Source organism: Salvia hispanica, chromosome 5 (genome assembly GCF_023119035.1).
Source record: "Salvia hispanica cultivar TCC Black 2014 chromosome 5, UniMelb_Shisp_WGS_1.0, whole genome shotgun sequence".
Lineage (NCBI taxonomy): Eukaryota > Viridiplantae > Streptophyta > Magnoliopsida > Lamiales > Lamiaceae > Salvia > Salvia hispanica.
Window position 1 is genome coordinate 33,088,325 of NC_062969.1, and position 64,517 is coordinate 33,152,841.

Genomic DNA, 64,517 nt, shown 5'->3' on the forward strand with positions numbered 1-64,517 from the left:
ATTGCCTGAAAAATCACAAACTTTGGGAAAAGTTTGCTTTTTCACAAACTATAAAAGTTGCGCCTAAAGTCACGAACTTTATCGGATCGTACAAATTTCTGGCTTGACTTGACAAAATTTCTGGCTTAACTCTAAACTCAGGTAATATAACCTCTTTTTGGCTGATTTCGAAAGCGCAACCCCAATTCAATCAACGTAAAGCATAATCGACAAGAGTGAAATCGTCAACAAACGGTTTAAGGATGAAATCGGCGACGTGTAGAGAAGATTCAATAAAAAAAGGATAAAATGACTTCGTTTTGTGCCTTGTCAAAAATTTTTGCCAAGTCACGCCTTCGCCATGCCACGCGGGATAAGTTTTAAACGGAAATATGTCGTCAGGTTGGTAGTTTGGAAAATTTGTACGATCCGATAGTTCATGACTTTAGGCGCAACTTTTATAGTTTGTGGGAAAAATCATACTTTCCCCAAAGTTTGTGATTTTTTAGGCAATTTTTCCTTACTAAAAATAGAAACACATTTATCTTTATTTTATTCACTCTCTCTTTCCACTCACTAAACAAAATTAATTTGCATAAAATCTAGTGGCTCTCAAGGAAAAGGTCATCTTCCTTGAAATAGAGGATATATGTTTATTCAATTCTTAGGTAATATTCCCTTAGTCCCATAAAAGTTGAGACAAAACTTTTGGGCACGGAGGTTAAGAATTTATATTAAATAAATAGGAGAGATGAAAAAAGTAGGAAAGATAAGAGAGAGTAAAGTAAATGATGGAATAAAAAAATGAGTGATTAGATATTTTGTCTTTTTAAAAAAAAAAATTACTCAACTTTTGGGACAGACTAAAAAGGAATACGACTCAACTTTTTTGGGACGGAGGGAGTACGTTTCTTCAATTCTTGGTGGTAATATTAGCATCTTTATTTGATAAGGCCTTGGGATGAAAAACAAGTTTCGATACTAGGAAATGCATTTTATAGTATCTCCAAACAAGTTTAAATTTATAATTTATATTAAAAACATTCGAATCATAATTAAAAATTTTAATTTAGCTACAAGTCATTTTGATTATTAAATTTATACTTTATTTCTTTAATTAATGTATTTAATAATGTCATATTAGTATATTTTTTATTTTATAGTACTTTCTAAAAATTTAAGAGAAAAAGAGCAAAAAGGATTTGACATAAAATAATTGAAAAAGTAAAATGAAAATTATCAAACCCAATATTAGAGATAGAGAATCTATCATACATAGTACTATCTCATTTTTATAAGATTGAACAACATAAATGATATTCCATACGTCCGGCATTAGGAGTTCCGGTTGACTATTTTCATCCGTCTGGAATTAGGAGTCCCGGTAGACATTTCCATAAAAAGTGAAATAAAAATATTATAAAATAAAACACTAAAAAGCACAAGTAAAAACACATCTAAAGAATAAAGCAAATAATAATGCAAATGGGTTCACATTCCATTATCACACACTCCAGTTATTACGCACTCAAACATTTCTTAAATCCAATATCCAACTCAACCGGGACTCCTAATGCCGGACGGAAGGAGTACTTAATCATTCACTTTCGCACATAAATGATACTTGATCTTTACTCCCTCCGTCCCAAAGTATATGTACTTTGGTTTCGGCACGAGTTTTAATGCAAAATTGGTAAAGTAAGAGAGAGATAGAGATGAAAAGTAATTAAAGTGTTGTTAGTGAAGAATGAGTCTCACCTCTTAGAGAGAAAAGAATTTCTAAAATTGGAAAGTGCATATTTTTGTGGGACGGACTAAAAAGAAAGAATGCATAATTCTTGCGGGACGAAGAGAGTATTTTATATCATTTTTTTTACCTGATACAATTTTCACCCCAAAATACCCTCTAAACAAATATATTTTCCCAATTGTGTCATAGAGGATATTTTGGGTGTATACAAAACTAGTACAAAAGGTGATATTATAATATCTTCTCTCATTCTCCTCACTCTTTATATTCTTATTATTAATCAATATTAATATTATTATTTTGATGTTATAAATTAATAATTAATTTTTTTAATATTATTTAAATATACTTAATTATATTTAATTATTATAATAATATTATTGTTATAATACTTAACTTTGTAGTAATTAATAAATAATTATAATATAATTATTTAAATAATGAATTATATAAGATTATCTAATAATTATTATTATTTTATATTAAATTAATAACTAATTGATATAGTCTTGATAAAAATTTAAAATTGTGAATTGTATTCATAATTATATAAAGAGTGAATATTTTTAGTTGGGTGTTTCAACCCTAAAATGAGTATAAAATAATTTAATAAAAAAATATTCAATTGAATTAATATCTTTAAATAATTAATTTAGTTTGTTCATGATTTGTATTATAAATGCAAGTAGATGTATGTATAAAACACTACAAAGAAAGAAGAAAAAGAAGAGAAAAGAAAAAAGATGAAACATAACTAAGGAGAAAAAAAAGGAAGATAAAATACTAAAAAGAAGGAATAAAATGAAGAAAAAAGAAAGAAGATGAAAAGAAATAAAAAAATGAAGAAAAAAAAAAGCGCATGTTTGATACTATTTAATTGAAATTTCCAAAAATATCCTCCGTAACAAAAAAGTCACATATTTGATACCTAATGTTATTTTTGTCACAGGTACCAAAAACGATATAAAATAAAGATCATGTACCATTTATGTGCGAGTGAAAAACCAGGTACTATTTATGTAGTTGACTCTTTTTATAAATGAACAAAATCTCCAAATATAAAATTGCTTCGGAGTGTATTTTCACCCAAAAATCACCATGAATAGTAAAAAAGTACCTTAGGTGATTCTAGCAAAGTCAAAATAAAACTTATACTCCAGTTCAGAAACTATTTTTTAAGTTCACCCTTACTTATAGTAGACATCTATTAATATCAACTATGTAAGATAATCATCTTAAGATCTGGGAACGAGTCAACAACACACCACAGGATCCCCATGTTCTAAATTACGAATTACACTAGAATATTGTAAACTCAAAATAAAGCTTTCAAGTAAAATTTGTTAATCTTTCACTTGTTTCTCTAGAGATAATCAGCAGATACAATCATACAAATAGTTGTTGTGACATTGATTACATATCAAAATGGTCCGACTTTTACCAAAATCCGAGTAGAAAATAAAAAATTTCAACTATTTAAATATTAGCAGCCGATTCCATACAATTGTCATACAAACCTTGATTCGAAGTAGTCGTCAGCATGATATGCCGCTCAAGACGGCAGAGGAAATTTGAGGGTGAAGGCACACTTCTCTCTACTCCAGCCACGGACTTGGAAGCCTCAGTCTCATTCTTCCCGCCCATATATTTCCATGGTTTGAACTTTCAAATCTCCGAGTCTATTATTGTCTCATTCTGCGATTGGACTATCCTCTTTCAGAGAAAAGCCTGTTCAGGTTGAATCATTTGGCTTACCGTCGGGTGGCATATCCATGACATCAACATTCACTGTGGCCTGCATTTCTACATCATCACCATTAGCTGAGGCTTGCATCTCAACATCGTCTGTACCAGTAGAGGTGTTTGGATTTGCAGTGCCATTTTCTACAGAATTATCATGTTCAGACCAAGACTCATTCAAATGATAGCTCACAACCCGTGACTGGTGCAAACAAGAGGAGGAAAGAGTTAGTATCTGAATTTCACTGGTACTCGTATAACCAGCTATAGTTCGACATGCTGAAAAATAGGGGCAGTGGCCGAGGCCATCAAGCATGAAAACAGCACAGTTTTATTGAGGTTTTATTATGTTGGGTTGAGTTGTACAAGTGCCTAGGGAAAACAAGCAAGCACAATGCAACAACGTAGAAGCTATAGCAAGGCCAGCATACATGCAGCCTTATCTGGACCACCTAAACTGAAGAATAAGAAATAATGACATAATATAATTAATATCTCAATAACCATATTCCTAGGACTGTATTGAGGCAGTAGAAAGTTAAACCTTTTGAAAGGATATAGCACATAATTAAACAACGGTCATCAATGAAGAAAAAGAAAAAGAAGCAAATAAGACCGGGGATACCAGTCTGCCATAAGACCTTAGCTAAGTATGGGAATACCTGGTAGACCTCATGCATCCTGTAATTCACCAAGTCAGCCATCTCATCCGGTCCACTAATAAGTTGGACAGATCCTGTGTCATCAACATCACGATCTGTAAATGCTGTAAACTCTTGTAAATTCAGACCAAGATGGTCAGGCCTCTGAAGCAGAAGTTGAAATGTTGGTTGGAGCTCATAGCACTGCTCGAAAAGAGTACGGCGGCAGAAAACATAAAGTCCCAATCTTGCACGAGACATTGCCACTATCAATCTTCTTACATCACGAAGGTGACCCACAAAACGAGTGCGCACGAGAGATAGTAAGACAAAATCATTCTGCTGCCCTTGAAACTTGTCAACAGTTGTTACCTACAAATGGAAACATGAAAGTAAGCAATGAACGTGTGACATATAACAAGAGTTAGACTGTGAGACGAAATAAATGTAAGAAGCACAACTATGGACCATTATTACTGCATTCTGGAAAAAACTAAACTTTCTCCAGTAAATTATCTTACAGTAAGCCTCTTTAAAACTAGTACGCTATAATCAACAACTATCTGTTCCTACATACTCTCCTTACAAATAAAATGAAATGATCCAATCGTACTGTTTTACTGGCTTATATAAGGTCAGGTGAGAGCTCCAAGAATGTGACAGTATCTGATCAAAAGTCTAAACCTGAAACTGTAAGCAAAAGGAGCTTACCTAGCAGGCCCAGAACTGAAGTGATGAGAACTATAATGCATAACAGACATTTGACCAGGATCTTGATCAAAAATATATCACTATAACTAGCAAAACTCTGCAATAGTGGGAAGTGTAACAGGCAAAAAGATGTAAAACTTTATGAATTTATTTTAAATTGAGCATGTAGCATCCACATTGAAGCACAAATGCATTCAGAGACGCACACGAAGAACCTTATGTAAACTAGAATTTAATATACTGTTGCTCATGAAATACAGCATTCAGAGCCGCACACAAAGAACGTTCACATCTACTTTCCACTTGCAACAGATTGCAATTCATAAACAGTATTTGCAATTGCAAGTATAGTCTATCAAAGTAAGAACATAAGTTACCTTGTGGGGTGGACCAATGAAGTCGTATGGGACACATCTACGGCTGATCACGTCACGAATTAAAAGTTTCTGACCATTGTATGTTGTCAGTATGGATATCTTGTTGGCTGGATACCCAAGCAAACGCATGTATATATACACACTAACAACATACTCTGCCTCTCCTTCATTTTGATAGAACCAGGGAGAAGGAGCAGACTCACCTCTCCCATGGTAATCAGGAACGTCCACCAACTGATAGTCAAAGGAGAATCCAGCATTCGCCCTGCGGAAGATATGATTCTCTCTCACATATGGAAGATCTCCAAGATCTTTATATCTCCAATTGTAAAGTTGAGCTAAACTAGGTCTAGCTCTTCCCTGGGCGTTGAGCTCAATGTAGGGAATTCCCAGACGGACAAATCTTGTGAAAAGACTTTGATCCATATGGCTGTACTTCTGAAAAGCCATATTTTTCACAACAGGAGGTAGCTGGTGATGGTCACCAATCAATATACAGCGTTTAAGACGAGCATAACCATCTTCCTGCCTTTGGAGTAACATTGGGATGAAAGTCTCTATTTCCAAAATTTGAGCACTTTCTTCCATTAGCAAGTTATCATATTTAAAGCCCAAATTCAGAAAATCCTTCCTTTTAAGAGCTGCATGGGTGCATGTCATGGCTACTATTTTTGCTTGCTTGGTCATAAGATAATTTGATCTATCAACTGTTGACTTCAGTAACTCAAATGCCCGGCACTCTTCAAGCTCCTGAAACATAGTTTTCAGGTGGCGGAAGCAACCCTTAGCAGCCCGCATATCTTTCTCAAAAGACTGGCCCGAGAAAATTGGATTTGGAGTGTCAATAAAGAACTCCTTAAAAGGAAAACGGTCTTGAATAAACGTTGGCTTATCCTTATTGTCAGCACAAGCAGCCAAAAAGAGTTCCCAGCGCGAATACACATGAAGCAACCAGAAAAAACCAGCTGTTTCACAAGTATAAGCTACATCTTCAGGCAGTTGCAGAGACCTCGCCAGGCGCTCCACTTCACTAAGGAGTTCCAACCGCCGAACGAGCATGGCATTCACACGGCCTTGGCGGCTGAAATCAAGGTCAGTAGCCAATTCTTGCTCACCTTGACCAAGTCGAAGTAGATATCGGGCTGGGACATCTCTCTGAATTGATGGACACAAGTTGAAGTTAGAATGGCATCATAAACAAGATGATCTAACTCAAGCATTGTTGCGAAGAAACATGAACACATCAAACAATCTATACCTCCATTATCTTTTCAAAAAGATCATTTAAAGCCTGGTTTGAATGAGTAATTATCAAAGTTCTCTGAGAAGGACAATTGTGGTATAGAACATTCAAAATCTGCACAGCTGTATCTGTCTTTCCAGTACCAGGTGGACCAACCACCATAGTTAAACCAGGCTGAATGCCTGAAATGATAGCTCCAACCTACATGCCAACACAGAAACTAGGAGATATCAAGAATCAAGACTGGTGAAGTTTATCACACTTTCAAGTATAAGAATTACGAAATTTTCCAACACCTGTACCATAAGGCTCAGACATAAGATGATACAGATCGAAAATCAGAGATAATGCAGGATATTTAAGAGCTACCATATACTAGGAGTTTGTTATCATTTTCATGTTAATATTTAGTACGGTTTATTTTCATTCTTATCTTTAGACTTTAGTAGGGTTTATTTTCAAGGACCTGGGTAGGAGTAAATCTGACAGAGTTCTGCTTTGGTTGATCTTGGGGATATGGTCCTGGATCAGGAGGAACATAAGACTCAACTACAAGTTCCAGTTTATCAGAATGATCATCTTCCATAGCATTGGAATTGTTTGAGGATGTTGTAGATGCAGCATTTCCAGGTTGAAAATGTACTGCGCCGTCAGGATTCTTGGGGAACTTAATACGAAATGGAGGACATGGATCAGAATTGTCCGTGCCATCTGAATGTGCAAAGTGAACCTGCACGAGAATACAAAGTACGGGAGGTATTAATACAAATTTTAGGACTACTGTGATGAAAAAATTGGGTAAAGAAAATAATGTAAGTTTGATAACAACCTGATAGTTCGGAAAGCTATCTTTGACATGAGCAGCATCAAGGAACGTATCTTTGAAATCAGCCTTTTCAAGGAGATCTGGCCTATTGATCCATTGGGCAGCAGAAGGATCACCATAACCCAAAAATATGTCATGTAACCAATCGGGAACAATACATGTTTCATTCATCAGATCCCTTATGGATTCCAAAATTGCTTTAAAGTTGTTCTCCTTAGGTTTCCGCCTCATCAATATGTTAAATGTGCTATATACATCATCTGCACCCTTCTCTGCTATGTCACAAACATCCATATGATACTGTGCAGTATCTAGTGCAACAGTCACAGTTCTCAGTTCTCCTTTGGGAGGCTTCCATTCATCATGCTTGATCCTCCCGGTGAAATCATTCATGAGAGTTCCCTCCTCATCACGCATTTCAATGATCTCACACCCGCGCACATACTGAAGACCAAGTTTCTGTGGAACAGTTGCCTTTTCTGCTTCTTCGGCACTCAGAGGCTCAAACGAATGCCGAATAGAGAGTAAAAAAAGGACATCATGCTCCTTAAGAGAATTCCATTCAGATCTTATTTGTGCTTTATAGCTCGAAACGCTAAAAGTAACTTCAGCTGTCACTGCAGAAGGCTTCACTTCCCCAATTTTTGGTTGCTTGACATCTCTTATCCTGAATTCTTTAATCGGCACTCCCATTCTTGACCAACCACGGAAAGCAGTTTCTCCTTCATTATTGGTATATGAGAGAAGATGTGGCACAGCTTCTTGAATATCCTCTCTGATTTCATAAGTTGATTCAAGGCGGAAGAGGTTGAAATTTCTAAGAAGGTAATCATGAAGTGTTAAAAACTGTAAATTTAGCTTTGGAAGTGCCAGACACCCTTCACCAGAGTAGTTGATACTTGGTACAAGGCTTTCATCCCACATTATTTGCTCATTGGGGTATAGTGGAAGAGCATTGATCGCTTCTTTCTGTGACTGTTGTTTCTCAAAAAATGAAACCATAACTTCTATAAGGAAGTCAACTCTTTCTGACCAAGGATCATCCTTTGATACCAGTTTGAGCTGCAGTGTCATTTTATCAGAGAGAAATGTCATTAGATATAATTCTAACACTAGCAGAAAAGAGAAACTGAATTTGCAGAACATTCTTTTTAATTCTTTTTGTCATGGTTGCATGTGCTCTATCAGTATGATCCTGTCAGGCCAAGACTCAACAAGTTTGACTTTAACAATTAGCATAACATGATAATTATCAATCAACTCTCATACTTAATATGATCTACTCATTTTACTCTTTATCATTTGTCATATAAAAAGAAAAGTGCACACGCATAGAAATTACTAAAACCTCGACTGGGGTTTGGATATGGCCCTTGAGAGAGCTAGCTGGGAGCAATATTATCCCAAAGCATAGTTATTAATTTCGTATAACATGGTACAGATATATGAATTCCTTCTTCATTATCCAGTGTTTCTTTCCATTATTAAATTTCAGGTTGCAATTCATTCACGCATATTTCCCCTTCTATTTATGATCACATATGTTTAGCTTGTTACTTTTCAATGATAGAAAGACTACTCTCTACTGATTAAGAACAAAATGGAACACAAAATAAACTATTCGAATATACTGCATTTCAGCATGAAGCTTTGACAATTAAGGCAACCAAGTGCTGAAGCAAACGGCATACAAAACTACAATCACAATAAAGCCACGTTTCTGGTCCCTTCCAAAAAAACTAAACTAATTTGCAGTTTAAAAGTTATAAAACTCTATACACTATTGAGTGTAAATTAAAAAATCAAAATAGGATATTTATCCATGAAAAGCAACATAGTTTATGAATTATGATGCAACTCAGATACATAGAAAGTAATGCTCAGTTAAATAAACCATAAAGAAATAGAAAATAAAGAATGAATGAAAGTTCACAGTATCTTCATCTTACTGACTTGCAAATATCATGATATTCGATTTCAATAGAAGATAAAGACAGTTTCCAACTGAATACCAGTATGGGTAATGGTCAACCTAGTAACTGCCACACATCATTAATTAGTCATTTATGTCTGTTCACCATGTTATATATGACTTCATAGCAAAACATGCAAGTGAATAAGCTCATCATCACTTCATAACTACACATTCTTGATGCCTGAACAACAAAACTAATTGTGCAATCACAAACTACCTTTTGATTCTCGTGTTAGCTCAAATGGAATTATAATACGTAGTTTAAAGTAAATTTATATGGCGCCGTATTTCACAAATTAGATTTTACAACAATTTCAGAAATATGTTTAGCAACTTAACTAACCTTAGCACATACTAAATCCCTTAACTCCTCAGCAGAAAGTACTGAAAGCTTTTTGGCAAGGTCAGCACGCTTGTTGATTGCACCAATGTTAGCCAATGCAAGTTCTCGTATCTGCAAGGACAAAATAGCAGGACATAAGATAAATAGAAGCAAATAATAAGAGTTCCACTTGATGTTAGAAGCCAATGTAAGAACTTTATAAATACTGTAAATACCTTCGGAACTTTTTTAAACGCAAGCAGCTGAAAAGCCTGAAGGCGCTTATAATGAGCTTGAAGCACCTCATCGTCAGTCATTTGTCTACCCTGATGATCGTTAATCTCAAAACCTTCATAGAACTGGAGCAAGTCAACCAACTGTCCAAAAAGCTTCCCTTTCTCATGGCTATACAGAGAACTTAAATGACATTTGGCAACTACTGCAACATCAGCAACAAGAGGTCGCACTAATCTGCATCGAAAAATTGTTAGGATAATCAGCATGGCCAAACAATATTCAAGTGAAATCCTAACATTCTTGAAATCATTCAAAAGGAACCAGAAGAATTTAGTGATAAACAGAGGTGAATACTAAATGCCCAAGAGCAATTTACAGATGCACGAGTCCGTTCCCCTTGGGAATATTACAAACTGAGTAAAGCTCTCATAGTCAAAAAAAATTCAAAAAAACAAACATAAGTAAGACAATTTTAGTGAAAATAGGGTGTCATTGTTTTCAGGCTAGCACACTTACAAGATATGCTGACTTCAGAAGGAAGTAGACGAAGACAACAAATAGATAAGCCCAAGTTACTTTGTCTTTGAAAGGAGTTGGAGGCTAGATATGTCATTTTCAGTGTTCTACTCTATTGTCCTTTTGGGCAATAATCAAACATATTTGTAGTGTACTATTGACTACAGCAACCATCACAATTAGATTAATCCTACTCCAACCCTCTATACACAGCAATAACTGAACCCAATGAGATCTTTGTTGCATAAAAAATTGAAAATAAAATTGCTAAAAAATATTAGATGCTAGTGTCATAAAAATGGAATTGACATATAAGTTTGATACTATACCTCCTGGTAGGCAGTTGGCTCAAGAGGTCAATAAGGAATTCCATAAACCTTTCACAATAGAGGACACAGGCATCATTCACATACTCAGAACCATGAGCAACAGGATCATTTTCCTCATTGGAAATGGAAGAGAAAACCTCAGAATCAAGCACCTGGTAATAGAGAAAACAAAAGAACATTGTCATCTTCAGGGTTGAAATAATAAAAACAAAGATAACTTAAAAAATGTGCTGATTAATACCTCCAAAAATTCCTCAATGAGATTTCTCAAAAAGTTCGCTTCCAACATGGTTGTGGGATCAAAATTCCCCCCTTGTTTAGTTCCATCCCTTGCTCGTTTTGCAATTCTTCTCCACTTTTTTATCAGATTTTCATTAAGGCAAAGTTCCATCTATGGCAATGAGAACAATAGTAACCGAAGATATCAGAACACAGGGGAAGCTGAAAAAACTTTTTTACTAAGTATAAAGGTAAGGTTATGCAACCTGAAAACGTCCATACGATAGGCTATGCCAGCACTCCAGGCTCGCTAATCGCATAATCCTTTCACTCACTACTTCATCCTCCAAGCTCTATAAAAGTTAAAAGTTGGGTTCAGCCATCACACTGAAGCTAGAGTAAGGTAAAACCCCATAATGTCATAAATACGGCTTCAACAAGAAGCCAGTATATAATACCCACATGTTAAGTAGTTCTCTATATAAGAATCTGAGGCAAGCTTAAAAGAACATGACATCAGAGATCAGCTCAACAAATCTAAATCTAGTCACTTCTTCCCTAACTAAAATTTTTTCAATAGAAAAGGACAACCAGAGACAACATGCAAATTCATAGTCCGATTTCATGTACAAACTGAGAAGAGCTTCTACATTAGAAAGTCCTTCTGACAAACTTACTATCCTTCTATTTAACTATCTAACTTGTGCATCTGGAGGCAGTTCTTCAAGTAAAGTTTGCATAAGACCATCCGGACCTAAAGTTAATTACTAGATATGATCACACAAACCAATGTTATCAAATAGCGGATACGGCGGCGCCATGGCGCTATGGCATGGCGTTAGGTGGTGGAAACGCCATAGGACCATGGCGCTGCCATAGCACCGCCATATCCGCCATTTGACAACATTGCGTGTGTACTGCATTTAGGAATGGGGCATTATGCAAGAAACATGGATGTAAAGGTTGCATTTTATGCTTTATTAATTGTTTTAAGAGTTTTAGATGATATTTTTTATTATTTTCTTATTTTTGAATCATATATAAATATATAAGTATTATTTTATTAATTTAATTATTGACCGCCATATCCGCCATACTAATACGCCATATCCCTGTGGCGGTTTTTAGGCGAACCGCCATAAGCCGCCATACGAGATTGATAACATTGACACAAACCAAAAACAAGTGAAATGAAACAAAACAAGTAGAAATACGACAACAATATGAGCAGGTAGTAAGTGCTAATAGCAATCAGAAAAACTACAAACAATTGAAAAAGGGGGGAAATCTTGAATTCTAGATGCAAGTAAAACTAAAATTCAACCAAAACCTAGAAAGTGGTCAATAATCAACTGTCATACTATTCGCAAATATCATAAGAGGACACCCCGAACAAGGGTTCAAAGCTAAATTTGCTATATCAGAAATACTGAAAATTAACAAGATTTAGTCATTAGAAATACTAGATTCATTGCAACTTAAAATTAGCTGCACCAGAAAAGTAGGCAATTACTCCCTCCGTCCCGGAGAAGTTGGCACACTTTCCTTTTTAGTTTGTCCCACAAAAGATGTCACATTTCCCTTTTTGGAAAAAGTTCTCTCTCACATGAATATAAAAATTATACTTTCTCTCTCCATTTAACACACAAAACAAAACCTCCTAAAATCCCGTGCCATTTTCAAAGTATGCCAACTTCTCTGGGACGGAGGGAGTAATAAATAAAGACTGTGGCAATACGTAAAACTTGGTGAATCAGTTGAGACTTAAGTTCAGAAGATAACTAGAAGTCTGGCAACATAGCTGAAGCTGGAAGTCCAAACCATTATATGACTTTAAAATAGGCACATGATGAACAAGTACCTGAAAGGCATTGATCATGAAGAGTAGATAATTCGTCTTTTCTGAAACAGTCAGGCTTCTTCCCTGCAAGACGGGAGTAATAGTGTAATACATGAGAATTTGAATAAATTTGCTTCTAGAAAGATGTATTAGAGTCAACTTTGTGATTTAAGAACTAATGAAAAAAAGGCAGCACACAAGCAGTAAAATAACAACTTGTCAACCAAAGTCCGAAACAACAACAAAAAAAACAAGAACAACCAACAACTAAAAATGAACAATCCCAAAAGAAGAAGCCTTATAAACAAGTATACAGGACCCAGATACATATATCAACTTCCATTTAATTCTCATATACAGATATTTTGATCCTAGAAAATGTTCAGAACATTTATGCTTATGATGGGTAAAACATTGCAGGACGATATATGGGGAAATAACCACAAAAGAAACAGTTTTTTAACCAATATTTACTAGATTCAATCATTGATACTCATCAAAAGCTTTGCATCAAGGGTAATTTAGTTTGGAAAAAAAATAGCTCAGAACACAAAAAAGGAAACATAACTTAACAACACTCTTTTAAATACATTTATGAGAACCAAAAAGCAAGTATATTATAGAAATTGAAGGGAAAAAGTTTCATTGAGCTCAAAGTCAATGAAGATAACTTAAAAAAGAATTAGAATGTGCAAATGAAATAGTACCTCCTTAAGACGGAGTACCCTCTCAAGAAATGATTTAAACATATCCTTCCTGTCATAAAAGCATATCCATGCAGCGACGTTCTCCCGGAACTGCAATTTAAAAATCATGTCGTCAACAGTTCCTGCATGAAAATGGGATGGAGGCTAAACTACGCCTTCAGTTTCAAACTAATATAAATTTTGAATAAATTTGCCTAAACAGTTTTCATTCATCATCAATGTTGAACAGAATACTTGTGAAAACAACTAAAATCAGAAATCTCATCCAAAGGAGACATAAAACCATCCAACACTGAAGACACAAATCTTCAGATGAACAGTTGAAGTCAGTACGACCCTGACCCTCTTGTTTTATTAAATTTCTTACTTGTACAGTAGTACATATATGGGTTTGCTCATCTCTTTCCAGGAGTAATTGCAACTACTTTCTTATCCATAAGGCCCTCTCAACTAGGGAAAAATCATCCTTCTAGCAAATGACCTTAGCCGACCTAGTCTAAGGAACACCATCCCTACATCCTGGTCCAAGGGAGTATTCATTACAGATTTTTGTTTATTAGATCCACATAAACCTTCATCTCAGTCATAATAACTGTAACTACCAGAATTAAACTCCTGGGAATTTATAAATCAAAAATCAAAATCATAAGAAAGAAAATCAATATTACGCAAGCAAGAATAAACTAGATTTGTACTACTGAGTTAAGGAAAAACTTCCATGATTCTAGTGATGACATCTATTACAAATAAAAATAAAAGATGGTTACCAGCTCAATTACTAAGTTTGTTAACATTGTGCTACTGTGCATTAATCTTACAAATTCACATCCTAAGACTTTCTGTGTTTATTCATTATCTGTGTAAGGCTGAAAATTCTTCTTGAGCAAATAGCAAACTCATCCATCTCAAAATTACAAAATAAGCTAAACAACCTTTGATCAATTACATTTATAGCAGAAATCATATTGAGGCTCTTTTTTCTTCTTGAAGGAATCAAAGAAATATATTACAGGCAGGAATTTATTTCCCTTCGAGATAAACATTTGTTAATCAAAACGGAAACAATTAATTGAAGATAAAAATATAATCAACTGCAGACACATATATCGATATACCTTCTCATTGACCATGAGTATCATTGACATCACATGCTCAAATGAAGCAGTCTCTGGATTGAAGTTTGGCAATAGGTAATTCTCTAAGTACTGGCTCACTTCCAGTATCATTACCCTCTGCAGCGGCACTGGCTTTCTCCCCCCTATACTTAGCAAGAACACAAGTTGATAAAAATCACTCAACAACAAATGAACCTGACTTCATTTACTAACTAGAATTTATAACCCAGCTCCAATTATACGGCGCTTCTAATAATTCACTGAATTTTCAATACCTATAAATTCGATTTCCATGGGAGGAAGTGCAAACAGAATTAACCTACCCTAGAATCACATAAGCCCCAAAACATACAACTAGGCTAAAGTAAGCAACAGAGATCCCTCAAACCATAAACAAGTCACAGCAGAGTAAGATAATATTGAAAAGCAACGGCAAATACCTTTAACGGTCAACTCCGTGGAGTAAATTTCTTTGACAAGGTCCGGGCTGAAGGGCTTTGTTGGGGCGGAATCTGCGGTTTTCATCCAATTTTCGGCTGCAATTCTGGTGAGACGGTCTCTCTGAATCTCGCTTAGGGTAATAGAGCTGGGCACATTGGATAGTGGTCTGGATTCAGTTGGCTTTTCCGGCACAGGGGGCGCCTCCCCGTCAACCGGGTATTCAGCCACCCGGTGTCGCCGGAAATCGTAGACACCGGTGCCGTATACTTTCGTCATTGGATCGAACAGAGTGAAATGGGGTTTTTCACATGTGGAGACTCAAATTAGGGTTTTTATAACGACCATGTTTTAAAATCATGAAAATATTCAAATAATAGCCTATCCTATTCCCTTCCCGAGATAAACATGCATAATTTCTACGTACATAACTGGATATTTTAGGTATTTCAATTTAAAATCAATTTATTATTTTTAATTATTTTAAAATAGATTACTGTATTACATATTTGTACTTTAATAATACATCCGAAAAATTAAACTTTCAAATTAAAGATTATAGATTTGGAAAAAGATTTGCTTTTCTAATGTATATCTATTTAGTTATATCTATATCAAATGCAAATCATTATGAATCTTAAATCATTTACGTCAATTAAATGTTAGTCACATAGTTGTACAAAGAAAAAGGAAAAATATTGTTGATGTAGCTTTAAAATATTAAAAGCATTCAAAAAAATTAAAAACTACACTATAATTCTTATAATCAAAATCATAAACTCAATCAAATATTCAAATTAATTTATTTCATCGTATTGTTAATTGAATTAAAAAAAACACCTACTCTATTCATCTCTAGCAAGTGATGGAGTACATTTCTTTTTCTCACGCGTGTTTTGAGAAAATAATAATAAATAATTAAAGTACATTATTCTCCCACTTACTTTGTATTTTCACCATTTAACTATTTACATTATTTTTTTCAAAACATGTGAAAAAAAGAAATGTGTCACTTACTTTGGAATGAGCAGAGTATAGTACTTTTATAAAACAAACTATAAAATATTATATACAACTTAAAAATATTAAATATCTGAGTTAGGAACATGTTATTATTATTTTATTGAAATTCAACTATAACATTCTAAAAACTAAGAATTTAGTGGAGCTAAAAATTTGGAAAGTGAAAAGTTAAAACAAAATTATGATATTCTAAAATCAATATCGTAAACTTAATTGTTGGTATCTTTAAATCATAATTGTTTCCAATTTTAATTTCTTTCATGATAAACTAAAATGAGTTAGGAAGTCTAATATTTTTACAAAGAAACAGAGAATATAAAATATATAAATTTAAAATATTAAAGATATTCCAAAAGTTAAGAGTTTAATTAGAAAACTAGAAATTTGGAATGTCAAGTAAATGGAGCTAAGGTATTTAAATCAAAAGATATTTAATATTTATTTTTAAAATGTTAAGTGGATAAGTTACGAACATGTAATTATTTTCTAATAGAATTTTCCTGTAAAATTCTAAAAAATAAGAATTTAATAATATTAAAATTGAAAATTAAAGTGTTAAAAATAAATTATAGTCATTAATAGCCAGGATATGGTTTGTTGAGTACGGGATAGTAATTATAGGATAAATAATTAAATATTATTTAGCTTCAAATATAAAATAAAAGAGTTAAATATGTGTGATTTTTTTTAATCAAAGTTCAACACGTCCCAAAAAATAATAATTGAATGAATTTAAAATTTTTAAAAATAAAAGATAAAACATGAAAGTTTATGAAAATATTTAAAATAAAATTGTATATTCAATTAGGATTACAATAACATATCTCAAATTCTAATTTGTTACCTCATATTGTGAATCGAGCTTGAACTCTAATATTTTATTTAAAATATGAAGTATATAACTCTAAAATACTATATTAAATAGATGAGTTATGAACATATGGTTACTTTTTTTATCGAGGTTCGACCGTAACATTTCAAAAATTGAGAATTTGTAGAAATTAATCTTTTGGAAAGTAACGTATTCAAATCAGAACTATGAAATTTTATAAAAATTAAAACTGAAAACTCAATTAGTAGTACTGAATTTTAGTTTGCCGCATTTATAGTAAAGTGAACTCAGAAACCTAATATTCATTTTATATATATAAAAAAAAGAGAAATATTATATATTATATATTCATAATACTAAATAGATGAGTTAAGAACATATTTTTTATTGAGGTTCAACCTAACGTTGTAAAAAATAAGAAGTTGAAGAAATAAAAATTTTGAAAGTAAAGAGTTAAATTAAAGTTCTTAGTAGTATTAAACAGAAAACTCCATTATTATTTCAAATTTTAGTTTGCTGCATGATATAGTAGTGAATTGAGCTGGGACATATTGGCCACATTCTTGAGTGCCACGGGATTTTAGGAAGTGTTGTTAGGTGGAATAAAATAGAGAAGAAAGAGGTAGTTGAATATTTTAATAAAAAGAAAGGAGAGAGGGGCTTATTTCCAAAATTGGAAAGTGACCATCTTGATTGGGACAAACAAAAAAAGAAAAGTGACCATCTTGAATGGGACGGAGGGAGTAACATATAGCTTTAAATTAGTATGGAAGAGATGAATTAAGAACATGTGATTATTTTTTTTATTGGAGTACAAATGCAACGTTTGAAAATTTAGAATTTAAAAAACTAAAATTTTGAAACCTAAATAATTACTATCAAAAGTATGAAATTTTTAAATATAAAAATCATAACCTCAATTAGTATTAATATATTTTATATTAAATTTTAATTTTTACATGTTATGTTGAATTGAATTAAGAACAATAAAAATAGAAATATTAACTATATATCTTAAGATAATTTGATAGATGAGTTAAGAACATGTAATAATTTTTTTAATTGAGGTTTAACATAATGTTCTAAAAATTATGAATTTTCAGAAAAGAAGATCATAAAGAATTAAATCAAAAATTATAAAATTCTTAAAATCAAAATTGTTTAATTAGTAATAATATATCATATGTATCAAATTTAAAATTCTTTAAATTCTTTTTTTTTTGAACTTTACTTTGAACCCCGATAAAAAAATAATAAAATATACTACTTTTTTAACTCATTTAATTAACATTTTATAGATATAGCTAAACTGAACTTTGCGTTCCTGGTCTAGTAATTTACTACTTAATATTTTCAATTTTTATGAGTAAAATATGTTGGAGTTGTGAATAGAGTTATTTAATAGTTGTGGCCCGAGTTGTGGCCTGCGGGGTTAAGAGCATCCTTAACCCTGTCCCGGATTTGGGCCGCAAGTCCCCTCCACGTCATCATTCCCTCAAATTAGGGGTTCCAGGCCACAACTCCATTAACACCGCAGGCCACAACTCAGGCCACAACTATTCATTTCACAACATATTTTAATCGTAAAATAGAATACGTTGAACAATTAAAACCGAGAAAATTCATTGTTCAGTCAGAAAATAGGAAAAGAAAATTACAAATCCTAGAAAATTTTTTTTTACCAATACTAGAAAAAGAAAATTACCAAACCTAGAAAAAAGAAAATTACAAATCCTAGAAAAAAGAACTACTTTTTCTTCACTTTGTGCGAAGGTATTCGATCATCTCACGGTGCAATTCGAGCTCGTACTCCGACATTCTCGAGGTATCCCTTGATGTCAACTCCGTCAGCTGGCCCATCCGCAACCTAATACTCATATCCGACATAGAGTCTGATATCTTATCCAAGGAAGGATTGGGTGGCGGCGGCGGCATAGCGGAGTAGCTCGCAGTTGCCTTCCCCTTTGCTTTCCTCTTTGCCGCCTTTGTGCCCATCGGACGGCTTTCAGTACCAGGAGATGAGAGGAAGAAGTCATCGTCTGTCACGTTGAGGTCGATTGGCGGACCTCCTTCGCTCGAAGTGTAGTGTCCGGCGGCGACTTTGGTTCTCTTCGCCGCCGCTTCAGCCCCACCGGTGTACTTTGGGCTCTTCTCGACAAGCTTCCAAACGTCGAAGTACTTGAAGTGCTTCTTCCCGTCAGCGAAGTAATCTGCCTTGGCCTTGTCCACAAGGTCCATCTCGCTGTGCCCGCTCGGCCACATCCGGACTACGTTAGTCCACTTGCCATTCCACTTGTTAATCTCCTTCTGCACCCGACCCCAATGCTTGCGTAGCTTCACGTAGGAACGCTCGAACGAGCCTTCGGGTCGACCAGCGTTGTACTCATCAGCAATCCGCACCTAGAACACTTTGTTGCTTTGCTGGTTGCCGACCATAGCGTCCTCGGAGACGTCGACATAGTTCTTGGCCAGCCACATTGTCTCCTGCGGACTATACTTCTTCGGCCCATCCTCATCGGCAACCTTGCCCTTGCCCCTCCGTTGAGCGGGCTCCATATCGCTGATATCGTACTCATCAGTGCTAACTGGCGATTCCATGTCCATATTGGTAGGCAGCCCGGGACTAGGCGGTGCATCTGGATCGGGTGTCGGCGGCACTTGCCAGTTCTGGGAGTTCACGAAATCGTCCATCTGGCGTTGGTCGCTATTAAACCAATCCATAGAATTGAAAAAGTGTTGAAATGCTAGAGGATTGAGAGTGAGAGTTTGTGTGGAAGAGTATTAAAAATGGAGAACATATAATGTATAAATAGAAAAACAAAAATAAATGCAAAAAAAAAAATTCGTGGGGACTTGCGGCCCGGCCCGAACGCAATTAACGCCGGGACGGGCCGCATGGGTTGCGGCACGGGCACGCATAACGCCGGCCGGGACGTGACTCGGGAGCGGCCCAGGGACGCAACTGCGTCCTCGGGACCGTCCCGGGCCGTGACTCATTCCCCTCCAACGCTAAATTCGGGCCAGGACTCGCGAGTTGCGGCCCGGCCCAGCAGCGTTATTGATGCTCTAATGGAGTTGTGGCCTGGGACTCAAATTTAGGAAAATGGTGATGTGGAGGGGACTTGGGGCCTGGATTTGGGATGGGGTTGGGGATGCACTTCTAAACAAATAATCTGTTTTATGAATGTAGGAGTAATTAATAATGCATCTGAACAACTTAGAAATTTAATTAAAAAGAAAATACGTACTATAATGGAGTATAAAATTACAAAACATCATTTCCCATTCCATTGCTTCAAGATTTTAATTTGTACGTTTATAAGATTGAATAATTGATTTGTTACAGGTAGATTTATAATATGGATAATTTAGTAAATAAACACTAGTAATTAATAACAAAAATAATTTTAATAAAACTGATTGGTCCTATATAAAAGGTAAGGGTATTATGTATGTTTATCTTTTCCCTCCTCTCAATATCTTAATAGAGATTTTTTCGACACATGCTCCCTCCGTGTCATAAAAATAGGTCATTTAGGATTTGCAAAGATTGATAAAGTAAGAAAAAAAAAAAGGTAATTTAAATTGTGTAGTGGTCCATAAATGATGAAGTAAAATAGAAGAAGAGCAAGGTTACCATAAATGGATACAGACTATTTTTATGGGACAGACGAAAAATGAATTACTATGATCTATTTCTATTCGACGGAGGGAGTGTAGTTTTTAGTACCAAAGGTGTTTCAAACCCGTAGTGGCACGGTTTGAACCTATAACCTCTAAGTCATCCTAGCAGGTGGCACGGTTTGAACCTATAACCTCTAAGTCATCGCAGCTTCGCGCTGCCTTACAACCCGCTGGTCAACTACACATTTTATGCGAAGCTAATAAATTGTAAAACAAAAATTAATAAATTAGTTAAAATGTATTAGTGGACAGTGGAATCATATAATCAGTAGTGGTATGGTGAAAAGTTTTCCAAAATAAAATTGACTATTTTTATAAAACAGAATCAAAATGACAAAAATACAATTTGTTTTTTTTTTTTAACATATGGAGTTTATATAAGTCCATAAAATGCTACTCCGTATACGATAGGTAGTTACCAATAGGCCTATGAAATCGGGTATCGGTGGATACTCGTTCTGAAATTTTCGGGTACCCGATCCTAAAATTCCCAAAATCCAATACCCAATGCCTGACCCGAATTTGATTTCGGATACCCGGATACCCGACTCGGGTATCCAGTCCCGATTGTGATTTTAGTTTTTTTTTGGAAAATTAACTACAAAGTTTTAGAATTTATTTAATACTATTATTAAGTTCGAATCTATAACTATCTAAAGTGGCAGTTGTGGAGATATTAACAGAAATGCCACTAAAAGTAGTTTGGGCGGGAAAACAAGAGTCATTAATTAGGAGTAAAATATTCATCTTCACGAGAAATGCGGGAAGTGTAGCAGCCTGTACTTTAATATTTTTGACACCACTTTCCGATAAAACTCACCGAATTCATTTGTAGGTGCAGGCATATTACAGATGCGAGAATAAAAAATAAAATCAAAATTATATTTGCTTCAGAGAGTACATATCACAATAAAATTGACATATGCTCTCCATTTTCTTCTCCAGATTTATTCAAAGATCCGATCTTTAGCTGCTCAAAAAAAAGGAAAGGAACGAGAAAGAGAGAAGTTGACGCCGGTGATGCTCGACATGTGAGATGGCGAGGCGGCGAGAGAGGACAAGTGAGGGAAAAGAGAAAAGCACCGGCGTCGGGAAATGAGGGAGCCGGTGGGAAGCTGGTGTTCAGCACGAGGGTAAGGGGGAGAGAAGATGATTTGGTGAGCGCAGCACCGCGGCGTCGCCGGCAAGGTGGTGGGTGCAGTGGCGGTGAGCGCGGCGACGGCAAGTGGGAGAGGAGATGTGGAGGCGTGGTTTAGTGTATTAGGTTAATTTGTTTTATATGGGCTTTTATTTTGATACATAATTTTCATTTTGGACTTTTATTTTGGGATTTTAATTATACTAATATATGGGCTTTTATTAATATAAGTACATAATTTCATTTTGTTGCAAGGCATAATAATATAGTAAGTAGTCCCTCCGTCGCATTAAATATGAAATATATAGGAATTGACATGAGATTTTATGTAGTGTTGTTTTGTGAGTTTATGAAAAGAAAGTAAAGTAATAAGAGATGAAAAAGTAGGTATAGAACTATTTTCATTTTAAGAAACATTTGATTTTTAATGTGAAAATCTAAAAAGTAGTAAAACGTAACCTTTTTAATGGGACAGATGAAGTATATATTTATATTTAAATATATTAATTTAAGTGAATATGTTGAAACCACTTATAAACATATATTTATAATCTAGATATACAATTTATAAATATATTTATACTAAAATAACTAAAAATATAGTATGCATGGCCTATGGTTTTCTATTTTTTTTTTGTTTTTATCCATATTTTTCCATTATATAAATACACCAAATTTTATCTTCATTTCTCACGCCTTCCAATCTCTTTCCCCAACTCACATCTCATCGAAGAAATTTTGTCATGTAACCGTTGAAATTGTATTTTTTTTCTAGTATTGTGCGTTGTATCTTTTCGGCTTTTTAATAAACGAAGTTTTCCATTGAGGTCTTAAATTTATGCCTAAGTTGTGTGAGTAGTTTTTGTTGGAATCTATGCCGGTCAATGGACTTTGACCAAATTATAATTTCAACGAGACATTTAATTTTGTGAAATTAAATGATATAGCGTCGATCTACGTCCGGAGTAGATGACCGTGGTATATTTATTTTCTCAAATCCGATTCCCGGTGAGTGAGAAATAATAGATTAAAGTTGTGCAAAATTGCAAACTTAATGAGCTATGAGAGAAGCTTAGGGAATAATTAAGAGAGTTAATTATCCCACATTGGAAGTTACAACCTTATTAAACTAGTATTTAATAAGAAGGATTATTACATGTAATAATTATAGTGGACTAAGATGGGCTGTAAGAGCCCACACGCACGCCGCCCGCCCCGCCGCGAGCCCGCGCCCGAGCCTCGAGCCCGTGCCCTTGGACTTGGATCTTGGATCTTGGCAATTGGTCTTTGGGTGGTCTTTGGGTTGTTCATTGGGCCTGGTCGTGGGCTTGGCCCAAGGCTAGTGGGTCTAGGGTCTAATTCTTTTTAGACCACCACCGTTTCCACATCAGCGAGCCAAGCGGGATGACACCTTGTCAGTATAACGCGGTAAGCCAACGTGGCTGACGGTCCACGTCATGACCGAATCTAGAAGCGTCTAGCATTGATGACAGCCATCAAGGCTGCGTTGACCCCTACAGTGGGTGAGCCTATAAATAGGCTAGCCATTCTAGCATTCTACACACAGAAACTAGAATCCACTCTGCATCATACACTCTCTCCTCCTACTGCATTGTTCTTCTGTCGAAGCTCTGCCCTCTCCTCCATCCAGTTCGCCGGAGCTCTGTTGATAGCGGTCTTTGCTTCACCAGAGACGTAGCCGTTTTATCTTTGGGGCGAAACGTCAATCCGAAGAGCACTACCGGGGCGTATCTCGTCTTGCGGAAAGAGGCCTCCTCGACTCGGCTATTTCATTTTCCTACGGTTTATAGTTTCGATTTCCGTTTGTAATTTTCGTTTCAGTTCTTTTCTATATTCCTTCTTGGGTTGTATTACGCCCGGTTATCTCTTGTAACTCCATAAAACCAATATTTTTTGTTTCTTCTCACAAATTACAAATATATTAAATTTTGTTTCGAATATGATATTTTTTTGGATTAGGACTAGAGGATCATTCTTCTCTTTTTTTTATAAAGTTTATATAATGAAATTTTTTTTTCGGCTTATGTACAATTTGTATTCATTAGCCGAAAATTCTTTAGTCCGTGCGTAGCGCCCGTGCTAACACTAGTTTAATACAAAATTGAAGTAGTATTCAAGAGAAAATAACTACAAATTTTGAAAAATACATAGTAACATATTAACATCTTTCATCCATTCACAATAAATCAACAACCATCACAATTCATAAGTTCAAACATCTATTCCTAATAAACATCACAATTCAATAATTCATAAGTTTAATCATTCATCAACAGTAACCATCACAATTCATGAGAATCAAGATCTAACAATAACATCATCAAAGATTCAAAATTCAAAATATCACAAGTCGATAATGTTAGGTTTGGTATACTGAAAAGCATGTTTCGAGCAAATTTCGCTCGAATAGAATCTTGCTTGTATACGTAAAACTCTATAATCAACTTTTAACCCGATTCAGTATTATTCGAGCAGTTTCGCATGAATAGAATAAGTATATTATTACATTGTGTTTGCTTGTGCATTTATAAGATGTTTTATAAACATTTAAATGTATAAGAAGCAAACAAAGTCTAAGTCTTTTGCTTAGTAGACTGTTTGTGGGCGACGTCCACTTTAAGGTAACAACGTCGGTTCTATGCAATGCTTTGCAAAAGAAATACAACCCAAATTGGCTTAGACTACCTATCGTGAAAGGTTGCAATGTCAGTCCGATTATTTCTAAGCCTTACTGAAATAAGATGACGTTGGTGTGGTATAGCACTAAATGGATCTAACAGCAAGACGTGTCTTTATGCTATCTACTGAAACACTAAGTTTTGATAAATAACCATTTCTTAATCTACATACGTTAGCATTGAGCATACGGTATTGATTATGCACTACTTTGACTTATCAAATGGTGCGGGTTTTTCGCAACCCAATAATCTTGATATATTGGGTAGTGGTGATTAATATCTAGCGGTGCTAGGATTGCTATTATGTTGAATCGCGAGCGAGGTGAGTCTCGTTTGATAATGTCGTCAAGAGGAGCTCGAACAAGGTTTTATTATTCGGAAAACTGGCCAGTTGGAATTTAATTATTCCATGAATAATAATTAAGTGTTTCTTGCTAAGTCCACTCTTGGAATTAAAAGATGTTAATTAATTAAGTCTATAGCAGACACTAATTAATTAATGGACATTTCTATCTTAAGCGCGGGAAATAAATAACAAACAAAACAGAAGCCCGGATTACTTGTAATTTCGGATTTGGATGGGGAGTGCAATATTACTTCTGTAGTGGATGCTCGTAATATTCCAATTAAAAGCTTATATTAAATTGGAGGAGCCCATATCCAAAACTTTCCACAGATCCCTGACTGAGCCCAATATGAACTTAATATAAATAGGAGAATAAAAGATATAGAAATCACTTTTTTCCCAATAGAAAATAGCTTCTACTCCTAAAATATAGAGATGAACGATTTTTCTATTAATTTCTCCTCCGTGAGGAATTTTCTGTCTTCTTTAGTCGAGTCCTAGTATTTTGATAAGATCGGCCCACCCTGATATCGAGATACAGTTCGGGATCCAGTCAGAAGATCCTTGGTCTAGTATTGAAGATCATCGTGGAGAAGGTGCGAGCAATCGTCGATTCTTTGGAGAATCAAATCGGTAACTCTAAACCGTAGATATCATGTTTAGTATTTATATTTTATAAGCATGAATTATTTGCGTTCTAGCATGCAATTATCTGTTTAACATGTGAATAGATTAATTCCATAATCGGTCAAATTGATCTGTATCTGATTTATTTGTTTTGTATATGCAAGGGGCACCAAACCCCAGCAATTGGTATCAGAGCCAATTTTGGGCTCTAATTATATGGATTAATTTCATGTTATGTGAATTGTTTGAATACATGATCAGATGTGTTTTCGTTGTGTGATTATATGTGATAACATGTAAACTTCGAAACCCCGGTAGTGCGTGAACTCCCCTAATTGCATGACTTGTAAGAATTGATTATGGTGAATCTTGTAATGTGATTAGTTTGTGTATTCATTGCATTGATATAATCAAATCGATTCAGTACCTTCAATCAATTTGTGTTAATGTAATCAATGCTCGCGAGAGTTCAATGAGCTGTCGGAAAACAGAAGCGCCACCATAGCAGCGCCCTTGCGAAACTTCGCAAGCTGGGCAGGCTGCTACGGCGGATTTCGGGCAGCGTCACCACCACGAGAAGCAGAGGCTGTCGAGAGATGGCTGCAGCGACGTCGTAGCAGCGACAATGCAGAAGCAGCTGCAGGAGCAGACAATAAGATAGCAACGCAGCAGCACCGTCAGCTCAAGTTGGAGCCCGTCGGCAAATTCCCGGACTCGTGAGGCGACAGCAGCGCTGCAGCGGAGCAGTGGGAGTCCGACGGAGAGCTAGATTAGGGGTTTTCTTATGCCTCGTTCCGTGACTTTGCTTTCCAAATTTAGATGCTTCATCTAAAAGCCCTTTGTCTCTCCCTTTTCTAGATATGGTGGGTTCCTTTTTCTTAGAATATCTAACACAACTTAAATTTGGTAGAGAAGATTTTTTCCTTTTTCTTTGACCTAATATATGTCATAGGCTCTCCAACTCCCGAAGCCTTATACACCATATTCCAATCAAGTGTATCATCATCATGAACCAAATGATTACCACCATAAACATCATTTTCATCATCCAACTTTCCAACCAACAACTCATTGCACTCATCAATGTAATTGAGAATAAATATCCATCGGTACCACTAAACTTGTTCCTATCATGCATTTTTTTTGTTATATTTCACATAAACCAAATCTTGCATCCTCGTATGCTCGAGCTTATTTCTCTTTTATGAATATACTAAATGAATATAATTAATCACATAATTGTTTTAAGAAACTAAATATTTATTGCGCTCACACCCGGAAACACTACATGTCAAGCTTAAGATCTTGATTGCAAATTTTGCAAAAGCTTAGTGTCTTGGCCAAACATAGACCACCAGCTTACTAAATAACAAAATAGAATTCAAAAATTCCGAAGGACTAAGTTTAGAGTTTCTGACCAGGATGTATGATCTTTCTTTGTCGTTGTGCAGCCTCAGTACCAAAGAAGTCGTCTCCGGATGTTTACACATTCAACTCTGGAAGCGCCTTGTCTTCCTCTTCTTTTGATTTCGACAATCGATTAAAACATGCATATAACCCTTTAATCACCACACTATTTGATACGAACATGGAAGCCGCACATCAAAGTTCGTACTTGCAGCTGGATTTATTCAGTATTCTGCCTGTTCAGATGAAGTCTGAAAGCCTTGAAACTGCCACCATTGTCTTCGCCTTCGAGAGATCTTCACGTGAGTATCTTACACGTCCCAATCGAAGTCCGGAGGAGGGAGTTATGGCCGCTTTACGGAAGTCGCGCAGTGCAGAAAAAGATCCACCCGGTCGGGTGGCTTTTGGCCACCAAATTCCACCCGGGCGGGTAGCTACCCGAAGGCATGGCGGAATTAGCAAGTTCCACCCGGACGGGTGGCTTTCGGTCGCCAAATTCCACCCGGGCGGGTGGCCCACGCAGAGACTAGATTTTTTGGGCATTTTTCTTGGAATTTGGCCTTCAACTATAAATAGGACTTTATCTCATTTTCTTCTTGGATTGTGATTGAATTAAAGTTATCTCCCTGGTGATTTTTCCTCTTTGAGGAATGTATCCAATTCCTTCCTTGAAGGTTGCTTGTTTCAATTCCATAGATTGATTCAAGTAGAGGTATGCATCAATGGAGGGTATCCATTGAGCAGTGGAGCCAATGGGTGATAGAGCTAATGAAAGTTTCCTAGGGTTGTCTCCATTCTTTTGGTTAAGGTGCTATGGTTGTAGCTCTTTTATCTCATCATTATACACATGCTTTCCATTTCTAATCTACCATCCTTTCTTGTTTAGATTCAATTTTTGTGGTTGGATCTCTTTTTATCCTCTTGTTTTTATTGGGAAAATTGAAAAGCAACCTCACAAAAATATCTAGATCAAGCATCATAAACGGGTAATTTCTTGGGAAATAGATCGTAAATTACATGGATCCACATCACTATCAAACATCAACTACTTGTTATCATAGAAGATATTTGGATTCAGATGGTATCCAACTGCATTCAATGGCTTATGGAGTTGACATTCCCATCTTTTATCAATTATCTTGAAAACACCTTTCATATTTTTTTTCAACCCCACTGAAAGATTTCTTGATCGCCTCATTTGCCTTCTCCATTGCCTCATAGATGTAGTCCATTGGTGCCTTCTTCTCACCATCAACCATTCTAAGAACTCGTACAAGGGGACCCATCTTGAGAATGTATAGAACATTATTCTAAAAGAAGGTCATCATAACAGTCTTTGTTGCTTCAATCCCCTTAGTCTCATTTGATAACTTGTTTTGCATCCACTCTTCATATGCAAACATTCTCCTAAGGTTGTCTCTTTCCTCTTGAATCCTTTGTAATGATAGATAGGATGTAGCAAATCAAGTGATGGTCGGCCTCACTAACTCCTTGTTTGTGGTAGTCCTTAACAATTGTAAGGTAAAACCATGACTATAAATATAGCCAACAAGACTAACACTCCTTTTAATTGTATTCTTAATCACAGTAATCTTACCGATATCTTCGAGCATTAGGTCTATGCAATGTGCCGCACATGGAGTCCAATAAAGATGCTCTCTTTGCCATCAACAACTTCCCGGCTGCAGAACTCCCATTGTCCGTTACTACTTGGACAACATTTTCTTCACCAATTTCATCAACCACAGAATCAAGCATCTCAAATATTTTTTCCAATGTTTTCACAATGTCAGATGCATCAATAGATCTAAGAACTACCGATCCACAAGGAGAATTAACTAAAAGTTAATAATACTCCCTTGTTTCCGATCAGTCCATTCATCCGACATAATCGTGGATCCAACATCGCTCCATTCTTCCATCTTACACTTCAACAATGTTTCAGTATATTCCATCTCTTTGTTCAAAATAGGGACTCTGATGTCGTGGTAGCTCGGGACTAGCAAATTCTTGCTATATTCTCCAATTGATTGAACCATACGTTCAAAGGTTGGTAACCGCATCGAGTTGAACGACAAGCCTACTTGGTACCAAAACCGAAGAATATCCTGATGGACTCGGTCTACAGCTTTTTTGTCGAGAGCTTCTTTCACGTTTAGTTGTCTCATCTTCTATTTGCTTCATTTTTCTGCAGTTTCAGATCCTTTTAAAATTGCATCCATCGGCCCTTTCACTGTGACACCCCAACTCCTTTTGACGTATACATTTATAATAGTTACAAAAAACCAACGTTTTTCAGATACATATTTAAAATATCTTGGACTCTCATAACTCTATACGCTATAAATTTTTCTTTGCGCAATTTACAAGGATAAAAATGTTGTCAAAATGTGTTAGCCACCGACCCTGATAATCCGTAGAGTTTGTATAACTCAATCCCACCAAAACATCATTGATATTTTGTTCAGATTAATATTAGTGGATTATAAGACCCACAAATCAACATATATAAATTCCACCTTTAATTTCATACTACAATTATCAAACATATTCTTTAAGCAATACATATAACCAGGAGCAATAAACATCGTAAACAAATTAATAAACATATGCATATGCCTCTCTGTTCAAGTTATTATTCTGTGACAAATCAAGTCTGGTATCTGCCCAGAATTCCTCTGTGACCCGAAGTTCCCTCTGTAATTGGACTCATAGGTCCCTCTGTATTCGACCCGAAGGTCCCTCTATATTTGGACTCATAGGTCCCTCTATGTTTGACCCGAAGGTCCCTCTATATTTTCGGATCCAGTGCAAGACTGTCACAGATCCTTTTTGATCATGTAATTCATGTAATTCCAATACCATAGGTAAATTACATCAGTTGCATCAATTTCATATCCATATCCATATCCATTCCACCATCTATATTAAATAACATCACTAAATCAAATTTCACATCACATATAACCATAAATAATTGCATATCCATATGCATATGCCTTTCTGTGACTAATCAAGTCTGGTATCTGACCGGGATTCCTCTATGACCCGAAGGTCCCTCTGTAATTGGACTCATAGGTCCCTCTATATTTGACCCGAAGGTCCCCCTATATTTTCAGATACAGAGCAAGACTGTCACAGATTCTCTTTAATCCAATGATTCACATAATCGCAATGTCATGTGTAAAACATATCAATTACGTCAACTACATATCCATATCATAAATTCACAATAAATATCAAATAAGACATAACTATATCATGTTCACATCATTTAATCAGAATTTTACTCCAAGTTAACAGATAGCAATCAATAAGAGACGGAGGCACCGACTTATTTAGAAGTCTAGTTCCGCCCCTGCAATATATCAATAACACCTGTAAATTAAAAGTGTAATTTATACACACCTGATAAACGGATACTCTATTTGAAACTATGCTTTTGTCTCTGTTCTAACCGCTCTCAAAGCTCAAAGTGAAAATAAGCATGAATATCCCCTCCAAAAGCTCGGCCCTCCCATTTTTATGTCGAGAGTTCCTCTAGTCTAATTCTCTAACTCCTTTCTTTTCTTTTCTTTTCTTTTTCAAACCTCCTTCCTCACTCTGATTATATTTAAATGTTGTATAGGATTAATAAACCGACTTCTCTTTTAAACAAGGACGTGTACTTCATATATTACTTCCACCACTTAACTAGTATATTCCACTATGTTAAAATATCTACACGTGTAACTCTATGTCCTTATCCCTAATTTCATATTACGCATGCATATGTATAAATATTATGCATATGAATAAGTATTACATACACAAATTCACACGTTCACATGCACACACTTTATAGTCTAGGAATGTCATTAATTGAAAACTCTAAATATTGTACAAACTCAAAACTATGATCTGGATCATTGAAAAATGTCAACAGATCATAAAAAAGCATCAACAGGAATATTTCAACAGAATTTCAACGGTAGTTAATGATTGATGCTGTGTTGATATTGTGTTGACATTAAAATCTTGAAATTTTACACTGTGTTGATATTGTATTGAAACTATGTTGAAGCTGTGTTGAGAAGTTTTGAGTTTGTACAATATATAAGTTTGCATTTTATCACTACCCTAATAGTCTATTTACTAAAAATATTCAGGAGTATAAATCATAGTAATTAATTATAAAAGCAATTTATTAATCTCTATAATATCCAATAAATTATGCAAATTAAATTAAAATAATGCATATTTTGGTCAAGGATGTTACATTCACTAATGTAGCATAAATCACATCTTTATTTGCATCTTCATCATTGAATCTCATACTTTCTAGATCAACAATATACGTATGCTTCGAAAAATCAGAGGCTTGCAAGTGTTCCCAAAGTTCCCCTCGCACATGTTTCGGACAATTGGGACATCAAGTGCTCTTTGGCTCTTGTAATGCCGCTGTTAATCTCTTGTTGCAATAATTGCATTTGACTTTATTGGTTGAATTTTCTTCAATCGGAATATCAGCCAGGATCAGTTCTAGTTGAACCTTTTCCATTAGGGACGGTTGAAAAAGCTTCTTATCCAGTAGATATTCTTGCAAATCTTATATGTACAATAAAGAAAATAGTAAAAAAGAATTACTACAAAAACAATATAACTTATGGAATCAATCACTAATAAGTTTTTAATTACAAAATTGTTTAACATATGTAAATGAATGTTAACCGCTTGTATAAATGTGTAATCACTAATCACTAAAGTTTATACAAGTCAAATTTATATTAGAATAAAGATAAATAATGTACATAATTGTACATGTACATAATATTTAGTTTTTAGATTTAATTGAATTTAAGTAAAAAATAGTTATGTGATTTGTTATATTATTGTATAGCAATAAGAAATAAATGATATAGAAACTTTATGTCAAATTGTAACACGATTTTGAGCATGATTTGAATAAATTATAAACTATTTAGTATAAAAAAACATTTCTTAAATATGAAAATATTTAAGTTAAAATTTTATTATTTAAAATTATGCAAAATGATTAGTATGAAATTTATTTTAAAACAATTAATATTTAGAAATCGATTTTCAAAGTAAAATGTTAAAAAAAAGGGTTCAATTATGAGTGTATAATTATGTACATTTATCACTGTCCTTTATAATATACTGACTTGTTTAAATATAATCTGATTTCCAAAAAGAATAATCTGAAAACAAGAGTTTGAAAGAAAATCCAAATACTATAATAAAAAAGAAAACAAAATCAACTTGTATCATATACACTAGCATTATTTGATCACTAGCTAAGACTTGTAATTTTTTTTATATTACAATCCATAATATAATCATAAAGAGACTCTAGTTATTAGAGAAGTCTTATGTTTCATAATAATATCCAAAGGAAAAGATATCTTTGTACACAAGGAACCTAAGACCAAAGTACTTCCGCACCAGTAAAGTTTAGAAACCGTGGAATCACAATGACCAAGTCATTTTTTATTTTGAAAAAAAAAATTAGATCTCATGTTCAATGGTATATCGATTCCACATAATCCTTATGTAATCACTATTCACTAATCTATAAATAACTTATTACCTTGTTGCTAATTTACTAGATGGCACTAGCGGAGGAGGCCGGATGGGAGCTGTACTGCTGTCTTGTGATGCACTTTTTATTAGCACTAAATAAACCTGCAAGTATATTAAGTATATATAGTATAGCTAATGGTCAGTACCGGATATCGAACACGGGGAAAACGATCACAAATTGTCTACCTTCTACTAGGCTTCTTCTACTATTTAGAGAAACAACAGATTTGGAAATTTTGAAAATAAAAATTGTAAACACGAAAGTAAATAATGATTGCAGATAAATCACATATATTAAAACAGATGAGAAAAGGAATTCTAGGGATGCTTTCACAGTTATGGTTATACAAAAATTTCAACTGCAACACCCTAACACAGTTTATACTTCACTAGAACGAGTTATAAATATGTTGTCCATACAGCACAAAGTGGATTACATACACTAATTTTCTCCTAAAAGCTCCTAAGACTCCTAATTTTCTCGCTCTCAATTAACAGTGTCGTTTTAAGGGAGCTAATTGTAACGTCAACTAAGCTCTTTTAACTCGCAAACCTCCTCTCATGATTATGTTGTAAGTCAATAAATTATCACAGGATGTGTCACTCAAATGTGAAGCAATTATCCAACACTTAGAATAGAAGCGAAGTAATAAGCAAAACATATATTAAATAAATAGGAATTGTATAACCAAAGTCGTTACTACCATTTCCCTAGAATTCCATGAGTTTAGTTACGCATGATAGAATAATAAAAAAACAGAGTTTGTAGGGAAAAACAAGAAAACATAAGAACTAAAATGATAGAACTCAAAGGTTGAATCTTGCAGCCTTGATCTTCTCTTAAATCCTTCTTCAAATGCCTTTAATGTTGATGAACAATGGAAGAACTCTCAAAATTTATATCTGGAAAATTATGCAGCAAAAGGATCTCTGTTGATGAAGCTTGAGGGGGAATTTATAGCCTTATTTTTGGGCTCCATAATTATGGCAAATATTTAGCACAATATGGTAAATCTTGGAGAGAAAGTAGATCAAATCTGTGCGCCACATTTTCCCAGCGGGCCGCTGCACATTGTTCAGCGGTCGTTGCAATGTGTTCCGTAGCTTCCGCCTCTTGATCAGCGGTCGCTGCACTTTATTTTAGCGGTCGCCGGCAATCATCCAGTAGCTAATGGATCTTCCGGAACGGTCGCTGGCGTGTTCTTCTTTTCAGCTCAACTTTTTCGAAGCGAACCGCTACTGGTTCAGCGGTCGTTGGCAGCCAGTGGTCGCTGGCTGAGTTGCAGTGGACCGCTGGATAGTTCTAATACTCCAGATTTCCATTCTCAACTTTTTGTTATCTTTTTAGGCTCTATTTTGCACATTTCTCACAAAAAAACATCAAAATACCAAAATAGATAAAAATATGTAATTAATGGACATGTAATGCAACTTTGACACTCAAAATGGACCAATTAATGGCCTTAAAACAGTGCAAAATCCGAGTGTATCACTGGGAGGTCTTAAACTCGAAGCTGGGAGAAGCCAGAGAAGGAGGAGAGGGTCTGGGCGGTGGCAGCGGCGAGTGGTTGGGATGTGGCAGTGTGGGGTAGGACCTAGAAGGCGGGCAGATTGTGAATATTAAATAGCGTGAAAGAGGAGGAAATGATAATTATGGTTTCAATTTCTATTTTAATTTTAATCTATTTTCAGTTTAATTGTAAAATGGGTTAGAATGGTTGGATGAGTTATTTGGGCCAGTTCAATTATTGGGCTTATGGTCAAAATTCAATTAAAAAGTCATAAATCCATTTAAAAAGTCTAAATCAGTCCAAAAAAAGTCAAAATTACGGCAAATGACCGCCATGGCGTCACGATCGTGACAGCTGACACGTAAAAATGTCATAAAATGGTGTGGTGATGGCATTTTCATCACGAACCACTATGATATAGTGTCGTATAACTGCCATAAACAATACTTAACAACATTTGTAGTTGTTATTATCAAAATTTTAGTTATTTTTTTATTATATCCATTTGGGAATGTCAATCCAACCCGGAACCTATGGATCGGTCTGAATAACCCGTTAGCAGGTTAGGGTTGAAATTTCGTAACCTGATTTCAAAAACAGGCTAAATGGGCTAGCTCATAGGGTTGGCAGGTAAAACGAAATAGCCCTATTGGGTTGCGGGTTGCCCCGACGGTTTGTAGTTTGCAATTAAAAAATACTCCTAGTTTTAGGATTTTCCATGTACTTTTGGATTTCTTGTGCCACAATTCCTTAGTTTTCTTCAATCTTCATTCCATATATTTCCACTCAGTTCCACACTATCAACTTTCAAATTCCACCTCGACCCATTCTTCCATCGTCCTGTTATCTTACCCTGCCGACTTACCACCGCCAAAACCAATAAAGACAAAATTCAGAATTAACCTACCAAAATTCTAATATATTCATCGTTTTAACATAGATTCATGTAAGATAAGATTTCTATTTTTCATAAAGAATTTCTTACTAACAATTCCATAATAATGACACCAACACAAACTTTAATTAGAACTAGTTATGTTATCACCCGTACTATGCACGGAACAAACAATTTTCGAATAATGAAGAAAATTTATAAGGTAAATAGATTTTTAAAAAAGATGATAATAAGAATATAATGATGTTTACGATTAAGAATATGTGTTAATTACAATAAGTATCCATAACATTATAAACAATAACAAAAATAAAAATGTACTCCTTCCACTCTAAATGAACCATTTCATATTGCGCAAACGATGCCTACAACTTTAATTTATGAACTAAGTGGAGTAAAATAAAATAAAATAAATCAACCATATATTACCAGTGCATATATGCACTGGATACAAGATTTTCAAATAATGAAGATAAATTCTAAGGTAAGTAGATTATAAAAAAGAGAAAAAAAAGAATATAATGATGTTTATAGTTAAGAATATGTGTTAATTACAATAAGTATTCATAATATTATTAACAAGGGATATTGGGCCCCTAATATAATGGAACTTTCAAAAAGTTGAGCTTTTCTCACGAACTTTAAAATTGGCAAATAATATCACAAACTTTACTCGAGTTTGTTATTTCTCACCAACTAAAACATTCCGACTAAATTAATGGATTGAAGAACAATTTTGGAGGGTGTACTCCAAGAAAAGCTATCCTCAAATATTGAAGAATTTGAAGCTCTCGAAATTGTTTCTGAATCATGATATTATTTGCCATAACTTTTTCGCTGGTGAGAAATAACAAACTCGGGTAAAGTTCATGATATTATTTGTCAATTTTAAAGTTTGTGGGAAAAACCTAACTTTTTGAAAGTTCCATGATATTAGAGGCCAATATCCGAATTAACAATAATAAAAAGAGAAATTTACTTCTCTCAACCCACTCTAAATAAAACATTTCATATTCGGCAAACGATTTTAATTTTAATTTCTGATGAGTGGAGTAAAATAAAATAAAACAAATGACAAACAAAAGATGTGCGACTAAGGATCAAAGAGTACAAGTTAATTAAAATAAGATGTACAAATAAAGAAAAATGTGCGACTAATGATCAAAGATGAAAAAAACATATAATTTGAATAGATAAATAGTTCAACAGTTTTGATCAACAACACATAGATATTCATAGGGGATTTAGCATCTAATATCATGTAACTTTCAAAAAGTTGGGTTTTTCCCACGAACTTTGAAATTGACAAATAATATCCCGAACTTTACCTCAAGTTTGTTATTTCTCACCAATGGAAAAATTTTGGCTATATTAATAGATTGAATAATAATTTTGGAGGGCGTGTTTCTAGAAAAATGATAAGGCCAATTTCATGCATCAATTATGGGGGTAAATTCTATGATTTCCATGGGCTAATACACGTTTCAAGTCCAGGTGTGTGGGGAATCCGCCAGGTCTGGGAAACGGAAGAAAATATTTACCAGGCGGAGGAATCGGGCGAAAAGTGGAGTGAAAGAGCAGCATGCAACTCAGCCCAGGAAATCAAGGAAGAGGCGTTCAATAGAAAGGAGCAAATTAAAGAGACTTTCTAGGAGGGCAAATTGGAGAATTCAACGGAAGATATTACCCTAGAAGTTCGAGCCTCATCTATAAATAGAGGCAGCATTGATCAGAATATCATCATCTCTCTCACTCTTAGCTCACTCACTCACACACAAATTCTCTGCACACTTAGCTAATATGGGGTAATTCTGAGTTTCGGCGGTAGTTTAGTCGTGATTTCGTGGTGTAACACCGTCCTTGTGAGGGCGAAGATACAATCTGTTCTACTTTTCGTTGTTTTATTCTCGTCGTGAACTTCCTTGCCAGAAGCTCGGTGATTGTTTTGTGTTTGAACCGTATTTCAGTAGCTATGTCAATTTCTCTTTTCCGTTTTACTTTTATTTCTGATGTTGACGTTGTTTACTGATTTTGGGTGCTTTTCGCATTTGACTTAGAATTGGAGCTGGGTTGTTGTTGATGTGTTGAATCGGAGTTGATTTGTGGTCGTTTGAATTGGAGTTGATGGATATGGGTTTGATTGTTGTTGAGTTTGGATTTCTTGGATCTAGAGTGGATTGAGCAATTGATGTGTAGATCTGATACGTGGATGTTTGAATTTGCATGGTGATGGATGTTTTACTGTTGCTTTTGGTTTACTTGACCCAGTAGTTATAGATCTGTTGAATTTCTGTTTAATCGTAATCTTTGGCGTCCGATTTGAGTGATGCTCTGTTTTGTTTACGTTCATGTTTGTTTGCTGAAGAAGATGAAGATCGTTGGTAGTTAGAGTCTAAAATCGTCATTGTTTACTTTTTGCAGCCTTTCAGTCGTACTTTTCATTTCGGGAAAATGGTCCCCACTGCATGCTGGTGTTCTGTTTAGTTGTTTTAGGAAAATCTGTTTACCTGGTCAAGTAGTTAAAGTTAGAAATTCTCTGCAGTTAAACCTTTCATTATGTTCTCATGCATGCGTATGTTTTCTTCCAGCTTCCTAGGTCCAATAGATAGAGTAGTTATCTTAAATTTTCCTGAGTCCATTAGTTCATAGTCCTTAACCCTTGAGTTGCGTGGCAGCAGCTGACCCCTTCCAAATCCTCCAAACATTAGCTTACCATGTCCGTCTCTATGGGATCGATTCTTACTCCCAATACTAGCCAATAGTAAAACTATCCTCAAAGATTGAAAAACTTTAAGCTCTCGAAGTTGTTGTCGAGTAAATATGAAAAAAATCCGCATCATGATATTATTTTCCAGAAATTTTTTCGTTGGTGGGAAATAACAAACTCGGGATAAAGTTCGTGATATTATTTGCTAATTTCAAAGTTCGTGGGAAAAACCCAACCTATTGAAAGTTCCATGATATTAGGTGCCAATATCCATATTCATAAATAGGAACAGAAACTTAGAAAAATAACAACAAACCAGTAGTTCATAAGTTTTGAAAAACTTATTTATAAGTACATTAATAGTAGAATCACCCCTACTATCATCATCATCTTTACAAACTAAATTGTTCAAACCTTCACGACTTATGACTCTTTATACAACAATACATAGTTGTCTATGACTAAACACTGATTTTTCCAAAAATAATCCAACATGAGAGAGAGATTTGACGTTTGTTGATGGTCATTGCATACGACATAGCCAAATGAAATTGCCGTCGTTGGAATTTGAATGACAACCTTGGATTAGATGGTATTAAAGACATTCAAGAAATCAAAACTTTGTGCCCAATATTATGGCCACCCAATACTTATCCCTCCAAAACATAATCATCTAACCGTGTAATTTTCAATCTGATGTCATTACACAATCCATTAGAGCGGTCTATGTTCCTTAACAACATCACATGAGTACTGAAGTCACTGGTAGCTAGACTGTGTGCACAGTAAGGAATATCAAGCTTCCTGAGTCCAGCGAATCCACTAGATCACAGGGTCTAGGAAATCACGGATCGTTAGAAGATCTCGGTCCTCGGACACACAGAATACCTCTTCAAAACCCTCAACCACGTATACTAAAATTAGCACATGGAAGTAGGGATCAATCCCACAGAGATGAATGCACAAATAAACATGTTCAAAGACTCGGGAACTATTTTTTGTTGGCTGCTGCCACGCATTTTTAGGGTTGAGCTTTACTTCCTAAACTTGGTAATAGAAATATGTTACCCTAACAACTAGCTCTAGGCAGAAACAGGAAACATGCATATAAACCTGAACAAGCGAGACAATTACTAGATCTAAGAAAACTATTGCCTAAATTACCAGACCTAAGAAAACAACTGAATGTGGGGACCATTTTCTGAAAAGGTAGAGTACGATTGAAAAGCTGCAAAATAACTAACTAAAGGACCAACTAACAACGACATCATCTTCTTCAACATTTACCAGGTAATAACCAGTTAAGGAACAGAGCAAAAACGTGAATCGACACGAAGCAGACGGAATTAAAAGCAGTAAAAACGAAGAACAGTTAAAACTAAGGCAGATCTACGGCTACTAGACGAGGTAAAACGAGAATGCAGAATTTAAACTACTAAATGAAACTTCAAACAAACAGATCCAGTCACGGGACGCTTAATCCACTCCGGATCCAAGCCATCCACAACTACCAAACATCATTTCCACCTTGGATTCTCACTGGTCTACGTAGATTTCTCCGATCAACAACAGATTTCTCACAAACCAGCTTCAAACTCAGATCAACCAACAAAGATCAGCAAATCGATCCCAAAACAACACAACAAGATAAACGAAACATAAACAGAAATATCCATTGCAAAATACGAAATATCCAACGATAGGAACAACACAAAAGCCGAGCCTCGAACAGCGAGGACTCGGCGAGTACCAAAAGTAGACAGAAAATAAAGGATAATTGTTTCTTCGCCTCCGTAGAGACGGTGTTGCACCCACACTTCCTATGAAACGAGAACCCCCCAGAAAATTTCCCCCAAATGAGTGTGTAGAAAAGTAGAAAACTAAGCTAGGAGCTGGAAAAGGTGACGATCGTCTCTCTCATGTTGTTTGCGTGCTCCTTTTTATAGTGGATAAAGCTTCTAGACTGTTCTTTGTGATTCCTATTTTGCCCTTCAAACGATGTTGTTCAGTCTAGTTGCTTTTCATCCTTCTGCTTAATTTTCCTTGCCATTTTCCTTCACCAGGTGATCTCTATCTTCTTCCTGGGGCTGTTATTTTCTCTACACACCTAACTCAAAAAGGTTTGTTAGACCCAGGAAATCACAGAATTTATCCTTATAACCGATGCATGAAATTAGCCTTATCAGGTACCAACTTTCAACAACAATTCATGATTAGGTGTACCTGAACAATTCAAACCATTTAAACATTCAACAGAATGTATCTCAACACAACCATTTGATATCGAATCAGAATTTAAAATGCTATCAGAGCTTAAATAAACTCAACCCTAAGACTGATCCAAAGAAATCATGAATTGGTTAACCTCATCAACAACGTCTAACGTAGGACCAAGTATAACACGATCATGCAAACAATTACTCAACTCTTTAGGATTCATATAGAAGGTTATATCTTTGAAACAATGATTTTAAGAGGATCGCAAACATTACAAAGAAAGAAAAATGTGCTACTATAGATCTATGAGTAAATATACAATAAAACCTTATTACATATAGTAATGTATAAACATGTTTCAAGAAATTAAAATCAAAAAAATAAACGTAACAATTCTAATGTTTTTTAAATTTCAAATAAAGTAAAATATTCATAGTTAAGAAACATATATATTTAATATGGAAAAAATAAGAAATATGGTTAATAAAAAATGTATAATTTGAATAAATGAATGATTCAACAATTTTCAACAACAAAAACAAATAGGAACAAAAACTTAGAACAACAACAACAAACCGATAGTTCATATGCCCGAAAGGAATACAACTCAACTTTCAAAGAATGAATGGAGTATAATTTAATTGGTTAGTGCGTATTTCTTTTTATCTCGAATCACTTTGATCCCAAGAATGTGCCCCGCATCTCCCATGTCCTTCATCTCAAACTTGGTAGACAACTCGTCTCTTACAGACGACAACATTTTATTGTTTTTTCCAATCAATAAAATATCACCCACAAAAAGTAAAAAAAAAAAACTACATTTGCATCTTCAACATTCTTATACATTCAGCTTTCGTCAGGGCACTGATCAAATCCAAAAGATTTTACAGTTTTATCAAAACACATATTCCATGTTCCGGATGCTTGGTTGAGACCATATATGGACTTCTCATGCTTCTATACCATGTGTTCTTTGCCCTTGACTTCATAGCCCTCAGATTGTTTCATATAAATGGTTTCCTCAAGACTGTCATTAAAAACAATTGTCTTGACATGCATTTGCCAATCATTCCAATCCATATAGGCTGCGTTAGATAACATATAACGTCGACAAACTACAAGTAACAAAAAGTTGTAAATATACATTGTTTGACACTGTTGGGATGAATGGCCTAATTTTGAGGCGCGGTGGATGAAAAGCCGACTAACCTAACTGTGTATGTGAATATTCAGAAATAGGGAATAACAGGTTCCCTGGATCCAGCAAATCCACTAGATCACGTGGTCTAGGAACTCGTTGAACGCGAGGAATCCCGGTCGTCGGACACACAAGGAACTGCTTTCAAAAACCCTCAACCACTTTACTAAAAATAGCATAGGGAAGTAGGGATCGATCCCACAGAGAAGAATGCGTAATACTCATGTTCAAGGATTTGGGTGTGTTTTTGGTGTTGGCTGCTGCCACGCATTTTCTTGGGTTGAGGAAAATCAAAATTAACTTGACTTGGGAACTTTTAAAGATTCTTAAGCTAACAGCTAGACCTAGGCAAAATCATGAAAGAGCATAGTAAGGGAAATTAACTGTCCGACATTTGATCTAAGAAAACCTCTACACTACTAGACCTAGGAAATAAACCTACTGTGAGGACCATGTCTGAAAAAGCAAGGTACGAATGAAAAGTTGGCAGAATAACTAACTCTCGTACTAACTGACAGTGACATCGTCTTCTACAACCAAATTGCGTAAAACTTCTTAAGGAAAGCAACATAAGCAAAATTAAAACAGAGCAACTGACTTGAAATCAAATTAATGCATAACAAACGAAGAACTAAACAAATCTGCATACTCTAGACGAAGTAAAATAGAAATCAAGAAAAAAAAACAGAATCTATCGAACAACTATCTTTCCACACGTTGAATCCAACCTCAGACGCTAAATCCACTCCGGATCCAAGCGTCCGACATGAACTCCAAACAACAGAAACCCTCCATCACGTCAGATTTAAGCCAGGAACTCCGAATACTCAAACAACCACAGATCTGTCACCAAATTCCATATCAAACACCTCAACATCAAAATAAACAGAGATCGACATAACATTTGAAGAAATAAACTAACAGCAGAGAGATCTATGCAAATTGACTTGAAATTTAACTGCTAAACGCAGATCAACAAACGGTAAAACAAATAAGCATCATCATCATCAAGGTCGACTCCCAAAAGTGATGTTCGACGGTAAAAAGAAGCAAAACAACTTAAATTAAAGGTAATTGTATCTTCGCCCTCACTCGGACGGTGTTGCCAACCACGAAATTTTCTAAAAAGTAACCTTCCGTTCCCGACTACCCCAGATCCATTCCCAAGTGTGTGTGTAAAGTGTGTGAGCTAAGAAGAGTGAAAAGTCCTCTTTCTTGCGTTGCATGCTCTTCTATATATAGGCGTTTGAGTGGGGCCCAGCGAGGTATAAATAAGACTTTGATGCCCTCAGCTATTGACTCCTCTGTCACGCCAATTTCCTTGTAATTCCTGCTCACTTTGCTCCTTTCCTTTGCTAGACCATCTCCTTCAGTACTTCCTTGATCTAGCGATTTTCTTCACACACCTGGCTTAGGAAAAGTGTTAGACCCAGCAAATTATAACATTTTTTTGCACATTACCGATGCATGAAATTAGCCTTATCAGTGGATAAACAAACTTCCCCAATTGCAAGAATATAATAGGAGCACAATATAATAACATGATGTGGACGAATCAATAATATGATAATGAGAAGCGATAATAGAAACTATCAACACCAAAATTTTACGTGGAAAACTCTCTTAAATGTGAAGAGATAAAAACCACGAGACCCACCGGTCTACCAAATCCACTATCACCAAGGAAAGAATACAACCAAGAAGTTTACAATGATATCTATGTTAGAGTTTGTATACTAGAAATCACGTTTCGAGTGATTGAATACTGTAAAACTCTTATTTTATTTTCCAAGGAATAAAACAGATTATTTTTGTCATAATGTTGTTATGTTTTACATTTAATGGATGTTAATTGCATGTTTAAATGTATGAGTTAACTTAACAAAGTCTAAGTCTTTGTTTTAGTAGACCGGTTGTTGGCGGCGTCCACTTTAAGGTAACACAGTCAGTCCTAAACAAAGAAAAAGAAGAAGACCTAGATGGAATTAGACTATCCATCGTGAAAGGTTGCAATACCAGTCTGCATATTTCTAAGCCTTACTGAAATAAGAAGACATTGGCGTGGTAAAGCACTGAACGGATCTAACAGCAAGACTTGTCTTTATGCTATCTACTGAAAGGCAAGGTCTTGATAAATATTTGTTTCATAATCAATGTAGGTTAGCATTAAGCATACAATATTGATTATGCATTACTTTGACTTATCAAATGGTACGGGTTTTTCGTAACCCAATAATCCTGATATATTGGGTAGTGGTGATTAATATCTAGCGGTGCTAGGATTGCTATTATATTGAATCGTGCGCGAGGTGAGTCTCGTTTGATGATGTCCTCAAGAGGAGCGCAAAACAAGGTTTTATTATTCGTAACCTAGCTAGTTGGAGTTTGATTACTCTATGAATAATAAATAAGTGTTTCATGCTAAGTCCACTCTTGGAATTAATAAGAAATTAATTAATTAAGTTCATAGCAAACATTAATTAATTTCGGATTGGGATGAGGAGAGTTCAATATTACTTCTGTAGTGGCTGCTCGTAATATTCCAATTAAAGCTTATATTAAATTGTGGGTTCAATTTAATTAGTAAAAAGTAAATTGGATGAGCCCATATCCAAAACCTTCCATAGATCCTTGTCTGGGCCCAAAAGAAACTTAATATAAATAGGAGAATAAAGGAGCCAGAAATAACATAATTTTATTTCACTAAAATTTTTGTCCCCCCCCTATTGGAGTTGGACGATTTTTCCTCTCCTCCGTGGAGTAGAATTTCTGTCTTCTTTATTTAAGTCCTAGTATTCCGGTGAGATCAGCCCACACTGATATTGGAGTACAGTTCGGGAACCAGAGAGAAGATCCGTGGTCTAGTATTCAAAGCGTCACGTGGAGAAGTTGCTAGCCATCATCAATTCTTTGGAGAATTAATAAGGTATTATTTCTGCTCCGTAGAAAAGCATGTTTTAGGTTTCATTATACTTAAAGCATGATTAATTCAAGTTATCCGCATGATACATGTGAGAATTACGCGAATAGATTTTGTCTAAATAATCTGCTAAATAGATCTGATTATTATGTGATTTATTTGTTCGATTAATTATTAAATTATGAAATTCGAACGCGCTTCCGCTACCAGTTCCTTCAATCTAATCCTTAAAAACACAACGAACGCACTAGATAATCAATACAACTTCAAAATAGATGAACTAAACATCTCAAGAAACTGCAGTCACGTTCAGAAATTTATAACTGAAGATCTAACCTTTCAAATTCAATTTACTTCGGTCGTAATGAAGAACCATGAGTCTTCTACCACCAGTTAAAATTTCAAGTCGATCGGACAACGTTTGGACCTTCGATCAAGACAAAACCCGAGACTGCGCAGTGCAGAAACTTGGAGAACACTCTTTTCTCTCTTTTTTCCTTCTACACGCTTTTTTCTCTCTTTCCTTTCAATGTGGCGGCTTCTACACTCTTGGGAGGTATTTATAAGTCCTCCATTGACCTATTTAAGTAAATAAATGGATCAATACTATATGGGTCTTTTTTCCGCAATTCGGGAGCCCTAACCCAACAGACACAAACCCATTTATTTAAAGTCACATACCTAATTATCGTGCATCCAGGAGAACTTATCTGTATAATGTTTTGTGATGAGATATTATCGTCGAAGCAAGAGAAGTCCATCTAACAAAAACAAACAAAATACCGGGTTTCATTATTGGTCACAACTTTTAATTCATGAAAGAGTAACAATATTTTCATCAACTTACATGATCGCACAAGGAGGTACAACTTTACATTGTACAACGAATGAATTTTGCCCTAATTCGGGCAAAGTCTTACCATTTGAGGCCAAAATTGTTACATAGTCAGAGATATGGAGCCTCCAAGTCTGTAAATATTCTTCATAGTGCATCATTAAAGAGGTCTAGAAATTAAACACCAAACTCCACATATTTCCACTCCCATTCCATCATCTTTATCCAACATCTTCATCCATCATCATCACCATTAGAGTTGGAATAAGGCAAGAGAAGACGAAAAAGCTTAAAGACTCTACCTTTCGGATTTTGTCTAGTTGTTACTTAATGTCTACTTCTTTTTTAATATGATTGTAGTTATATTTTATCATGTTGTCTACCAAGGATAAAAGTAATACTTTATGTTTATATAAAGTATAGTTTTGGTATTCAAAGACTTTATTTACAATTTTACGTTGTTCAATTTTAATCGGTATGCTTCTGGTTATTTCACAAAGAACGTATGTATGGACAAATGGTCAGTAGGGATATCGAGAGAGAATCTTCATATTAGATCGAAATTAATAACACTATGGTTAATATCCTCAAAATGGTAAATATAAGAGTGATGACTTTTTAAGGGTATTATTAACTGTTTAGAGTTTTTTGCTTGTGATTGACGACCTTAAACTAAGTAATCAACTTTCTCCATAATTGAGAATAATTGTGTGATTCATCCCGATGACCTTGTTCTCGTGTTATTTGATTAATTACCTAATTTTAACTAAATCAAACCAAAAACATATTTTTCCAATTAATTATAGTGTTGATAAAATGAACTAATTGTGTAATTATTCTTATTTGGAAGAGATTTCAAAATATTTTTAGAACTATAAGATTTCAAAATATTTTTAGAACTATATTTTATTAGAGTATTATCTTTCAAAATATATGTTAATCAGATTTACAAATAAAAAAAAAATAGAATAAAACTAAATAAAAATATCTTCCTTGACATATTTCTATAAATAAAAAATATTTGTGTGTATACACCCTCCTCACTCTTGTAATATGAAAAACCTAAACCTCAGCAAGCATAAAAGATAGCAATAGAAAATCAAAATCCCTCAAATCTCCGAAACCAAATTGGATTTGTGTTGTGTTGTAGGAGTATTAGGTAGATGCTTCTTCTCAAGGTTCAAACTCTCACATGTCTTCTTCAATCTTCGCTCGCCTCCCTCTCACCTCTCAAAATAAATTCCCTCATAAATCCTTAATTCTTTTCAGCAAGCGCTTTCTTCTTTATTTCACATTCCGGAATCTGTATCCCAACTTTTGCTAGATTCCTGGATTACGTTCTAACATGACTGATCCTTCCAAGGTCTGATTTTTCCCACTTTTTATTACTCAACTTTGCTTTCATCTGTGTGAATTCTCAATGGTATGATGTGAGATCTTTGTTACTTATCGGCTCTTCTAATTTTTTTGTTGTTTATAGCTTTTTAGTTTGCTTAATGTCGATGGATATAAATTAGAATTTTAATTTGTTGTTCTTCTAGTATTTTGGGTATGGAGTTGTTGGATGTTGGAAATATACGTTTTTTTACTTTCCCCCAATTGAATACACAGACTAGGCTTAGTTCAGTTATTCTGAATTGATCAAATAGGGCTGCATACACCTCTATTTTCATCTTCTTGTAATATAGTAATTCCTTTACGAGTTTTGGACTTGAAATTGAGGAGTTGCAGAATGTTCAACATTATGCTGGATGCAATTCGGGCAAAAATTTAAATTGTTGAAAAATCACAATAATCTTTATAAAACGAAATACCCCAGAGTTTGCGTATTTAGGCTCCAATAGCTCTATTTTCTAATTTTTGGCTTTCTCTGCGCCTAAATAGCCCTGTGTTTGCTACTTGTTTGTGCAGGTGTTGCTTTTTGGATCCTTTTCTGAGGATGAAACCCGTTCTTTACTGAATCAAAAACCTTTTAATAACCATAAGCCTGAAGAAAGGAAAGAAACGTCAGCCAATCCCCTAAATGTTGGATTGATGTTTGGTAGCTTTGGCAATATACCTGACACACAGGTTGGTTTTTCCAGTGGAGCTGGAGATACACACTGCTATACAATCCAGAAGGGAAACCAGCACTCTGTACAGCAATCTATTCCGTCAGAGAATGGGAATGTTAAAAATACTACGCACCATCTTCATGGAAATGAAGTAGTTGATGGCAGTAACTTTCGAGCTTTACAAGTATCAGATGATGACGAGATGGATGGAAAAGTTATCTCTAAAATTGAGAGTTATAAAGGTTTAAAGTTGAATGGTTCCATAAATGCTGCTGCTGTTGAAACTCATGACAAAGAGTCTCGTCTAAAGATGGATGCTTCTGTTTTAGATGCTCAGGGTATAACACCTCGAGGCTTGATCAACCCTGGGAATCTGTGTTTTCTGAATGCAACGTTGCAAGCTCTTTTGGCTTGTTTTCCATTTGTTCAACTTTTACTGCAACTAAAAAAGCTGAACATCCCAAAGGTTTGCCGCTTTAAAAAGTCAAATCATTTTATAAATCGCATCAATATTCGATAGCAAGTGGGCGTTTTCAATTCTTCAATCATTGAGAAATTTTAATATCTATTCTTAGGTTGGCTATCCAACATTAAATGCCTTTGCTGAGTTCATTGGTGAATTTGACATGGTTGGTGGAGCTAATATCAAGAAGAAAGATAGCATTGAGATTGAAGCTGGCAGGCCTTTTAACCCAACTATGTTCGAAGTGGTATTGAGAAAATTTACCCCTGATGTATCTTGGAGCACATCAGGAAGGCCTAGGTCTGATTCTCTATCTCAGTCTTCTTTTTGTTTCCTATTTAGGATGATTTTTTCTGAAAGAGTTTATTTTTATGTTATAAATTTTGACAAGATGTCGCCTCATGAAGATAAAATTTCATAGTGAAGTATTCTAATGCTCCTGAAATAGGTATAAACTGATATAGTCATCTAATAAATTTGCTTTAATGTATACATTTATATCCATGCATTAGAAAGTTATCGCTGAAAGATATCAGCTGGGACATCCCTACTTCTACTTTTATAGTATAACTAAGTTTACTTAACTTCCTTCTCAGGCAAGAGGATGCACAAGAGTTTTTGAGCTTTGTTATGGATCAAATTCATGATGAATTGCTGAAGCTTGGAGGGAAGTCTCACTTGAATGGAAGGAATCAAACTCTGGTTTCCAAATCGGAAGATGAAGAGTGGGAGACAGTTGGACAAAAGAATAAATCTGCAGTGATAAGAAGACAGAGTTTCTTTCCTTCAGAGCTCAGTTCAATTTTTGGTGGAGAGCTGCAGAGTACTGTGAAGGCAAAAGGTAAGATACCTGATTCTTGTCTGTACTTTTATGCTTATGCTGTTTGATCATTACGATGTGTTGTAACTAAATAGTGATTATTGACTGCAATTGCCTCACTTGCTGCATTGTTATCAGTATCGCCTCACTGGAAGAATATTTTTCTCTGAACAAAATTTTCACATTGAAGCACCATCAAATTTAGTTAATCTAGGAAAGTTCCCTAGACTCGATGCATGTTATTTGACTCTTATCACTTGGAGGCTCAGGTTGCCTGGAGGAAACACTATTTTGATTGCTCAATTAATATTGATGATTTGAAATGATGTAAATATTCTTTTCCTGAATTCCTCATCTCTGGCTATCTTTTGTGCAATTCTAATTACCCATTATAATATGCCTTAATGTTTTAATTTTGTTATTTTTGGATTTTTTTTCTAGTTAAGAGTAAGTCATGCATGCATCACGTGCTTCATCTCTTGATATCCTTTTGAATGGTGGTACTTTTGGTTGAGCAATGTGTGCATGTAGGCTACAAGTGTATAAGTTAAGTGGTATTTCGCACATATCAAGGTAGTCGATCATCTAGGATCAATAGGATTCACAACTTGGATGGCTTGTCAAATTCCAATCATTTGGAATTTGGTGATCGATATGGAAGTCCGGTGTTGCATGTTGTAGAATTATATGTTATCTTGGGCTTCACAATTCATTCATATATGCAAAATGCAGTAGTTATTTGATTTTTGCTTCCAGTATTTCATTTTGATAAGTGGAAGAGGAATAAAGAAGTATTTATCGATATGAATAAAATAGGAGATCAGATCTATACCAATGGTATGAAAATCCTTAGATCCTTGTCTGGTGAACGAAGCATGAACCAAAGCATGTATGTTTAAATTTTTTGGTTATGCCATTTGCTTTCCAAATGAGGCACGAATAATGCTGATAGTAACATGTGAATTAGGGAAATGTGAGTAGCTAGTAGATGTAGGATCTGCAGAAAACCTGGGGAGACTGCAAAATAGCCTTTATTGAATTCTGAAGTTCATCAACTGTTTGTATGGGCTGATTTGGTTCAAGCATCTTATGTATATCATTGTCTAGGAGGCCCAAACTTGAAAGTATCAGTGGAAGTTGTATGGAGAGTCTAAAAATCTACTGCCTTGTTAGTGTGAATTTTGAAGTCGGTGAAATGAGAGGGACAAGATACTCATCAATCCTGCTTAAAAGCAAGGAACTTGCTTGTTTTAGGCATTTCTGAATGGCTTGTTTTGCATTATTATGTTAAAATCAAGTTGGAGAACCAGACCAGTGAGTCATAACAGTCACAGGCTGTGGTTTAGTCCACCATTCTAGAAAGACTAGATATGCAGATTTGTCCATGTTTCATTGGCACTATATCTTATGGCCAATGATATATACTAGTAGTAGGTGTAACATTGTAACACTATACAACAGCTTACTTCTGTTACCTGCAGACTGTTTTATTGAGTCATTGAAAACATAAGAATTGCACAGCTAATGGAATTGCAGAAGTGGGACGTCTATGTTTTGTGTTTGTGGATGTTTGATTGGTTTTGCATAGTTGAATAAGCAATCCAAATTTCTTTGCTTACAGTTATAGTTATTATGATTAAGACTATTATGCTTGTTATGGACAGGCAACAGGCCTTCTGCCACAGTTGAGCCATTTTTTCTACTTCATCTCGATATCTCTGGTGAAGTTATTCGAACTATTGAAGATGCTCTTCGTTTACTTTCTACCCCAGAAACACTTGATGAGTACCGGGCATCAAGAGCAGGAAAAGTAAGTTGACTTTCTCTAGTGAAGAATTCTTGTTGAAAACATTCAGTTTCCATATGGCTTCCATTTGAATCGCACTTTATGCTATGCTATGTTTTCTTTAAAGTTTATAGTGTTTGAGTATTCTTTTAATCGCACTGTATATATACTATAATCATCATGGTTACTTCATTGTTTGTCCTTTACTTTATATGATTGCTTTTAGCGACAAAGCATTCCTGTTGCTTTATGTACACTGCATGGGGCTTTAGTATGGGAATATTTACTAATGGTGACAATATATCATGTGATCTCAGGTTGGGGTCGTTGCTGCCAGAAAGTCTATCAACATACAAACACTTCCAAAGATTATGATCCTACATCTGAAGCGTTTCAGCTATGGCAGCTATGGTAGCACTAAATTGCACAAGGATGTACATTTCCCTCTTGAACTTTCATTGAGCCGTGATCTGCTTGTTTCCCCTAATGTGGAGGTAACGTTTCTCTGAGTCCTTCACATGCTTCCTGTTACTGATAATTGTGATCAGAGTTGAAGTAAGAATATATGTGAGAGACCAAATCTTGATTATTGAATTCAACACTCCTGAATATGGCTTTCCATCCACAAATGCTAAGTGCATTAGATTGATTGGAGAGCAATTCGCATTTTTAGTTGCCCATTTTAATCATGTTGTTACAAACAAATCTGGTAAACAGTCAATAAACAGTGCTGCTATGCTATTCATGACCAAAGATGTTTTAGGGATCTTATGTCTCGATTACTGTGTATAAATCTTATGTGCGGGTGATGTTTTGGTAGGAAAAGATTTAACTGATAAATATAATGACAGATGTTTTCTTTTTATAATACTATGATTCCTCTGCATGTTACCCCTTATGTTAGCTTGCTTTCAACAAAATTTTAAAAAATTACTGTATTTTAGGTGATGATTATGCAACCTTTTTCCTTTTCGACTGCATTCTTTGTTCAGTAGCACGTAATCAACAGAAAATCCATGAAAAGTCAGTTTAAAAAGGAGAATTATCATATCATATGTCTATATGCGCAGGGACGGAGGTATGAACTTGTTGCCACAGTAACACATCATGGGAGGGAAGCATCGAAAGGCCACTATACTGCTGATGTCCGTTGCCCTAATGGCCAGTGGCTGCGTTTTGATGATTCATCTCTTACTACCATCAGCACGAGCAAAGTTTTACACAACCAGGCCTATGTTCTCTTCTACAAGCAAATATAGAATCAATGGGAGCACTCTCGACTATCAGAGAATGTTGGTTACTTATATTTACACACATCCAAATCAGTAAGTACTCCTGTCATCGTTTAGAGGTGGGTAATGGGTGTATCTCGTATAAGCTGCCAACGTTCACTCTTGAGAGGCGATGCTGGTTACTTCTAATGCAGCTACGGATGATGTAAGAAAGTTTTGTTGTTCGTTTAGTTTGAGTTTCTTTTTAATGTTTTTGCGTCGAGAAACACTTGGTTGGTGTGATGAATGACCTGACCGTGTAGAGGGAGATAGAGAGATAGGGAGAGATTTATTTGTACGTTTTAGAAATGACTGCAACGTGCATAAACCTTTTGAGTTATGGAGCTTAAACCTCTATGATACATTGCTTGATGTTTCTACTAGTAATTATTCCTGTTTGAAACTATTTAGTCTTTGAACACATAATTTTAGGACGATTTACAATTCATGGACAAGTATTGTTCTTATCTTAATTTGTCTCTGGTGTTCCGGTTTCGGTTCAATAAGTTCACATTTAACGTTTGTGGTTTTCCGGTTTCGGTTTGAAATAGCTTAGAATCCTTAACATTTATGAATTGATCAACTTTTTATCCTAAAAGTGACAGAGTTGTTAAATTTGACGGTCAAAATGATTTTGAACTATGTACTATTCCCTTTGTCCATAAAAAATAGGGCATATTTGTCATTTTTTATTGTCCACGAAAAATAGAACACATTCAAAAAAGGAAAGTTTTCAACAACTTTTCTCTCACTTTTTTTCCTCTCTCTTACTGATAATATGGAGCCCACGTTCCACTAACATTACTTATCTCTGCTTCTCTATTAGTTTTTTCCCTTCTCTCTTACTTTACCAATTCTACACTAAAACCCGTATCATTCACAAAGTGCCCTATTTTTCATGGACGGAGGGAGTATATGATTTCTAATTCCAATTCTATATACTCCCTTCGTCCGTGAAATATTGTCCAGTTTTGCCATTTCGGTCTGTCGCAAAATGTTGTCCACTTTGCTTTTTTTTTTTTTTGGTAAATAGTCCCCACTTTCCACTAACTCATTACACTCACATTCTATTATAAAATTAATATATAAATGTGAGACCTAAATTTCACTAACTTTTCCAACCCACATTTCTTAAAATCCATGTCGAATACCATATAGACCCTAAATAAATTAATTATTGTACTACTTGCACCGACACTTTCAATATTTTCCAACCCGGCCTTCATTTCTGACTCCAAAATCAACTGCCCAACACAATTTCACTCCAAAGAATATTTAAATGACAATAGTTCAACCCAGGTCTCTTATTATACCATCTCCAATAATACTCTTAATCTCATTTTTGGTATAGGTAATTTCTCCAATCATACTATAAACTGTAAATTTTAAGTTTGGTGTAAAAGGTTGGATTATAATTACTTTTGGATAAAATATAGTAGTATACTCAAAATTGAGTTTGAATTCAGTGTAAATGGTTGGAAATGACTTTATATTATACTCTCTCCATTCATGAAAAATAGTCCAATATTGCCATTTCGGAATGTCCAAAAAAAAAATCTCATTTCTAAAAAAAGGAAAGTTTATCTTTGATAATTTATCCACTTTTTCTCCTCTCTTCCATAATTCACTTACTTTTTCTTCATATCTCTCTCACTTTATCTACTTTTTCTTAATCTCTCTTATTTTATCAATTTCTCATTAAAACTCGTATCGTCTACAAATTTGACTAGTTTTTGTGGATGGAGGAGGGAGTAGTAGTTAGAGTTATTCATAAATTATATATATAGTCTCAATTTGGTGTAAATTTGTTTAGTTTAAGGCCGATAATTGACCATAGGGCCTCATTACAAGTTGCCTCGTAAGAGATTATTTTTTTCGAAATCAATTGCAGTGCAGTAAACGTGGATATAGTAGTAAAAAATTCTCAAAATTTACCTATAGCCCTTCCTAAGATTTTGCCATAGGAGAGTATATTGTCGAGTTTTAATGAGTGGCAGGGGCTGAAAAATCTGTAAATTGGAGAGTTATTTTACGATTTTGAGCCAAAAACATCTGTTTAATAGCTTAGAATCCTTTACATTTATGAATTGGTCAACTTTTTATCCTAAAAGTGACGAGTAGTTAAATTTGACGGTCAAAGTGATTTTGAACTATGTACTACTTCTGTTGGACATTATTTATCATCATATATTCAAGAATACATAATTGAATATAAATAAAGCAAGATCTTCGAACATCATGTATTTCACGTATTAACCATAAACATAATGGATCGAAAACTTACCTTTATGATCCATAGCGGAAGCGATTGGGGAAGACGGAGAGAACTTCCTCGGACTTTCTTTGGCGTAGTAGCGCAGCTCCAACTCCAAGGATTTGTTTCTCTCTCTTTCCCTCGTTTATGTGTTCTCTTTATGTGTGTAATTTGATGGGATCACCACACTTGTATTTATAGGCAGAGAGAGGACAAACCCTAAGTATCAAACCTTAAAAGCCCTTTCCATCAAAGAGACCCAAAATAATTAGTAAATACATTTCTTATTGACCAAGAATATAATCTTCAGTCTATTAATATTACTAATTGATCACAATCAATTCTAATCAAATCTTTAATAATATATATGCACGTTTCTTTTACTTGATGGCCAAGGGAATGAATATTCATTCCATAAAAAGATTATGTAATCAATCTTTTCCATGTATTGGCAATCAATCGCCATATATATATACATGGACATATACTCTCTTTGGAGAAATATAATATGATTATTTAATTAATTGATGTGACAATAATTAATTGATAGTCAATTAATTAGGGTAAAATGTGTCTTATACCAAATATATTTATTATACTAAAATCCAATTCTATTTAAGATTCTATCACATGTCACATATGTGAGACATAAAACTTACAACTTCCTCCGTCCAAAAAAAATAGGGTACATTTGTCATTTTTTATTATCCACGAAAAATAGAGCATATTCAAAAAAAGTGATTTTTCAAAAATAGGGCACATCTGCAAATTGGAGAGTTGCAAAAAAAATGGTTGCTGCAAATCGCAACTTGAAGAAGATTACCGGTTGTAGTAGTAATTAAGTATTACTCCCCCCCTCCGTCCCACAATAATTGTCATTTTTTTCCATTTCCATCCGTCCCACAATAATTAATTAATTATCACTCATTTTTATCATAAATGGTAAGTAGGTTTCACATTCCACTAACTCACTTCACTTACATTTTATTATAAAATTAATACAAAAAAGTGGGTCTCATATTCTACTAACTTTTTAAATTAACTTTTCTTTACATTTTTTAAAACCTATGTCTACAAAAAGAGTGATAATTATTATGGGACGGATGAAGTACTAAATGTTGCATGCCATCTTAAATGCTGTCTACTTAATACTACTATCTTTAAAATACTAATACTATAAAAAGTGAAGTTTATTTTATACTACTCCGTACTTTCTTAGTTTAAAAAATAGTAATAAATGCTTAAAATACGTTAGATTCATTATTTTTTTTATCACAACAAATTTTTGATGGTTGCCTTTAATTACTAATTTTTAAATTTCTCTTTTATTTTTCTTGTGAAATCTATTATAATAAAATTGATTTTTAACAATTTTTTATATTTATTTAATTATAAAAAAAATGAACGTAAAAATTAGAGTTTGTAGTTTACAATTTTTATATGATTAGTGATTAATTAAAAAATAATTTTACCTATTTGATTTTTGTCCAGTATGTTTAATGCAATATTTATCCTATTTCAAATTTTATTGTACGAAATATTTCTTCCGTTCATGAAATAATATTATACTGTAGTTTATAGTTTTAATACGTGTGCAATTTAAAATTTAATTCATTTTCTTTCGGATAAGTGAAACCCAATATTCTACTAAATCATTACATTTATATTCCATTATAAAATTTGACAGATGAAGTACACACAGCAGAGGGACCTGCCAAATAAGTTTCTGCGACCGCCGCCGTGGGGGAAGGCAGTAGACGAAAAGGCCAACAAGCTAGCAGCCAGTCAGAAATCATTGTTCACACGGATTCATAAAATAATTTGCTGCTTTGGGCTGCCTTCATAAAATAGATGTTACAACTCACAAGGAAACAACACAAGCTATCAGTGGCGAAGCCAGAAGTTTTATGATAGGGGGCCCAAATTACTGTTAATACAGGATTTTTTCGATGTCCGTGATGTTGAAAGCTCGAAATAATTGATAGTTTCAACTTTTACATATGTATAATGGATGGAAATAATTTTTTTTAATATTTAAATGTCACCGTAGCAAATATCAACGAAAATATAAGTTTTTTTTTACAACGAAGATATCTATCTATAAATATATAAAAGGAGAGTTTTGGAGATATTTACAAAACTGCCATTATGAATATTATAGTAAAATAAAATGAAATAAAGCCTTTATAATCATAAATTATGAAATAGTAATTATATGTAACTACTATGTACTTGATGTAGTGGAGTAAAACTTGTGTCTACCCCAAAAGTGATGGAGCGTGGAAGTGCTCATTTTTCCTATGGTATTGCTGATAACTTGGACGACCCCAGTTATTCGCACTACAGATATTGATCAAATCCATTAGAAACAGGGTTAGTTTCTAAAATCTGATCTATGTCTACTATTTTTTCTCGCAATTTTTTTTATGTGTTCAGCATTTCGTAAAACATTAACACCGCTCATTTCTCGCAGGTTACCAAATGCCCCTGACATGGAGATCTTTTCTCTGTGTATGGAATGGGAAAGAGCTTATGTGTACAAGCAGGTACCAGCTGCAGATTGCTACATTCCATTTCAAATTGATATAGAGCCACAGTAAAATAGACATAATAAACATAAGGCGCGCATAATATTGGACTTTATAAATACTTTCATCATTGGTAAACATAAGTATTATATTAAAGAGACTACTAATGCGGGTCATGGCGGGCGTATATCATTCAATCGACATAGTTCCTTCCATGTACCACATCACCAATAACCCCACTAATATAATCTATAAGTGACACAATGTCCATAATTGTCTTATTTCAAGACTTCCTACATTAATACTAAAAACGTACATATGCATATCAAATAATAAGTATATGCAGGAAAAGTAGAAACAACTTTATTGAATTCAAAATATCCATAACTTAAATGTCTGAACCAACATGGAAACATAAAGATTAGACGTTTCCATACCTAAGACCCATTCTGTTAACTTATTCCATAAACGTCTTAGGCGGTAACGCCTTAGTCAATGGTTCAGCTACTATAAGCTGTGTGTTTATATATTTCATAGATATTCTTTGTTCCCAAACTTCATCTTTCACGACAAGAAACTTTAATTCCATGTGTTTAGCTCCTTGAATACTTGTCATACTTACAGAAAGATACGATTGCACTATTATCACAATACAATTTCAAGGACATGGATATTGAGGAGACAATACCAAGGCCTGAAATAAAATTTGGCAATCATTAATGCTTCAAAGCAAGCCATAAATTTAGCTTTAATGGAAATCCAATCATTTTTAGTTGATCAGATTTCCTTAATGTGAGCATAAAATCTTTTGTTCCCTTTAAGTATCTCATTATTATCTTTGCAGCTCTCCAATGTTCAATGTCAGGGTTACTTTGGTAACGACCTAACAATTTGGAGCGCAAAGCTTACAGACTTGAGCATGCATCAATAGATGCATAAAAATATTTTTCATCTCGTTCTGTTCTAATTCAGTTTTTGGACATTGATTCAAACTGAATTTGTCACCTTTATGAATTGGAACAACACTTGGAGAACATGCACTCATGCCGTATCTCTCTAAAAGATTCGATCTATGTAGCTTTTATGAGACAATCCAAGAGTCCACGTGATTGATCACAAGATATTTCTATCCTATGACATAGGATGTCTCATACATATCTTTTATGTTGAAATTTTTAGAGAGATAATTTTAGTGTCATGTAGCAATCCAATGTCACTACTAGCAAGCCATATATCATCAACATACAAAACCAAAATATGAACTTGCTCCCACTAACCTTGAGGTATATACACCGATCAACAGTGTTTTCTTTAAAACCAAAAGCAGTAATAGTGTCATGTAATTTAAAATACCATTGTCGAGAAGCTTGTTTCAGTCCATAAATTGATGTCTTAAGTTTGTAGACTAAAAATTTTCATTCCATTTCTTAATGAAGTCTTCAGGTTGTTTCATGTAGACTTCTTACAAATCGTCATTCAGAAAGGCAGTTTTTCACATCCATTTGATGTATTTCCAAGTCGAAATGGGCTACAAGTGCCAAAATGATTCTAAGTGAGTCCTTCTTTGATACATTAGAGAAATCTCTTTATAATCAATGCTATCTTTCTGAGTATAACCTTTGGAAACAAGTCTGGCTTTAAATCGTTTGACTAAACCATTATGTCGAATATGGTTTTGATGACCCATTTACACCCAATACACTTTCGTCAGGTAATTCGACAAGGTCCCAGAATCTATTACAATCTATAGATTTTAACTCTTTCATCATGCATCAATCCATTTATTATAATTATTACTCTTGATGGCTAGTGAATATGGAACTGGATCGTTGCATATCCCTATATCATATTCAGATTCTTGGAGATATACCAAATAGTTATCAGAAATTGCCGATTTTCGTTCTCGTTGAGAACGCCTTAGTGACACTTTCTGGAGGTGGCTCTTCCACATCTGTTTCAATGACTTCGGCATCATCATTAAGTGGTTGGTCATTCAAGTGTTCAATATTGTTAGGCTGTTCAATAATATTTGGTACACTTGATTCTTGAGGAATTAAGGGAAGAGGGAATTCTACCCTTATTTCACTAATGACCGCATTACGAGTGTCAGAACTCCCACTGATCTCACCATTCTCAAAGAATTTTGCATTTCCAGTTTCAACAATTCTCATGCTATGATTAGGACAATAAAACCTGTACCCTTTGGATTTTTCTGGGTAACCAATAAAGTAACCGCTAACTGTTATGAAATCCAATTTCTTTTCTTGTGGAGAGTATACTCTAGCCTCCGCTGGACAGCCCCAAACATGAAGGTGCTGTAAACTGGGTTTCCTACCTGTCCAAAGTTCAAAAGGAGTCTTTGGCACAGCCTTACTAGGAACCCTGTTTAATACATACATAGCGGTTCTTAGAGCATACATCCACAACGATATGGGCAAGGTAGAATTGCTTAACATACTTCTAACCATTTCCATGAGAGTTCGGTTACGTCTTTCAGCTAACACCATTCTGCTGAGGCGTACCAGGCATTGTGTAGTTGCGCACAAATGCCATGCTTTTCTAAGTATTTGGCAAATGGTCCAGGTAATTGACCCATTTCAGTGGTACGACCATAAAATTCACCACCCCTATCAGATCGAACAATTTTCACCTTTCTATTTAATTGCCTTTCAACCTCAGTCACAAAATGTTCAAGTGTTTCTGCTGCCTGAGATTTTTCATGCAACAAATAAATATATCCATAACGCGAATAATCGTCAATAAAGGTGATAAAATACTTTTCTCCACCAAAAGTTGGGACATCAAAAGGTCCACAAATATTTGTATGTATAATTTCAAGGAGCTCAGTGCTTCTTGTGGCATTTTTCTTATTGTGTTTGGTTTGTTTACCTTTAATACAATCCACACAAATGGTAATTCTTGTAAAGTCTAAATTCGAATGAATATTATCCTTTATAAGCCTCTAATTCTTTCACTAGAAATATGATCCAGTTCCTTTATGCCACAAGAATGATAAATTCGAATGAATATTATCCTTTAGACGCTCCTTCGGTTGCAATGTGAGCATGAGATGCACCCATTCCATACTTCTTCATCTTATGCTCCTCCTAGACCAATACGTTTCCCAATTCTTTAAAAGTCCACTAATCTTTTATAGTGAATCAATTTGGAATGGTCCATATTGAGGAGGTAAGGAAATTAGGGTCAATTGGACAAGGAAATCCTCATTCACCTATAAACCTAATTCCGGCTTAGAAGAGATGTTATTTATGTCCATCACATGCTCGTACATAGTCCGAGAACCATTATATTGCATGCTCATGAGATCCTTCATAAGTTTTCCTGCAATAAACTTTATATGCAGTTGTGAAGCGATCCATAACATTCTGCAAACATTCTTTTGCAATGTCAGTCGTCGAGAGACTTTATCTGCAACGAACATTCTAATGAACTGTAAACTTAGTCCTGCTAGATTTTCCCTAGCATTATGGGTAATCAGCCAACTACTTTGATCATAAAATAATTGGCTTATCATTCAACAGTGTTAAGTCTAAGTCCATTACTTCAAGAGTGAACTTAAGTTTCTTTTTCCATTCAAATAAGTTAGTTCCAATAAATTGGGGAATGTTTGAGGTAAACATACTAGTAGCAAAAAATATATGTTTTTACATTATAGGAGCAATTAAGAAATGAATGCTCACATATAAAAGCTTTGAATAATAACACGAACATTAATTTGAAAACCCATATCATGAGGCAATTATGAAAACTCCTTTGGGTAGTCTTCATACAATAATAAAAATCATGCTTTTAATATCCATATCTTAGTTCAATAATTGAGTAATAATAAATTGGCGTTACCTTTGGGTAATCGACACCAATTTAAATTATTAACTCCATTAGTGTTTATTATGTCGCAAAGACTATTTCCTTTGGGAATCTAGACCTTTTATGACAAACAAACTATTTAGATAATGAATAGCCACAACAAGCATGATGATTAATTGCATAAATAGATTTTCATATTAACTTGATTATAAACTCTTCTTATTTTACCTCACTTTGGTGATTGCAAAATAAACATAATATAATCAAGAATGTATAGTGATTAATTGCTTAAGCAGGTTTTTACTTAATTTGATTATAAACTCCTATTATTTTACCTCACTTTGGTGATTGTAAAATAAACATAATATAATCAAGAACATATAGAGATTAATTGCTTAAAAAAAATTTAATTTGAATTTGATTATAGACTCTCCTTATCTTGTCTCACTTTGGTGATGGCAAAATAAACATAATATAATCAAAATACATATTAAAACGAGAATTGAATTATATAATAATTCATTCCACCGTCTCGGTAGATTCATAATCATGAAACATTTAATTGAAATCTCAATTCATCTATACATATATTTAAACTCAATTTACATACAATATATACACAATCAATATACCCAAAATCAATTCCATATACATAAATAGAATCAATTTGAAAACAATATATTTCAAAACATGGAGGGATTGAGCATACAAATATGAATTGACAATTCACCAATTAAAAATATCCATGATCAAACTATGGAAACAATATTTCGATTTATGGAAGTATAACATACTTAAAATCATATGTCAATACATCACAATTAAAAAAAGTGATCAGCGCAATATTATATAGGCATAAAAAGATTTTGTTGGACATTATTTATCATCATATATTCAAGAATACATAATTGAATATAAATAAAGCAAGATCTTCGAACATCATGTATTTCACGTATTAACCATAAACATAATGGATCGAAAACTTACCTTTATGATCCATAGCGGAAGCGATTGGGGAAGACGGAGAGAACTTCCTCGGACTTTCTTTGGCGTAGTAGCGCAGCTCCAACTCCAAGGATTTGTTTCTCTCTCTTTCCCTCGTTTATGTGTTCTCTTTATGTGTGTGATTTGATGGGATCACCACACTTGTATTTATAGGCAGAGAGAGGACAAACCCTAAGTATCAAACCCTAAAAGCCCTTTCCATCAAAGAGGCCCAAAATAATTAGTAAATACATTTCTTATTGACCAAGAATATAATCTTCAGTCTATTAATATTACTAATTGATCACAATCAATTCTAATCAAATCTTTAATAATATATATGCACGTTTCTTTTACTTGATGGCCAAGGGAATGAATATTCATTCCATAAAAAGATTATGTAATCAATCTTTTCCATTTATTGGCAATCAATCGCCATATATATATATACATGAACATATATTCTCTTTGGAGAAATATAATATGATTATTTAATTAATTGATGTGACAATAATTAATTGATAGTCAATTAATTAGGGTAAAATGTGTCTTATACCAAATATATGTATTATACTAAAATCCAATTCTATTTAAGATTCTATCACATGTCACATATGTGAGACATAAAACTTACATTCTCCCACTTGGCGAACATGTGGGACACAAAGTTTTCGATTCTCCCACTTGTCACACTTGACAGAGCCACAGTAAAATAGACATAATAAACATAAGGCGCACATAATATTGGACTTTATAAATACTTTCATCATTGGTAAACATAAGTATTATATTAGAGAGACTACTAATGCGGGTCATGGCGGGCGTATATCATTCAATCGACATAGTTCCTTCCATGTACCACATCACCAATAACCCCACTAATATAATCTATAAGTGACACAATGTCCATAATTGTCTTATTTCAAGACTTCCTGCATTAATACTAAAAACGTACATATGCATATCAAATAATAAGTATATGCAGGAAAAGTAGAAACAACTTTATTGAATTCAAAATATCCATAACTTAAGTGTCTGAACCAACATGGAAACATAAAGATTAGACGTTTCCATACCCAAGACCCATTCTGTTAACTTATTCCATAAATGTCTTAGGCGGTAACGCCTTAGTCAATGGATCAGCAACCATAAGCTGTGTGCTTATATATTATATAGATATTCTTTGTTCCTGAACTTCATCTTTCATGACAAGAAACTTTAATTCCATGTGTTTAGCTCCTTTGAATACTTGTCATTCTTAGAGAAAGATACGATTGCACTATTATCACAATACAATTTCAAGGGCTTGGATATTGAGGAGACAATACCAAGGCCTGAAATAAAATTTTGCAATCATTAATGCTTCAAAGCAAACCATAAATTTAGCTTTAATGGAAATCCAATAATTTCTAGTTGATCAGATTTGTAATGTGAGCATAAAATCTTTTGTTCCCTTTAAGTATCTCATTATTATCTTTGCAGTTCTCCAATGTTCAACACCAGGGTTACTTTGGTAACGGCCTAGCATTCCAACTGCAAAGTTGATGTCTGGTCTAGTACAGACTTGAGCATACATCAAACTTCCCACAATAGATGCATAAGGAATATTTTCCATCTTACGTTCCAATTCAGTTTTTGGACATTGATTCAAACTGAATTTGTCACCTTTATGAATTGGAACAACACTTGGAGAACATGCACTCATGCCGTATCTCTCTAAAAGATTCGATCTATGTAGCTTTTATGAGACAATCCAAGAGTCCACGTGATTGATCACAAGATATTTCTATCCTATGACATAGGATGTCTCACACATATCTTTTATGTTGAAATTTTTAGAGAGATAATTTTAGTGTCATGTAGTAATCCAATGTCACTATTAGCAAGCAATATATCATCAACATACAAAACCAAAAATATGAACTTGCTCCCACTAACCTTGAGGTATATACACCGATCAACAGTGTTTTCTTTAAAACCAAAAGCAGTAATAGTGTCATGGAATTTAAAATACCATTGTCGAGAAGCTTGTTTCAGTCCATAAATTGATGTCTTAAGTTTGCAGACTAAAAATTTTCATTCCATTTCTTAATGAAGTCTTCAGGTTGTTTCATGTAGACTTCTTCTTACAAATCGCCATTTAGAAAAGCAGTTTTTCACATCCATTTGATGTAGTTCCAAGTCGAAATGGGCTACAAGTGCCAAAATGATTCTAAGTGAGTCCTTCTTTGATACTTGAGAGAAAGTCTCTTTATAATCAATGCTATCTTTTATGAGTATAACCTTTGGCAACAAGTCTGGCTTTAAATCGTTTGATTAAACCATTTATGTCGAATTTGGTCTTGAAGACCCATTTACACCCAATACACTTTTCTATCAGGTAATTCGACAAGGTCCCAGACTCTATTACAATCCATAGATTTTAACTCTTTCATCATGCATCAATCCATTTATTAGAATTATTACACTTAATGGCTAGTGAATATGAAACTGGATCATTACGTATTCCTATATCACATTCGGATTCTTGGAGATATTAGCCACAGTCATCAGAAATACCCAACCTTCGTTTTCGTTGAGAACGCCTTAATGACACTTCTGTAGATGCTTCTTCCACACCTATGTTCAATGACTTTGGCATCATCATTAAGTGGTTGGTCATTCAAATATTGTTAGGCTGTTCAACAATATTTGACACACTTAATTCTTGAGGAAATGAGGGAAGAGGGAAATCTACCCTTATTTCACTAATGACCGCATTATGAGTGTTAAAACTCCCACTGATCTCATCATTCTTAAAGAATCTTGCATTTCCAGTTTCAACAATTTTCATGCTATGATTAGGATGGTAAAAACTATACCCTTTGGACTTTACTGGGTAACCCATAATGTAACCACTAACAATCTAAAGTCCAATTTCTTTTCTTGCGAAGAGTATACTCTAGTTTCTGCTGGACAACCCCAAACATGAAGGTGCTGCAACTAGGTTTTTCTACGTGTCCAAAGTTCATAAGGGGTCTTTGGAACAGCCTTAATAGAAACCCGGTTTAATACATAAATAGCTATTCTAAGAGCATAAATTCACAACGATATGGGTAGGGTAGAATTAACATACTTCTAACCATTTCCATGAGAGTTCGGTTTCGTCTCTCAACAACATCATTCTGCTGAGACGTACTTGGCATAGTATATTAAGCATAAATGCCATGCTTTTCTAAGTATTTGGCAAAAGGTCCATGTAATTGACTTATTTTAGTGGTACGACCATAAAATTCACCACCTCTATCGGATCGAATAATTTTCACCTTTCTATTTAATTGCCTTTCAACCTCAGTCATAAAATGTTCAACTGTGCCTGAGATTTTTCTTGCAATAAATAAATGCATAACGCGAAAAAATCGTCAATAAAGGTGATAAGATATTTTTCTCCATCAAAGTCGAGACATCAAAAGGTCCGCAAATATGTGTATGTATAATTTTAAGGAGCTCATTACTTCTTGTGGCATTTTTAGTATTGTGTTTGGTTTGTTTACATTTAATACAATCCACACAAACGGTAATGCTTGTAAAGTCTAAATTCGAATGAATATTATCCTTTATAAGCCTCTTAATTCTTTCACTAGAAATATGATCCAGTTCCTTTATGCCATAAGAATGATAAATTCGAATGAATATTATCCTTTAGACGCTCCTTCGGTTGCAATGAGAGCATGAGATGCACCCATTCCATACTTCTTCATCTTACGCTCCTCCTAAACCAATACGTTTCCCATTCTTTAAGAATCCACTAATCTTTTATAGTGAATCAATTTGGAATGGTCCATATTGAGGAGGTAAGGAAATTAGGGTCAATTGTACAAGGAAATCCTCATTCACCTATAATCCTAATTTCATGCGTAGAAGAGATGTTATTTATGTCCATCACATGCTCATACATAGTCC

At 34.6% G+C, this 64,517-nt stretch overlaps 3 protein-coding genes across 3 annotated transcripts; 1 reads left to right on the forward strand and 2 right to left on the reverse strand.

Moving 5' to 3' along the window:
- Positions 1 to 3,036: 3,036 nt before the first annotated feature.
- LOC125186451 (RNA helicase aquarius) lies at positions 3,037 to 15,286 on the reverse strand. Its single transcript, XM_048082817.1, has 15 exons — positions 14,968 to 15,286; positions 14,528 to 14,670; positions 13,413 to 13,502; positions 12,727 to 12,789; positions 11,132 to 11,218; positions 10,888 to 11,037; positions 10,647 to 10,798; positions 9,801 to 10,035; positions 9,586 to 9,696; positions 7,271 to 8,329; positions 6,908 to 7,171; positions 6,457 to 6,642; positions 5,199 to 6,353; positions 4,132 to 4,482; positions 3,037 to 3,671 (listed from the first exon to the last, which is right to left on the reverse strand). Exons 1-15 carry the CDS (start codon positions 15,242 to 15,244, stop codon positions 3,462 to 3,464), a joined length of 4,533 nt encoding a protein of 1,510 aa, XP_047938774.1. The 5' UTR covers positions 15,245 to 15,286; the 3' UTR covers positions 3,037 to 3,461.
- Positions 15,287 to 18,578: 3,292 nt separating this feature from the next.
- LOC125189876 lies at positions 18,579 to 19,424 on the reverse strand. The gene is made up of 2 exons (XM_048087103.1): positions 19,230 to 19,424; positions 18,579 to 19,127 (listed from the first exon to the last, which is right to left on the reverse strand). Exons 1-2 carry the CDS (start codon positions 19,422 to 19,424, stop codon positions 18,579 to 18,581), a joined length of 744 nt encoding a protein of 247 aa, XP_047943060.1.
- A 26,212-nt stretch (positions 19,425 to 45,636) lies between these two features.
- LOC125188920 (ubiquitin carboxyl-terminal hydrolase 24-like) lies at positions 45,637 to 51,384 on the forward strand. Its single transcript, XM_048086021.1, has 7 exons — positions 45,637 to 45,950; positions 46,499 to 47,107; positions 47,217 to 47,404; positions 47,701 to 47,945; positions 49,589 to 49,734; positions 50,028 to 50,204; positions 50,781 to 51,384. Exons 1-7 carry the CDS (start codon positions 45,933 to 45,935, stop codon positions 50,967 to 50,969), a joined length of 1,572 nt encoding a protein of 523 aa, XP_047941978.1. The 5' UTR covers positions 45,637 to 45,932; the 3' UTR covers positions 50,970 to 51,384.
- The last annotated feature ends 13,133 nt before the right edge of the window (positions 51,385 to 64,517 follow it).

Bases quoted from the DNA above. Each gene is read 5' to 3' on its own strand.
- LOC125189876 (XM_048087103.1), bottom strand. From the start codon at position 19,424: ATGGACATGGAATCGCCAGTTAGCACTGATGAGTACGATATCAGCGAT. The intron at 19,128-19,229 runs GTGTTCTAGGTG...GGTCGGGTGCAG, and splicing joins GCAACCAGCAAAGCAACAAA to AAGGAGATTAACAAGTGGAA.
- LOC125186451 (XM_048082817.1), bottom strand. From the start codon at position 15,244: ATGACGAAAGTATACGGCACCGGTGTCTACGATTTCCGGCGACACCGG. The intron at 12,790-13,412 runs GTACTATTTCAT...CCCGTCTTGCAG, and splicing joins GGGTACTCCGTCTTAAGGAG to GGAAGAAGCCTGACTGTTTC. The intron at 3,672-4,131 runs GTATTCCCATAC...TGTTTGCACCAG, and splicing joins GGATGCATGAGGTCTACCAG to TCACGGGTTGTGAGCTATCA.
- LOC125188920 (XM_048086021.1), top strand. The intron at 47,108-47,216 runs GTTTGCCGCTTT...ATCTATTCTTAG, and splicing joins AAAAGCTGAACATCCCAAAG to GTTGGCTATCCAACATTAAA. The intron at 47,946-49,588 runs GTAAGATACCTG...TGTTATGGACAG, and splicing joins GAGTACTGTGAAGGCAAAAG to GCAACAGGCCTTCTGCCACA.